A 67,390-nucleotide genomic window follows, 5' to 3' on the forward strand; every position below is an offset into this window, starting at 1 on the left:
CATAGCAACTTGAAAACCAGCCTGGGTCATATGAGACCCTCAAGTTGGGTTGGGGGAACTGGAGAGATGGCTCAGAAGTGCACTTGTTGCTCCTGCAGAGGACCAGGGTTCAGTTCCCACACTCCTATAATGGTTCTCAACCATCCATAACTCCAGTTACAGGGGATCCGGTGCCCTCTTCTGACCTCTGCAGGCACCGGGCATGCGCGTGGTGCACATGTATACTTGCCATCAAAACAATCATACGCAGAGAATCAAATAAATCAATTAAAAACATTTATGGGCTTGGTGGGCCGACTCAGAAGATAAAACCACTTGTTGCCAAGTCTAGTGACCTGAGCTCACTCCCCAGGACCCAAAGAGTGTGAGCAGAGAACTAATGCCCATAAGCCAACCTCTGATTTCATGTGTGTGCCACGGCCACACACATACACAGACTAAATAAATACAATAAAATTTTAAAGATTACATTATTCCCTCCTGGTTTGTTTGTTTTTTTTACTACATTGCCCATAAATTATAATTTTTTTTTAGAATAGAAGTCATAATTTTTCTGTCTTAACAGATAATTTGTATTTTCTATGAAAGCCAAAAGTCATTCCTGGTATTAATACTTACCCACTGCAAAGTACATGTAAAACACTTTGATTTTCTGTGTCTTAACAAGGGTCCCTGTTTGCTTCCCTTACTAGTGCTCACATTCTCCTCTGTTTCTGGAGCCTTCGATGTGGGTGTCATTGTTCCATAAAGAAGTTACACAAAAAACAAATGGTGATTTCAAATGAAAATCCAGGCAGTCACTCACCATGTATGTTAACACTCCAGCCATTTTCCTTTGCTAGAAACCTAGCCGCAGACTTCTTGGTAGTATAGACTACAGCTGCGTATTTTCCCTGGCAGATTATAAAATAAAAATACAACCATTCAGTCATGTGGTCTTGCTGTGTAGCCCAGGCTGGCCTCAAACTGGTCCTCCTCAGAGCTTGAGTACTGTAATTGATTACAGGTGTGAACAACTTGGGCTGGTTTTGAACCCATTGAAGAAGAGTGGAAAGGAAAGTTGAAACTCTTTAAAGCTGTTTCTGAGAATTGAAATATAAAATTAGCTGGCCATGGTGGCACATGCTTGTACACCCAGAAGTCAGGAGGCTGAAACAGAAGGGTTGCTGTGAATTCAAGGCTAACCAGCCAAACTCTTACCTGAAAAAATAAAAGTGTTTCCTGGTTTTGTCGAGGACCAGAGTTCAGTGCCTCCACCTCCAGTGAGGTGCTCACAACTGCCTGTAACTCCAGCTCCAGGGTACCCAATGCCCTCTTCTGGCCTCCACAGCCACCCATACATGTGTATATTCACACACACACACACACACACACACACACAAATATAAGAAATTTCAGCTAATGAAAAGAAAGCAAGAAAGTAAAGAAACATGGAAGTCCTGTCCACATGCTCTGTAAAAGCCTCCATACAAAAAGAACCATTAGAATTTCACAATTGTGAGGTTTACTGTACGTTAGTTCCAGAGTTTGGTTTTGCTGCAGTTGGTCTGCTCAGCGGCTCTCACTCCCTAGATGGTCCATTTTGTTTTGAGCACAGGAGAATGAATGTTCTCCAGTAAAGTCAGTGCTAGGGATGTGGAGGCTTGGAAACGCCATAGGAAATGCCATTCATTCTCTGCTAATAAAACTATTGCGGGCTAGAAAGATGGCTCCGCAGCTGAGAGCATTTGTTGCTTTTCCAGAGGATCCAGGGTCAATTTCCAGCACCCGTACAGATGATTCCATACCGGATTCATCTGTGAATCATCTGTAGTTCCAGTCCTAGGGGATCTTAAGCTCTCTTGTGCCCTCCAAGGGCACCAGTCACTCAGGTGGTCCGCAGACACACATGCAGGCAAAACACCCATGCACTTAACTGTTGCTGGGCATGGTGGCATACACCTTTGATCCTAGCAGAGACAGGAGGATCTTGTCAGTCTGAGGTCAGCCTGGTCTACATAGTAAGTTCTAGGACAGCCAGATGTATGTAGAGAGACCCTGTTTCAAAAAATGAATGAATGAATGAATAAATAAATAAAAAATAAAACCACTATTGATATTTCTCTTTTAATTTCCATTTGCTTTAAAATGGGAAGAATAAAGTCTTAAAAGGAAAAAAAGATTGTTTTTATTGGCTTTGTTTCAATTTCTGCTTTGATTTGCAGATGTATTAGAGTAAATATGTTTTAAGTTTTGAGCAAATAAAGTCAAGTAAAAATATTACCTGAGAATATTACTAAGTGGTTTATTATTATCATTTTATAATAGACAGTGTTATCCTGTTACATAATTCACTGTAGAATTACCACAATTGTATTTAAAATACTGTTTTTCTAATGCAATAACCATAAACAAGTGATAATTATTTTTGGTACCAAGGAACTACTGAAGGCAAGGCTAGACTCAAAATGAGTAGTTTCATGTTAGGGATATCAATCAAAGACCTTGCTTGAAATGACAGGCTCAGAATGTATCTCAGAGACGCCAGTGGTGATGCTGCAGTAGCAGCTACTCAGCAATAAATTATGTAAAGCTTTAAAGTAAGCTAAGCAACTGCAGTGCTACCAGAAGTCCTAGAGGGAGGGAGGAGTAGCGACCATCAGCCATCGGTGTGCCCTAGTAATAGTGACCAGTCTCGCAAAGCGTAGTTCATGATTAAAGAAAAGATGCAGAAATTATCTACACCAGGCTGGGTGGTGGTGCATGCCTTTAATCCCAGCACTTGGGAGGCAAAGGCATAAGCAGTCAGATTTCTAAGTTCAAGGTCTCTAGAGTGAGTTCCAGGACAGCCAGAGCTACAGAGAGAAACACTGTCTCCAAAAAAAAAAAAAAAAGAAAGAAAGAAAAGAAAAAAGAAAAGTTGTGCACTGTGTAAGGGCTCAAGCTTTATAGGACCTAGTCTTTCCAAGCAGGGTCCCAGCAGTGTTGAGCAAATTGCATTAGCTGTTTCACAGCCTCCCCATGCTGTGTGGCACACTGCCATTGAGGAGAGCCTGAGGTGTTGGGGTGAGCAAGGTCATGGGAAGTCCGATCGCCTGAATGAGCCTTTTATGATTCTTTGAGAGCTCATTCTGATGGCTAATGATTTATGATATCTAAGAACTATTCACACCATGGGCACTGGGACCACTGTTTAGCTCAGCAACAGATAGGAAACTCTAGTTAAATTTCTGTTTTAGAAAGTTGAATTACAGTAAATTATTGTTTTTAATTGTTAAAAAAACAAGCCCCTTCTATTATCCGATACCTAACCTTTCTGATGTTCTGATTTTAACTTTCTACTCTTCTCTGTTTATGTTGTGTTAAACATATTCCTCCAACTTTCTATGATGAAAACTTTCAAAAAAACAGAAAATTTAAAAAGATAAAACAGTGGTCTATATTGGCTATGTGTATTTGTTAGTAGGACTATTTGGAAATCGCAGAGGTCATAACAGTCTGTCCTGAGTTCTTTGCTTAAAATGAATGATGTAAGAACGCATTCTTTACAGCCATAAAGCCATCGTGTCAGGAGCTTTTAATGAGAGGTGTTACTAACTTTAATGTTTATTTTCATATCCTAAAAGAGTTGCAGAATCTTTAATGAGAAGTTACAAATACTGATCAAGCTCTGTTTTCCATTCCCGTTTACTCTGAGCCAACGCCAAGATAGTTCAGTAGATGTTGCCGTGGCAACATGACAAACAAAAAGTAATTGCTCCTTTTCATTGGTCTTTGAAATGCATTTATGTGTTTGTGTGTGGGAGAGTGAATGTGTGCACATACATGTGGAAGCCAGGAAGCAACCTCAAGATTCATCCTCAGGAATCCCATCCATCTTTTAAAAAAATGTTTTAGATTTATTTTATGTATATGAATATTTTGCCTGCATGTATGTCTGGTGCCTGTGGAGATCAGAAGAGGGCACTGGATCTCCTGGAATAGTTAGGAACCCTCATGTGGGTTCTGGGAATTGAACCTGGGTCCTCTGCAAAAGCAGCCAGTGCTCTTACTCTCTGAGCCATCTCTCCAGCTCCTATCCACCTCCTTTTGTTTGTTTGTTTGTTTGTTTTTATATTTGTATGTATGTATGTTTTTGATTGGGGGAGGGTTGTTTTGTTTTTGAGACATGGTCTCAATATGTAGCCTTTGCTAGCCTGGTACTTGCTGTGTAGACCATGCTGGCCCTGAGCTCATAGAAATCTGCTTGCCTCTGCCTCCAGAGTACTAGGACTAAAGGTATGCGCCACCATACCCAGCTTTATCCCTCTCTTTTTGAGGAAGGGTCTCTCACTGGCTCTCATAGAGCTCACTAATTAAGCTAGATTGGCTGACCAACAAGCCCCAGGCATCTACTAATGCTTGTCTCCCCAGCCTGGAGTTAGAAGTGTGTGTTACCAGCACTTGTACCTGGATTCTGTGGGGTGAATACAGGTCCTCAGACTTGGATGACAGGCTTTTACTAAGTTTTTATTGGTCTTTGATAGGAAATGTAAAAGTTTTTGTTTTTGTTTTCTTTTTCTTTTTTTTTTTTTAAAGATTTATTTATTTATTATGTATACAGCATGTATAACTGCAGGCCAGAAGAGGGCACCAGATCTTGTTACAGATGGTTGTGAGCCACCATGTGGTTGCTGGGAATTGAACTCAGGACCTCTGGAAGAGCAGTCAGTGCTCTTAACCTCTGAGCCATTGCTCCAGCCCCTTTGTTTTCTTTTTGAGACAGGGTTTCTCTGTGTAGTTTTGGTGCCTGTCCTGGATCTTGCTCTGTAGACCAGGCTGACCTCGAACTCACAGAGATCCACCTGGCGCTGCCTCCCAAGTGCTGGGATTAAAGGCATGCACTACCGCCACCTGGCTGTAAAAGAACTTTTTAATGCTGTCAGTTGCATGGATTAAACACATTAGTGATTAATAACGTATTGGTGTCTCATTCAGGAAAGAAACCAAAGCACTTGCCCTTGGTGTCACTTAATCAAGAGTGAGCCCAAGGGGGCTGGAGAGATGAATCCAGGGTTCCTTCAGGGGACCCAGGTTTGATTTCCAGCCCCCTTATAGTGGCTCACTTCTGCCTGTAACTCCTGTTGCAGGATCTGATGTCATCTTCTGACCTCCACAGTCATCAGGCACACATGTGACAAACAGACATACGTACAAGGCAAAACATTCATATAATAAAAGTATATAAGAAGAGGTGTGTATATGTGTGTCTGTCCCTGAGAGGGCTTTTCTCTCTTCTGTTGAACAGTACAGAAAGCATCACATGCAGAAGAAATAAAGGATACTTTCTAGAAATCTTTTTTTTTTTTTTTTTTTTTTTTTTTGGTTTTTCGAGACAGGGTTTCTCTGAGTAGCTTTGCGCCTTTCCTGGAACTCACTTGGTAGCCCAGGCTGGCCTCGAACTCACAGAGATCCGCCTGCCTCTGCCTCCCGAGTGCTGGGATTAAAGGCGTGCGCCACACCGCCCGGCTAGAAATCTTTTTTTTAAAGAGTTTTACAAGGGATTGAGTCATTGACACCAGCTCACTCAGATGACAGACGGTATTACAAATGTCATTGTGTGTGATCAAACAGTAACCAAATGTGTTCAACATTATCCATGAGTATGTTCAACATTCATGGTGGATATCTATTTTATAAGATTGCTTTCAACCTCTGCATTTGCTGCTCTCAGCAAATGATACACATGCATTACTCCAGGTCAGGTGAGTGAAAGAATTAATAGTTTAAGAATACAGTGATGCATTAACTTAGGTTGTAAAGCTGACTACTGGGAAGCCCAAGGCTAATAAAGTTGGGTATCACATTGTTCTCCTAAAGGCAGGTGAAAAAACAGACAGACTGGGTAGGCAGCAAGCACTCAGTCTAAAGTCTTCAGTGACCTGGAGGTGTATTATTAATCTGGCTGTGAAGTCCAGCAAAAGTTCAAGTCTCTTAGAATGTAAGAGAGATTTTCTTAATACTGAATTGCTAGTCAATGGACTATGAATTTTTTGTGCTTACCAGTGAATCAGTCAAGAAACCAATGAATAGCATTCACTGTTACAGTGGAAAGAATGTCATCACAGTTTACTCCCTCATATTCCCACAGGAAAGGGTGGTAGTGTCACTATAGAACTGGATTTGCTGAAAACATCCTGCAAACTCTCCTTTTCACAGTGAAGACCATGAGATGTGAAACACTCATTTTCTGAAATCTTTAATGAATATTTTCTAAGCTTTTTCAAAGGCAAAGACTTTGTCATCTGGTAGGCACAGAGTGTCTTAAGATGAACTGGTAACGGGACGGTGGCAGTGTCAAACTGGAGGCCTGGCAGTTTTCTGTCCCGGTTATGGCTTTTGGGTATTCCAAAGGCTTCTGGGGTTCTCGAGCACACTGCCAAGGTGGGAAGTGTTTCACAGCAGAGTATGGCCACCTCAGGATCACCATTTTTTCTCTTCAGTCTGGTGCTTTTGGATTAATTTGCCTCCAAAATTTGTTTAGTTACGAGTGTGTTTATTAGTGTGCATAATCATCAGACTGGCGTTCTCTGGCACTTTTCTGTGAAGGATTTGTTCCTTGAGGAACGACCCTGCTCTGTACATTAGTGTCTTTCTCACAAGTGTAGTATTGGTATTAACTACTTTGTGCTAACATAATTACATAGTGAGATAAATTGAATGTTTTTTTTTTTTTTTTTTGTGTGTGTGTGTGTGTGTGTGTGTGTATAATCGCCTAATTGCCTTTACAATCAGAAAGAAGAGTAGAATTTCTATTAACATTAGAGCCGTACACTTTTTTTGTTTGTTTGTTTGGTTGGTTGGTTGGTTTTTAAAGACAGGGTTTTTCTGTGTAGCTCTAGCTATCCTGGAACTCACTCTGCAGGCCAGGCTGGCCTTGAACTCAGAGATCCTCCTGCTTCTGCCTCCAGAGTGCTGAGATTAAAGGCGTGTGTTGCCATACCTTATTGAGAAGGAGAAATCTCCAGTTGATTGAATGACTCGGATAGTGCAGGGACCACCTGACAGCCTGAGCTCCAGCTAGGGCCCACATGGTGGCAGAAGAGAGTGGACTCCTGTTCGTTGATTCTGACGGTCTGTATACACATACACATGTGAATAGATAACTGTGAATAACTAAATTGAGGATTAGCAGCACCCACCTGTAACCCTAGCACTTGGGATGCTGAAACCAAAGAATAATGAGTTCAAGGTCAGCCTAAATGACATCAAGACTTTGTCTTACAAAACACACACAAGGCCCTGTGCTCCCCCTTAGCTCTGCAAGAAAAGAAAAAGAAGTCATAAATAGAGTGCTTGCCCCACTCACACAAGGCCCTTGGTCTGGTTCCCTATACAGAGGAAGGGAAAAATTGATAAGAAACTTCTGATTCCATCTGTTCTGATTATCACTAAATTTTGTATCAGAAATCAGCTTGGACTATTCTGTATGCTAAGAATTATAGTGCCATTGAACTGGATGCAACAGTACAGTGTTCGCATGTTGAATATATAGATCCTAATCTTGAACAACTTTCTATGGCCCTTACGGAAAGAGATAGTGTCTGGTAAAATTAGAAGCAAAATTTTCAAATTGTATAAACCAAGCTCAGTGCACACCTTAATCCCAGTATTTGAGAGGCTGAGGCCAGCCTGGTCTACATAGAGTTCCACACCAGTTAAGGATACACAGTGAGACCATATATTTTTAAAAGATAAACCAAAATATAAAAGTTATGAAAATAATTTCCATAAGTACTTGCATTAGCATAACTAAGAAATTTTTTGTGACTTGATACTGCCATCTGCTGGATCTAACCTGGATTTCTTTTTTTTTTTTTTTTTTTTTTTTTTTGGTTTTTCGAGACAGGGTTTCTCTGTGTAGCTTTGTGCCTTTCCTGGAACTCACTTGGTAGTCCAGGCTGGCCTCGAACTCACAGAGATCTGCCTGGCTCTGCCTCCCGAGTGCTGGGATTAAAGGCGTGCGCCACCATCGCCCGGCCTAACCTGGATTTCTAATGCCTTGCTCGCTGTATTACATGGAACAAGTGGAGTGGGAGCCATTTATTTTCTTGAGAATCTTTAAATATTCTTTGTTGTGAATACAAGGTTAGACTTTCATGTGGCCCATACATTGTTTCTTAGCAGTATGCTTTTAGTGAACAAATGTGCTAGTCTTTCCCCTTATTAATTATATACTATTTTGGTATTTGAGTTTCTCATCTAACCCTTTTTTCTGTATCATTTTTTCCCTAGTTTAATGGACCGAGAAGTGGCATTGCTTGCTGAAATGGACAAAGTGAAAGCTGAAGCAAGTAAGATGATTGATATTTAAAGCTGTTACTGAGCCGGGGCATGGTGGCACACCCTTTAATGCTAGCTCTTGGAAGGCAGAGACGGGCTGTTCTCGGTGTGTCTGAGGACAGCCTGGTTTACATAGTGACTTGAAAAAACTATTATCAATACAAACAGTAGGCTGCTGCCTCTGTCAGAGTTTAGGATGCACGTTTATAGTTATAGTTTATTAAGTGTATTAAGTACTACAGTAAAACAAAAAGCGAGTTTATACATTTAATCAGTCAGTCTTGAGCAGCTGTACTGTCCTGACATATTCATTCTTGGTAAGAATCTTTTACATTTTTCCCCAGATTTTTAGCATTCTCAGCGTAGAATTTAATCTACAAATACTGTGTCACGTTGTTGCTGCCATAGCATCGACCTTAGGAAAATAAAGCACCTACAGGTGCCCGGGCTTCCTTTTGTTTCCCTTTTCTTTCTAGAGAGTAGACGGTTCTCTGGGTTTGGTTTTGTTGTTTTGTTTTTACTAAAGCTAAAACATTAGGATACTCAGAGGATACTTCACCACACCTCCTACAGTTGAGTGTCTGTTCTTGTCATCTGCTGTCAGGGAATTTCTTTTATTTTTCCATTTTAGGATAATTCTTATTCAGTGTCTGTAATCAGCGAGTAGGGGAGGGGCATTCAAGATGCCATGAATGCTTATTAAAATAGACTCTGGAGGAATGAAGTCTAACTTGGGTCATTTGTGTGGCTTTTCATGGAAGAACTGGAAACCTGACTGTGGTTTTGAGTGCAGGTGTGCAGCACAGTGTGGAGGTCGTGAGAAGGCTTTAAGGAATTGGTTCTTCTTCCGCCATGGGGTTCAGGGATTGGCCTCAGGTTGTCGGGTTTGCATGGCGGGTGCTTCACAACCCCTTTGAGCCATTTCACTGGGCCATGGTGGATTGATCTTCATGCATCGAACGCCATACTTAGGAAGGTTGTTTCTTTTAACCTAACCTCAAACTAGTAAGAATAGGGATACTACATTAGGTTATTTGTTCCTGTGACCACAGCCATAGGAAAAAAGAGACACCTTGAAAATACTGAGCAGAGTTTAGTTGGTTCCCTTTTAAGGGAAATGTTGAGAATGGAGCAGGGCTTCTGTCTCCTGTTTCTCAGAAATAAGATTGCATGTGCATGAAATAGTGCATCTTGAGGTTTCTAAATTTCACAGCTACAGCCTGCCTGTTCTTGTCCTTTGGATCTTTCACAAGATCAAGGTTCAGATAAACTAAACTAGTGAGAGACACAGCCCTTACTTTTGAGGAGAAGGTCCTTTTTAAAAATAGATCTTTCAGGGACTGGAGCAATGGGTCAGCAGTTAAGAACACTGGCTGCTCTTGTGGGAGACCTGCACTCTATTCCCAGGGCCCACATGGTAGCTAAGAACCACCTGTAAACTCCAGTTCCAAGTTATCTGATGCCCTCTTCTGACCACCATGGGCACCAGGCATGCACAGGGTAAACAGACAGACCTTCTCAGGCAAAACATTCTTTTCTTTCTTTTTTTAAGATTTATTTATTTATTTTATGTATATAAATGCTCTATCTGCGTGTACACCTTTATTCTGGAGGAGGGCATCAGATCACACCATAGATGGTTGTGAGCCACTGTGTGGTTGCTGGGAATTGAACTCAGGACCTCTGGAAGAGCAGTCAGTGCTCTTAACCGCTGAGCCATCTCACTAGCCCTAGGCAAAACATTCATACGCAAATATATGTGTGTATGTATATATGTATGTATACATACAAACAAATAAGAGAGTGTGTGTGTGTGTCTGTCTGTCTGTCTGTCTGTCTGTCTTTTAGGGAGTGAGGAAGATGGCTTAGTCTGTAAGGTTCTTGCTGTTCTAGCATGAACATGCATTAGAAGCCCCAGTAGCCACATTAAAAGCTAGGCATGATGGCACACATCTGTAACCCCAGCTCTAGAGAAGAGGAAACAGATACTTGGAACTTATTGGCCAGGCAATGTAACCAGTTGGTGAGGCCTAGATCCCAATGAGAGACTCTGTTTCAAACAGTGAGGTGGAAAGTGGCTGGAGAGATGAGCTGTGGGGTAAAGGAAGTGCTTGCTGCAGAAGCAGGAGGCACTGTGTTCAAATTCTGGTACCCACCTGAAAGCTGAGTGTGGCATCCTGGGTCTGAAACCTCAGAACTGGGCGCAGAGTCAAGTAGATCACATGGGCTCACTGTCCCAGCCAGTCTAGTCAAAACACGAGCTCCATAAATATATATATATATATATATATATATATATATATATATATATATATATATATATATATATATTTATACACCATCACATGTGTGCCTTGTCTCCAGGGAGGCCCGAAGAGAGCCTCAGATCTCTGGAACTGGAATTAGAGTAAGCCATGATATGGGTGCTGGGACTCAAACCTGGATCCTCTGCAACCAGCCAGTACTCTTAACCTCTGAGCCATTTTTTCATCTCTAATGTGGTTTCCAAGTCATATGATGTGTGTGGAAGGTTTATTGAGGGACTGGAGAGAGAGCTCAGTGGTTAAGAGCACTGGTTGCTCTTTCAGAGGACCCGGGTTCAATTCCTAGCACTGACATGCACCTTGTCTCCCAGTAACTTCAGTTCCAGGGGATCCCAGGCCCCCTTCTGACCTCTTCAGGCACTGCATGCACATGGTACACAGGCATATATGCAGGCAAAACACTCCAATGTATAAAACTAAATTAAAAAAATTTAAATCCTTACTAAATGTATTTTCTCCATCTTGAAATCTATAATTTTGCATTAAAAATCCCAGAATGCTGGAGGCTGAGAACTGAGGTTGATGTGAATGGCAGGTGAGTTTTATCTTGGGAGCTAGACCAACAGATCTTTTGTAGCTGTGAGAAGGTCGGTGTTGGGCTGGAGAGCTGGCTCGGCGCTTAAGAGCGCTTGATCTTGACAAAGACCAGAGCTCATTCCCAGTGCCCACATGACGGCTCACAGGTGACTGTGACTCCAGTTCCAGGGGACTATGGGCTCCGTCTTCTGGTCTCCGTAGGCACTAGGCACACGTTTTCCACAGGCATACACGTGGGCAAACCCTAGTATGCGTGCAAACAAACCCAGACAGAAAGAAGGAGTGAGAGGAAGTGTTAGCTTGGGAGACAGCTCTGTCATCATCAGCGGGAGACAGCCCCGTCCTCAGCGGGAGACAGCCCCGTCCTCAGCGGGAGACAGCTCCGTCATCAGTGGGAGACAGCTCCATCATCAGCGGGAGACAGCCCCGTCCTCAGCGGGAGACAGCCCCGTCATCAGCAAGCACAGGGACTTGAGTTCAGACTTCAGAACCACATTACAAACTGGTGTAGTGGCACATGCTATGAAACCCTGTCACCCGCTGGCAGCCCATGTCACCTACCCATTGACTTCTAGGCCAGTGAAAGACCTTGAGGAAAAAAGTGGTTGGCCTCTCAGTGGTAGCACACACCTGTGATCCCAGCACTGGGGAGGCAGAGGCAGGCAGATCTGAGTTCGAGGCCAGCCTGGTCTACAGAGTGAGTTCCAGGACAGCCAGGGCTACACAGAAAAACCCTGTCTGGAAAAGAACCAAAAAAGGAAAAAGAAGAGAAAAGAAGTGGTTGGTGTCTGGAACGACACCCAAGGCTCTCTCTCATCTGGCCTCCACGTGCACGGGCACTCGCCTGGCTTTCTTGAGGTCTCAGGATTTAACCAGATCTTCATGCTTACCAGGCAAGCGCTTCATAGGCTGAGCTGTTGTGTATGGTGTCGGTTAGGTATGGAGTGACTGCATACGGCAGTGACCTAAGTAAATGTATTACTCTTCTCCAGAGAGTTAATCACCGTTAGCAGGGCCTCTCTAATGTGACATTGGGGACCCGGCTCCTCTGTCCTCTCCCTTAGCCATCCTTACAGTGTGCTCTGCTCCGAAGATAACGCATAAGGATTCAGTAAGGGAGGAGTAAACATTACATGATTCTTAGTTTACAAGTTTAGCTTTAAACTAGAGCCTCCCGGTATGCCCCACCCTGGGGTCTCTGCTCGTACCTGTGGCTGAACGCTGAACTATAGCACACAACCACCGCATCTGGAGCAAAGCCAGAATTGGTTTTTACCTAAGAACATTGGTATTCAACATTTTTATTTTGGTTTGGTTTAATTTGGTTTGACTTCTTAAGACAGGGTCTTGCTGTGTAGCGAGGCCAGCCTGGAACTCAGTATGTGGCCCAGGTTAGCCTTGAAATCACAATCCTTCCTCAGTTGCCCAAATGTTCAGATTGCAGGCATGAGTCAGCATACCTGGCTTAACATTGCACTTTTGAGAGGAAGAAAAGGAGAAGGGGCATGTATGGTCACTTGACTAACAGACTTTGCCACAGTTCTCTGCTTCAGCTGCCCAGTGACCCTCTTTATTTTAAAATAAACACATCTTTTTGGGGCTGGAGAGATGGCTCGGCAGTTAAGAGCACTGGCTACTCTTGCAAAGGACCTGGCTCTAATTCCCAGCACCCACATGTGGCTCATAACTGTCTGTTAATTTCACTTCCAAGGAATGCAATGACTCTTGGGGCCTCTGAGAGCATGAACGTAGTGCACAGACATACATGCAGGCAAAACACTCATGTGTTTATGTTTATGAAGTAAAAAGCTAAAAATTATTTGTTAAATAAATGGAGTAAATATATCCCCAGTTTTCTCTCCATGGCAAAGTCTCCGAAGCCTAATGGTTAGTCCCTTTGTCTGAAAGGCCACATCCTCTGAATAACTAAAGCTCTCATCAGGCCCTGATACAGCGTGTCGTGGCTTGGGTCCATGAACTAATAAAACAAGAGAAAATGTCCCTTCCTCCATGTTACATTGATAGAAGAAGAAGAGGATAATTACAGTAATAATTCTCACTTAGAAAAACAATGATCAGGGGCTGGAGAGATGGCTCAGTGGTTAAGAGCACTGTCTGCTCTCTTCCAGAGGACCTGGGTTCAATTCCCAGCACCCACATGGCAGCTCACAACTGTGTAGCTCCAGTTCCAAGGAACCTAACATGCTCACACATACATGAGGGAAAACACCAATACACATAAAATAAAAATACATTCAAAAGAAAGATCAAACCTTGCAGGACAGAGCTGGGCATAATGGCTTATGTGTAGAATTCAGTACTTGGAAGGCTGAGGCAAAGGATTACCATGCCATCTTTGGTCTACATAGTGAGTTCCAGACAAGCTTGGGCTACAGAATGAAATGCTATCACAAAACAACCTTGCTAGAGAGGAGTAGCAGTTCCTAGCCTGGTGGTGGTGTTTCTTGGGTCATTCATTGACAGCCCCTAGCTCTGCTTCCTGAGGGTTTCTTTGCCCACTGTCCATGAGAGGAGCCTTTTTTCGGGGGGGAGGGAGGAGTCTGTATTTACCATAGCCATAGGAACAGGTGCTTTTAAAGCGTAAGGACTGTCGTTAGTAGATGTGCTGAATAATTGGGGTACATCTGTAGAGTAGATGACCGAGTGAGACCTGAACAGCAGACTAGCAGTGCTGAGATAAAGAGAAGGTGGTGTATTCTATAGACTCACTCCACTTATATAGAGAGGTCTGTGCTGTACATACATGGGCAGAATTGGAGTACGCATAAGAAGCTGTTAGTGCTCTCTGGCTGCTGTACCTGTTTGCTGGAGATGAAGTTTGTGTCGAATGTTATATATATGTTTCTGTCTTAATTTATATGCTTTTCAGAAAAAAAAAATTGGGGTAGGAGGAGGAGAGAGAAATTGCAAGTGATTGTAGAAATCTTTGTTAATTCATAAATGTTTGTCTTAACTGCCGTCAGGGACCCCTAAGGTGGAAACTAGCTCTTTGGTATTTCCGTTTTCTGGACGAGTGTGCAGGTAGGCCCTTGGCTGTCTCAGGGCACACTCAAGGCGGACGCTTTCCTTCTGTATCTCTTTAACCCAGCAAACATAAGCGTCTTGCTCCTTGTTCCTCCACAGTGGAGATCCTGCTTGGCCGGCAGAAGAAAGCAGAGGTTCTGAAGAAGATGACAGATGTGGCCGTCCGCATGTCAGAGGAGCAGTTGGTGGAACTCAGGGCTGACATCAAGGTGAGACTCCCTTCTCCTTCTGCCTTTCGCTGACTCTCAGGAGCAGCAGCAGCTCTCCAGAAGTCATGGCTGCACAGCACACGCTAAACCGCGAGCTTCCCTTCCGAGCGTGGCCCTTTCCAGACTCGGTTTTCTTTAAATGGTTCTGTCCTCTCTCAGCTGTCTAGGTAGAAAGTCTTAGGAAACGTCTCCATTCCTCAGAGTAATCTGTCAGGGCACCCTGACGTCCTTGGACCTGCTGCTGGGTCTCAGATTGACCTTGTTTTTCAGGTCCATTTTCCGTAAAGTCCGAGCGGCTGCCATCTGTTGCTTAGCCTTCGGAAGCAGGCTAACTTGAGTCTCTGTGTTCTCCTCGGTCCTCTTCTTGCCACCCCGTGTCTGATTCCCATACTTCAGCAGCCTGCTTCACATCGTATCAGACTTTTAGGATAAATACTAGAATCCTTAACACTGATTGCTTTCCCAGAGGACCCAGGTTCAGTTCCCAGCACTCATGGGGTGGTTCCCAACTGTCTGTAACTCCAGTTCCAGGGGCTCCAGTGCTCTCTTCTGGCCTCCCTGGGCAACAGGCACACATGCAGTACACATGCATATAGGCAAGCAAAAATTTATTGCACATAAAGTAAAAATAAATAATTTAAAAAATGTAGTTCAGCCAGGCAGTGGTGGTGCTCGCCTTTAATCCCACCACTCAGGAGGCAGAGGCAGGAGGATCTCTGTGAGTTCGAGGCCAGCCTGGGCTATGGGAGTGAGTTCCAGGACAGGCTCCAAAGCTACACAGAGAAACCCTGTCTCAAAAAAAAAACCCAAAACACCAAACTAAAAAAAAAAGTATATTTCTAGGACTAAGCGTATGACCCTAAGAGAAGCTGGGTTATGTGCAGGCACCCGTGGACAGTGTGCTCTAAACCATTGTTTATAAACAAGGCTTTTTGAGTAAGGAGTGGGAGATGACCTTTTCTGTTCCTAAGCTTTCACATCTGCTCTTACGAACACGTGAACTTCATTGACATATTTGAGAGGAATGCTTCCCGTGAGGCTCACAAGGGCCCGAAGAAAGCCCAGACACAGGTGTGAGGTAATAACCCTGAGCCTTCCGGGCATCAGGCGTCAGGCATCGTTTTTACAGTGCTCATACAAACCTGTTGAGCACCTCTTGTCCCTCACTTCCTCTGAGAAACGTAAAAGAGCCAAAAAAAAAAGAGGTTTAAAATTACTATTTCCTGTTAACTAATAGCACATTACAGAATTTTATAGAACATTTCCCTGATGATGATGCCAGTCAGTCTCATTCAGCTGTCTGGGAGAAACCAGAAATCCCTTTGTAATTAGATGAGAATTCTGGCTCCCATAGGCTTCATCTGTTCTTCCTACGAGGCTGAAAGATTTCTAGAAATATTTCTGCAGGCTGACTAAGGATCTGCTTCTCTCCACGCTGGTAATGATGTACTGAGGTGGGTGCTGTGCAGTTTAAATGTCTCAGTTCCAGATCATTGTACTTCTGTCATTGCTGTTACGGCTCTGGCTCAACAAACCTAGAATTTGTTTTGGAATTAATATCAGACAGCTCCTCCGTATCGGAAGGCACCATTACAGGAGGTCTGCATGCTTTCCTGAGCTGCAGTGCACTCAGAATTTTTAGATGTCAAGTCTCAGGGTAATTTTTTTCTCTTCTTTCCCTATTGGTATTTCTGGATGCATTCCAAGAATTCTGATGCATTTGAAGTGGGAGTAGACTACCCCAGTTAGGAGGTCTGAGGAGGAGTTCAGTTGCAAATTGTCTCTGAGCTCTTAACTTTCCTTTCTCATCTACTTATCTGGTGTGTGTGGGGGGGGTTATCCTGGTCACCTAGACATGGTTTACTTAATAGATCCTAGAAGTGCTTCATTCCTGACATGTTTCTCATCCCATAGTTTCCATAGTGTATGTAGTCAGCTTTTGACCCAGGGGGCTGGTTACTTCTCACCTCAGTTTGCCTTTAAAAGGATTAAATCACTTGCAGCATAAACGTCTCGTTTCCAGAGTTGCCTTTACACATGAGTGGTTTTCCATCTCAAGAAAATGCTCCTATTTCAGAGACTCTAAAATCCTGTTTGATCAGGAGACCAAGCGTCTGTTCTCAGTGGATCCTGCCAGAGGACAACAAGCCGTTTACTAAATGGGATGAGTGTTGGAGCTTATGGTCACTCTGGCCGCCTCTGCTTCTGTGCAGAAGGGAATTGTGGAGACTAGCCCAGGGGGAAGATGACCCTTTGCTATAAATTCCTTTTTTTCTCCTTCCTTACCATTCCTTGGGGTTATACCATTGGGTGTTGGCCATTAATAACATTTCATAAAACTATCAGGCTTATCTTAGGGCTCTTAAAAATGAATGAATTTGTCTGATTACTCAGCACTGGTATAGAGTGGTCATTTAGCAAACTTTGAAGCAGTAGAAATGAGACAATTAAAGATAATACTCTTCACTTGTATGTGTTTTAGGGTCTGAGTACAGTGTCTCTTACCTGGAAGCTTTTCTGTCTTTTCTCCAGCACTTCGTTAGTGAGCGGAAATATGATGAAGATCTTGGAAGGGTAGCCCGGTTCACCTGTGATGTGGAGACTCTGAAACAGAGTATTGATTCATTTGGACAAGGTGAGAGGGTGAGAGATTCTGGACACTGGAGTGCTAAGGAGACTGTCCTCTGGTGGACTTGGAACTCTAAAGACTAGTATTTAACAGTCCTGAAGTATGAAATACGTTTTGGGTTTTTTTGGAGCCCAGACTGGCTACAACCTTGTTGAGTCTCCAAGGCTGGCCTTAAACTTCCACTCTCTTGCCTCCAACTTGCAGGTGCTGGGAATATAGACCTGTTCTCCAACACCCAGCAGAGTACTTTCTCATTATTTCTACTGAGTTGAGAGGTGTGTGATAGTGTGAAGAGCAGGGGTCTCGGGAGTCAGACCGAGGTGACTCTTTGCTTCAGCATTGATATTCTGGACAATTTTACTGTTCTTCAAACAGACCATGATTCCTGCCTTGCTGGGCACGGAACAGGCCTTAAGTGATAGCATTAAAAGTGGGAAAGAGTGGGGCTGGAAAGACAGCTCTGCCAGAGGACCAGAGTTCAGTTCCCACAACCCACATTGGATGCCTCATAGCCACTCATAACTCTAGGCCCAGTGATCCCTCCTGGCCTCTGTGGGCACTCGTACACACACAGACACATATACACAAACATAAATAAAAATAAATCTCTCTGGGGCTGGAGAGATAACTCGGTGGTTAAGATCACTTATTGCTCTTACAAAGGACCTGAGTTCAGTTCCTGGTACCCACAGGGTAGTACACAACCATCCTTAACTCCTGTTCCAAGGGATTCAGTGTTTTCTTTTGACCTTCATGGGCACCAGGCATGTATATGGTTCACATACATACATTCAAGCTAAACACACACACAAAATAAAAACGTTTTTTAAGTGGGAGGGGATACAGTGTCTCAAAGAGAGTATGTAGGCTACATTAATAACAGATCAGGCTCTGAACTTACTCCCGTCTTCTTCCTCTCAGGATGAAATCAGTGTTGAGACTGGGGCTTGGGGGTGGGGAGCACGTGCCTAGCCTGGGTTTGCTCCCCAACGCTACAGAACAAAAAGAGAGCAATGACTGTTAACCTGTCATAGCCCAAGAAGACATCAGGGTGTGCTTCAAACTATGGTATCTGAGGACATTTGAACAGAAAATAAGACTATTTTTCAGTTATATTGGAATATTGAATTTGGGGTTATTTTGCAGAAAGAAATTTGTTGAGATAAGTGTTGTAAAGACGGGTTCTGTCTATAATTAACTGACCTTGATTTTCTTTCCCTTACATCATTCATTTTTATAAAAGGCTTTAGCAGAGATTTGCTTGTTTACTTCTTTCTTTCTTTCTTTCTTTCTTTCTTTCTTTCTTTCTTTCTTTCTTTCTTTCTTTCTTTTTCTTCCTTCCTTCCTCCCTCCCTCCCTCCCTCCCTCCCTCCCTCCCTCCTTCCTTCCTTCCTTCCTTCCTTTCTTTTCCTTCTTTTCTTTCTTTGTAAAATCTGTCCTGCAGGACATAGGGCCTGGCCTGTGGTTCCCAGGTTTACTCTGCTGGCACTGCAGCCAGGAGTTGAGAGGATGCTGAGAAGCATCAGTAGAGGGTGGGTGTGGTTTGATCTGAGACTGTCCTCTTGTCTCAAAATTCTGCACGAGCCTTGGGTTTGGGAGGAGGAGACTTCCTTTCCTTCTTGGTAGCCGTTTTATAGGTTTTCCTTATGGCCGTTACATAGACTGTGTTTGTTTTTGTTTTTGTTTTTCCTTTTTTTTTTCTTTTTTGAGACAGGGTTTCTCTGTGTAGCCCTGGCTGTCCTGGAACTCACTCTGTAGACCAGGCTGGCCTTGAACTCACAGAGATCTGCCTGCCTCTGCCTCCCGAGTGCTGGGATTAAAGGCTTGCGCCGCCACCACCCGGCCATGTGGACCATTTTAAAACACTTGTTATTAGTGGGAAGGTGTGGCTTGCCACAATGCACGTGTGAAAGTCAGGAGAACTTTGTGAAGTAGATTCTGCCTCTTCTTGACGTGGGTTCTGGGCTTCAAACTGCTGGTCAAGCTTATGCAACAAGAGCAACCACTGAGCCGATGCGCCAGCCCGCAGATAGTTCTCTTCCTGAAACTGCTCACTGTGAAATGCATCATGTGACCACAGCATAGTCCTCATGTCTCTGTTTCAGTGTCCCATCCGAAGAACAGCTATTCAAGCAGATCTCGATGCAGCTCCGTGGTGTCCATGTCCTTGAGTGGCCCGGGTGATGGTCCTGCTGTATCCTCTTCGCCGTGTGCCTCTGTTCCCAGCCTTACAGGTGCTAACAAGAGAAGCTGTGCCCCAGGAGAGACTTCAGCAGCCGTGACAAACTCCAGTGACAGGTCCTGCCAGGCTCATCGGGAGGTAATATCTTTCATACTGACCATGTCAGGGGACACCCAGTTGTTGTGTTTAATGCTGGTAGTTCATTGTATTGTCTTCCTCTCTAGTCCCATTCCATCTCGTCTCCATTAGTTCCCAAGAAAGCATTTGAGATGGTATCCAAACTACCAGCCAGTTGAGACATCCTGCTGCCTCAGACAGCTGACTGTGATTTGTTGGCAGTTTGTTGTGGGTTGTACTGTTGGGTAATTGGTCACACTGGGAGCTGTGCACCCATCTCCAGGTAGACAAGCAGTTCAAGTGTCAACTTCCCCACTATTCATCTGAAAGCTGCAAGACTCAAGAAACCCAGTGGGGGGCGGGGGAGTGAGCCTGGTGGGGGTGAGCAGACTCTAGAAAGCAGTAGAGTGATCCAGAGTCTGGTTCCCTTGGTTTGAAAGCCAAACACGAGCAGTCTATCAACAGTTCTGCACAACTGATAGAACAATGGAGTTGGAACGTTAAAAAGGCCAATCCTGTAAGCTTCCTGATTGTAATGTGAAAGGTGTGCTAACTGTCCCGGCCGCATGGTATGAGCTGCAGCTTGTAATACACAGCGAAGCACAGGACACCTGCTCACACCTGTTAGGCTTCCTCTGGCAACGGAATTAATCCAAAACCAGACTCTTCAGACAAGGGCAAAAAGCAGCCACCTTCCTCACCAAAATATCGTAAGAATGCGCTCTAGGTAACGTACGAAAATTCTTCCACTCTGAAATGTCTTGAGCCAGCCCCCACAGTTCAGATCCTCCACACTCATACTAGGATGGCCCATTAAGCAGCACTTACAGCGTTCAACTGTTTTCCTAATCCACGGTCCCAAGAGCCATATTCCTTCAGACAAAAGCATGGTCAGGTCCATCACAGAAATACCCCGTCCCTGGTACCAACTTCTGTCTTAGTTGGGGTTTCTGTTGCTGTGAAGAGACACCATGACCATGGAAACTCTTTTTAATTTTTTATTTTATTTATATTTTATGTATGAGCGCTTTGCTTGCTGGCAGGGGGCATCAGATCCTATTATATATGGTTGTGAGCCGCATGACAACTCTTATAATGGAAAAACATTTAATTGGGGTGGCTCACTTACAATTTCAGAGGTTTCGTCCATTATCATGTTAGAGTGGTGGTGTGCAGGCAGACAAGGTGCTGGAGAAGGAGCTGAGAGTCCTACATCTTGCCACAAGGGCAACAGGAAGTAGTTTGAGGCACTGGGTATGGCTTGAGCATATATGAGACCTCAAAGCCCGCCTCCACAGTGACACACTTCCTCCAAAAAAGCCACACCTCCTAATAGTGCCACTCCCTATGAGATTATGGGGACAGTTACATTCAAACAACCACACACGTGCTCATGTCTTTTTTTTTTTTTTTTTTTGGTTTTTCGAGACAGGGTTTCTCTGTGTAGCTTTGCGCCTTTCCTGGATCTCTCTCTGGAGACCAGGCTGGCCTCGAACTCACAAAGATCCACTTGCCTCTGCCTCCCAAGTGCTGGGATTAAAGGTGTGCGCCACCACCGCCCGTGCTCATGTCTTTATAGGTGGCTTGGGATCTATGTGATCAAACACTTGTCTGATCTGATTCAGAGCCTGTGACTCTTCTGTGTTCACTTCCTTCCTGTGCGTGTTTAAAGAGGCAGGCCTCCTCAGCAGGGAAAGTGTAGGCATGAGAGGCACGGAGGTCAGTGGAAGGTGGGTTCCTTATGATGGAGTGAATAGGTTGGATTGGCTGGTAGGATTGAAGCGGGAACGAATCAGACGTCGTGATGACAGGGCACCGTGAACATTGTACTTTTTTATCTGTAGGTTTTTCCAGGCAACAGGCGAGGAGGACAAGGCTACAAACCACAAAACCAGAAGACCACTGACCCCACAAACCAAGGGCGGCCTGACAGTGTGGGTCGTTACAGAAACAGCTCGTGGTATTCATCGGGGGCCCGGTATCAGAGCACTCCACCTCAGGCCCCAGGAAACTCCGAATGGAGCCCGGCTTTCTCTGCAGGATCCAGTGGGATTGGAGCCAGCACGGTGCCTAGCCCACCCAAGCCTCCCTTCAGAAAGGGGCTCCCCCAGCGCAGACCGAGGACCTCTCAGGCCGAAGCTGTGAACTCCTGAGGGAAATTCCAGTTGGCCTCTCTCTTCTCTCCCTTTCAGTTCAGCCTAGTAACTGGACGTTAGGAGATATACACTTAGATAGAATAACAAAAAGAAATGTATGCGTGCCACCTCGGGCCATCCCAACTAGTCCTTTCTTCTCTCGCTGTCTTTTGAGGGAAAGCTGTTTTTCCTCGGTCTTTCCTAGTGATGTGGGCTGACTCGATCGGCCATTTTCACCAGGACCCAGGACAACTGCTGTCAATTTCCCAGGGGTAAGCAGTCTTTTTCCAGTGCGCCTGTCTTCCAGCTGCCCGAAGAGCCTTACTCCGCACGCCCACCCCAGAGGCTGTCTTAGGAGGATGTCAGCACTATTCTGTCGCCTCTCCATGCGAAGCAGACGCCACAGGTGCTGCCAGACTCCCACGCGATGTCACTTGAACAGGGGCAGCGATGAGGGGACTTTATACAATACTGAATCAGCCAGAAAAGGGACATAAACGAGAATTTGTGAAGGGGGAGAACACTAGGGGACGCTTGAGAAGCTGCCTCTGTTTGGAATGTGCCTGAGATCTGGCGCAAACCGGTTTCAGTCCCGTGCTTGGCACTGTACCTAACCTGCAATGTCTTCAACATGCCCAAAGCCTTGGTTCCTCTTACCTCGGGCTGCAGCCCAGTCTAAGGAAGTCGGCGGAAAAGTAGCATTTGAAGTTTTTAAAAGAAAAAAATGTTTTTCTTTGTTTGAGTGTTTGGAGATTTTTGTTGTTCCCTTCCCCGAATCCGGTTAGGAACCAGTCTCTGGTCATTTAATTAGTGTTAATCTGAGGGTTACTCGGCACAGTCGGTGCGGTCATCTTATAAAATAAAATAAATAAAAGCAACCTCATCAATGTTCCTGGGTTTCACAGCCGCAACTGACTTCAGCACTCTTTCTCTTTGAGCCCCTCGGGTAGAAGTCACCCGGACAGTTTGTTCTGGGCTTAAATGACCGTCTGATTCCCAAGTCAGTTGTCCTTGTTGCCTAGTTTTAGAACCAAGTTGAACTGTGGCGGCCGGGATGAGCAAGTGCAGCTGGTCCTCGTAGGAAAGGCTCCTTGACGAGGGAGTGATGACTCTGAGAACAGGGACCCGCAGCTGCCAGCCGCTCTGCCGGGCAGCTGAAGGGTCTAGTGGTGCTCCTCGCCAACCCCACCCCTTGACAGGAGCAGTGAAGAACTGTGTAATTGAGCTCCTACGAGGAGCAGGTGGCACTGGTGCCAGATGCGTCCACTACCTCACCCCGTGTCTGTGGTGAGAGCAGCGCCGTCCTTCCTCCAGCCTGTGCCCCCCAAGCCCGGGTTCTGCTGCCTCGGGGCCTCCCTGGCTTTCAGGGGGGCTGAGCTGCCAGAGTTCAGGATGGCGGGGAGGGAGAGGAGGAGGGGAGGGGAAGAAGGGTGAGGGAGATACTGAGAATGAGGCTGACTTGTAGTCAAGGAAATAGCAGTCCCGGGTCCCATAGACGTCATTTTCCAAGGACTGACCACTTGCACCTCCCGGGCTCAGGAGAACCCTCCTTTCCTGATGATCTGCTTTATACTTCACAGGAACCCAGGGACTAAAATAACCCTGAAGGACTGAGAGAGAATCCCTCCCTGATTTTGTTTTCTTTTTCATGTAGACAGTGTTCTGTCTGCATGTGTCCCTGCATGCCTGAAAAGGTCACCAGATCTCATTACAGATGGTTGTGAGCCACCATGTGGTTGCTGGGAATTGAACTCAGGACCCCTGGAAAATCAGCCAGTGCTCTTAACCTCTGAGCTACCTCTCCAGCCATCTCCCCCTTGTTTGGTTAGTTTTTTAACTTAGGGGTTAAACCCAAGGCCTCACGTGTAGGCAAGTGTTCACCACTGAAATATGTATCTGCGGCTCCCTTTGAAATCTTGGAGAGAGTTTCCTAAGCTGTCCTGGCAGGCCTTGTGCTTGTGATGCGCATGCCTTGGTCCCCGGAGCAGCTGGGACTACAGACAGGTGCCACTGTGCCGAGCAGTAATTTTAACTCTTGAAAAAATGGGCTCTGAAGAAATGGGTCAGTTGGTAAAGTGATCATTCTGCAAGCTTGTGGACCTGAGTTCGGATCCCCAGCCAGACACTGCAGTGCATGCCTGGAACCCCAGAGCTGGGGAGCAATGACAGGTGGATCCCGGGATTCCAGCCAGTCAGCAGGCCAGGTTCAGTGAGGAATCGTCTCAACACAAAGTGGGAGAGATTGCCGTTCTTCAGAGGACCTGGGTTGGATTCCCACGTTGGGTGGTTCACAACCACCTGTCACTCCAGCTCCAGAGGAGCCAACATTGTCTTCTGGCTCCATAGCCACCAGCACACATAATAAAAACATCTTAAAAAAACAAAGGACTGGAGAGTTGGCTTAACAGTTAAGAGCACTTTTTGCTCAGAGGACTCGGGTTCAAGTCCCAGAACTCACATGTTTCACAACCATCTGTGACTCCAGTTCCACAAGTGGTACACATACATACATACATGCAGGCAAAACACATAAAATGTGTAAATCTAATTTTAAAAAAAAGATGTGAACTGATGGAAGATAACTTTTGACATCATCCTTCGACCTCTGTGCACATGCACCTGCATACTCCACATACAGAGTATGTATGTACACATACATACATGCATACATACATGCATACATACATAGTGGTATAATGCTTATAATCCTCGCACTTGGAGTCTGGTCACCAAAGGTTCAAAGCCAGCCTGGTTTACATAGTGAGTTCTAGGCCAGCCAGGACTAAGTAGTTGAGGACTAAGACCCTTCCTCAAAAGAACTTTCAGGGGGGTAGTGCTTTAGTGATAAGGAGTGTAGCTCCGTGGAAGAATGCTGGCCTGTCACAAGCAAGACCCTGGGTTCAGACCCTAGCAGCAAACCTAAAGGATATATGATAAAAGGGGAAAAGTCCACTTCCACCTTATCCTAATCTGAGAAGAGATCATTGATGAGTTTCTTACATAGTCTCGAAAAACTAGTGTGTACGTATATATATGCATGTGTTGTGTGTGAGGTCAGGGGTCGACCTCAGGTGTTGATTCTCATACACTGACCAAAAGCCTTTTTTGTTTTTTAAATTTTTAATGCTTTTTTAAAAAGATGTGTGTATTGCAGAGGGCATCTTGCTTCACCCTCACCTGGAGCTGGAGTTACTGGAGTTGCCCAGGGTGAGTGGTAGAAACCCACTCCAGACCTCCGAAACATCAGCAAGCACTCTTAAGCTCTGAGCCATCTCTGTAATCCCCCACCACACCCCCCACCTTAATGTTTTGAAAGAGAACCTCTCACTGGCCTGGAGCTATTAGGCAAAGATAGCCTTCTAGTGAGGCCCAGGGATCCATCCGATTCTTACCTTCCCAGTACTGGTATTTCAAGTGTAAGCCACCATACCTGGATTTTTCACTTGAGTTCTGGGGATCAAACTCAAATCCTTGTACTTAATGACAGAGCTATCTCCCGAGACATTCTAGAACTTTGTTTCCGGGACAGTTTCTCTATGTAGTCCTGGCTGTCCTGGAACTCTCTTTGTAGACCAGGCTGGCCTTGAACTCATAGAGATCTGCCTGCCTCTGCATCCTGAGTGCTGGGATTAGAATCAAGTGGTCACTGTAGCAACGCTCAAGCATAGAAAACAACCTACACAAACCCTGAGAACCATCGCCAGGAACCGGTTAACCCCATCACAGCAGGTTCATGCGGTGGAATACTATGTGGCCGTAGGAAGAACAGGATGTTCAGGTGGGCTCACAAATACCAGTGTGGAGTGAGGTTCCCCGCCTTGCGTTTGTACCGTACCCTAGTTTTAGCAGAGAAGATCTGTACACGAGCATACTAGAAACCTCAGAATGCCTCCTTGGAAGGGGCCAACAGTTGATTGGGTAACCCACTTTCCTGAATCACATTTCTGAATTGTGCCGGCTTTTCTTCAAACAAAACAAATGCTTGCAGGGTTGGGGCCGCAGCTCAGTCAGTGAAAGGCTTGCCTGAGTTTAATCCCCAGAACCTGTGTCAAAGTGCCAGGTGTGATAGCATGGAGGAGGCAGACACACAGGCAGACCCCTGGGGCTCACTGGCCAACCAGCCAAGCCTACTTGTCAAGTTCCAGGTCAGTGAGAGGCCTTGTCTCAAGCCAAGGAACCTGAGGGACAACACCTGAGGCTAACTTCCACGTGTATGTGCACACCGTGCGCACAGTAACACACAGCCATAGCCCCAGTCTCCCTAGAAGCCGATAAACTGGTTGGTTCGGGCGCTGGGAGGCACCTGAGGCACACAGATGCAATGCAGAGCAAGGAAGGGATGAAGGTCGTGACATCGCTGTGCACAAGGTGACAGGAAGTACTGCCACGACCTCTGGGTCCCACCAGGGCTAGAACTAGATCTGCAGATGTTCTCCGGTGAGGACACAGTCTTGTAAATACTGAAGGGGAGTAGTGTAAACCATTTTGAGCTTGGATGTGACCTAGCATATCTGAGATGCGCGGCCACCAACCTGCCAGCTGACCTGTGAATTCTTGGGAAAGGCTGGTAGAGCAGTGATTTGCGGAAACTGGCCTGGCCTCCTGGTTTGCAGAGGGCAGCCTCTTGGTGAGGACTGTGTCAGTGTGGCAGCATGCTTCCTGGAAGGAACAGGTGTCTAAAGCAGGCCCTGTTGGGAGGCCACTGTTTCCAGTTAAGTTCAGGGAACAAATGATGTCGGTAGCCAGAAGAGTGAACTGTGAAATATCAAGGTTCTGATGAAGCCGCTTGGGCACACTGGATACCTGCCGTGCCCTAGGCACCCCACTAAGTTCTGAAGACAAAGAAAATGACTTCACCTTTTCCCCCAACCAGCAAAACCCTGCCTGGCAGCCAGTAGGGTCAGGTAGAGAGAACCTGGACTTGGTTTTTTACCTTTTCATAACTTGGTAGCTGCCCTTTGGACATCATAATAAAACATCTCCAAACCTGTCCTGGAGTTGTGATGTGGACAGAGTTGTGAGTACTTTAGGCACATTGAGCCAGGGTGCTGCCGAACAGCGCCCTGGGTGTCTCAGCTGGCTTGTGATGAGCTCATTGCCCACTTACCGATCCTCAGCTTCTGTCTCCCCCACTCTACTAAAAAGCCTGGGAAAGGGGCTTCCCTGTCTCTTCCCTTTCAAAAGGAGGAAATCAGAAACATCACTGTCCACTGTCTCCTAGAGGGCTCATCCTTCAGATGGGTGTAGGCTCTGCCCTCCGTTTGCCTCTGCCAGGACAGCACCCTGGCCCAGCTTCAGGGTTGTGTGGGCGGGACAGGTCGGATGCTGAGCTGAGCTCAGGGGACAGTCACTGCAGCCTGCAGGAATGACTCTCAGGTCAGAACTCCCCAAGGAATGTTATTTCCATACGGGTGATGAGGGAATTTTATGATAATGAGGAAAGCCCATCCGAAGATGTTTCTGGATGGGGAAACTCACCCACCATTGTCAGCACACCGGCTCTGCCCACCCGCCCCTTCGCTGCCGTCAAAACAGCAGGAACAAATGCCACCCACTCCCGACTCCTCAAGCAAACGTCAGGTCTCCTTCTATGTCTTTTCGGCTTAGGCTTTCTCTCTAACCAGGTTTTAAACAGACCTTGTGACTATTGCTTCCAGAACACAGAGTTTGGGAAATGAGGGTTTCTCAGAGACCAGGTACTCCCCCTGGGGAGCTGCAGTCAAGGGCTGTTTTCCTGGGGCACTCTATAGGTCACCAGCAGACTACCCATCAGAACGAACACATCACCCCCCACCCCGTTCCTATAGGCTGTTTACTGAAAGACACTCTGGGACCATGGCACGGGGGCAAACCACTGTCCGCCTGCCAAATCTTGACTCTGATCTGGCTCTACATAGTAGCCTGTGATCTATATCAGTTTCTCTAAATCATGGACCTTCTAGGACAGCTTACTGTACTCTAGCTAGATCCTCCATCTAAGAGAAGAAATGCTCGCTCTAAAAGCACCTGAAGGGTGGGCCAAGACCCAGTGGTCTCAAGGACTTCCAATGTCTGTGTGAACGAGGATCTTGCCATCAGGCCTTAGCCTGAGTTCATGTCCACTGTCTCAGCACCAGGTGCAAAGGATCTATATAACTAGACTTCCTTTGTTGAGACAGGGTCTCATATAGCCCAGATTGGCCTCAACTTCTCTATGTATGGGAGGGTGACCTTGAACTTATGATCCTCCTGCCTCCACAAGTGCTGGGATTATAGGCATGTGCCGCCATAGCTAGTATGTGCGGTACCGGGGATGGAATCCAGGGCTTCATGCGTGCAAGGTAGGTACTCTACCAACTTAGTTATCTCCCCTGCCCTTACAACATTCCTTATAAGTATCATCTTACAAGGACACCCCTCCCCCATCCCACCCCAGGTCCTGCTGGTTCATGGCACAGTTAGAGTTTGAACCCAGACCTTCCCACTGCATAACCTCAGAGCTGGAGCAATGCCTGGATGCGTTGGCCGGGAGCCAGGATCCCTCAGGTCGGGGGACCTCCTGAAAGGAGTGGGAAGACAGGAGAAGTCCTGGGGCCCTGTTCCTCGACAGCCACCTGTTCCCACCCCCTGCACACAGTGTCTGCTCCGCCCGCCTGCGCTCTGGGACTGGGAGGAGGGCTTTCTCCGTCTTTTGTGTCTTCAACAGTTTTCTCTTGCTCGGCTCCTCTCTGCTCTCTCTCTCCTTGTTCCTTTTTGTAGATAATACTCCCACGGGCCTCCCACGGCCGCTCCAGAGTTTCTTCTTGTTGACAAAGGTTTTGAGCTGTCTCTGAGTAGGGCTCCCCCTCAGCCTAGGTCCCCTCCCCAAACTTTCCCAGCAGAGCCCAGAATGAGTCCAGGGTTGGGGAGAGAAGTGGGGAGAGCTCAGTGAGGAAAACACTGCTGTGACCTGATGCTCTTCCATTTTCAACACCGCAGCCTCCTCCTCACTGGCTCCTAACCACAGGTCCCTGTCCCTTCGTGTGTGAGTAAGTGTGTCTTAGGGACGGTGGAAGGAGGGGGTAGGGAATTAATCACTAAGAGCCAAGGAAACATATAAACAAATAAATGCCAGACCTGCGCCTATCGGAGAGGCCAGTAGAGGTGGAAAGAAGAGCATACGCCCTGTCCCAGGGCATCCTTTAAACAGGCCAGGGAAAGACCCACTCACCCCTTACATGTACATAGATATGTTGAGGGCTTGAAGGAATGAAAGGCACACCGGAGTGCAGTTTCATTCTGGGATAAGAGTGGTCAGCAGGGCGCTGGTGGCTCACACCTTTAATCCCAGCACTCACTCGGGAGGCAGAGGCAGGGAGATCGAGGCCAGCCTGGTCTACAGAGTGAGTTCCAGGACAGCCAGGGCTGTTGCACAGAGAAACCCTGTCTCGAAAAACAAAACAAACAAAAAGAGTAGTCGTAACATCTGGTACGTATCTCCTGGAAATGGGACCAGGCTTACCAAAATAGTGAGCCAGGCACGGTGCTAATGTAGGCAGTGCGTCTTAGACAAGGTCTGTAACCCCACGGCTTCAGTGTGTTTATCTGCACACCGGCAGTGGCAGACAATCTGCTTCTAAGCATTAGGATTAATAGGGGAGTCCAAGTAACGGATTTAGCAGTGTTTGCCTCAGGAAATGGGACCCTCTATAATTCCCATCCCATCTACCTTGCCCATTCTAATCCAATGTCTCTGGCTTCACTGACCACCCCAAGCCAGCCCAGGTCAGTCCCGTCGGGTGGCTGGAAGCCTGAGAGTCTGAACAGCTTTTGACCTCACCGGCATGACTTGGATCTGACCACCCCAGATGACTAGTGCTGTGTGTGTACACACAGCCTCAGCTATTCTGGAGACAGGATCTGGACTTGGGGTTGGGGAGAGATCGTCAGGGATGGAACCCTGGCCTTGTCCTCCTTTTTCCTTCCTTCCTTCCTTCCTTCCTTCCTTCCTTCCTTCCTTCCTTCCTTCCTTCCTTCCTTCCTTTCTTCCTTCCTTCCTTCCTTCCTTCCTTCCTCTCCCTTCTCCCTTTGGGAAGTGACTGTGCTCAGGGTTCCTCTGAGACTCAACATCAGACAACAAACATTTGCATGAAGCAGTGTCACACTGTCCTGGGTCTTTTATACATGTCCCCTTATTTCTTCCTCAGAACCCCGGGGGTAGTTATTGTCATTCCCATTTCACAGATAAAAAGAGAACTGAACCACAGCAAGGCTAGTAAAGCTGCCTTTAGAAAATCAGGCAGACAGCGAGCCGCAGAGCTGTACTTAAGGCTGGCTAGCCTAGTTCCCCAGATAGGGGGTGCATTCATTAACAGCCTCGCCGTGGATTAAAGTGAGCTAAAAAATGTCCCTCTAAAAATGGTTAGCAGAATGCTGACTAGCCCCTGCTTATTCTTTAGCCCTGGGCCCATCAGGAGTGGGGGACATGATCTACGGACTTCTTTAGGCTCGCCCCCGCTCCTGGGAGCCGGATTCCAGGGTGCAGCGGGCTGGGGGAGGGGACCGTTTCCTCCCTCCCTTTCTTCCCAAAGCGCCTGCTCATTTAAATACAGGTGCCTTGAGCTTAGCCTTTGCTGGCTGCTGACGGGTCGTTGGAACAGGGTACACTCCTCTTTCCGACGCTGGTGACAGTGGGTGTGTCTCCTCCAGGGGGGCAGCGCTGAGCTCTGGCTTCACCCATTGGAGAGCAAATTGCAGTTTCGGCCCCGGTGGCTCCTCCGGGCGCGGGCGGCAGCCGCGCTCGCTGGCAAATCGTAGGAGGGAGGAGGAGCGGCGCTGGCAGGAGAGGCCACGGGGACGGTCGCGGCGCGCGGGGACAGGAGACGGCCGTCCGCCCCTGCTCTCCGCCCCCTCGCTGGAGGTGCGGACTCCCGGGACAACCGAGCTCGGCGACTGAAGGGGGGGGGGGGCGAGGCGAGCACACACAGGGGTGGGAAGTTTTCGCCAGGGTCCGACCTCGAGCAGTCTCCGACCCTCGTGCAGCCTGGGACCCGGCGACAGAAACTTGAGAGAAGGCGAGGGGCGAGCGGGAGGGCTGGAGGGTCTCCTGCCCAGTGCGCCCTCTGCGCTCCCGGGTCCTCGCCCAAGGCGCCTGGACATCCCTCTTGGGGCTCCCCACCCTGGGGTTCCTCAGCACCTGCCTGCACTTTTCAGGGGTCAAGCTGAGTCGGGGCGGGGTGGGGGGAAGCTTGACTACTCGAAGCCGGGTTCAGAAGCACCTCCTTTCGGAGTTCTCTGCTCCTCAGGGGTCCAAACCTCCACCTACTGGACCTGCCCCACCGCCTGGTCGCCAGTTCCCTTTCTCGTGACATTTCTCTCGTTCCGAAGCACATCTACAACACACACACATACACGCACACACACACGCCCCCAAGTTCTCCTCTGGTCCCTCTGGAGGAGAAAAGCAGCCCCAGGCTGCGCCCGAGGCTGTCAGTCTGAGCCCACCCGGCAGTGGCTCTCGCCTCGGGGAGCCAGGCAGCGCTAGGGGGCGGCAGCCCTCCCTGCCCCCCACCGAGGTCCCTAGGGGAGGGGGATCCCTCCGCGGGAGGCCTGTCTCTTTAAGGAGGCGGCCCTGACTGGGTGTGCCCCGTCTCCATGGTTACCCCGGTGCAGGCGGCGGTGCGGGAGGTAGGCTGCCGCTTCTCCCCGACAGACGGAGGGAGCTGCGGGGACCCGGCGCCCAGCCGAGCCCGAGCGGGAGCCACCCCGCCAGCCGAAACGGGAGCCGCGGGCGGACGGAAGGTGCCGAGTGCGCGGTGGCCGCGGGGCCTGCAGCCCGGAATCCGTGGGCGGCGGCGAGGGGTCGCGCGCCATGCGCCCAGCCCCGACGGCGCGGACGCCCCCTCGCGCGCCAGCCGCTGGTGGGGCCTGCGAGCCTGGGCCGGGCATTGCCCCCCGACGGCTACTCTAGGGGGCGCGGGGCCCGGCGGGGGGCGGCCGAGCCAGGCGCCCTCCCCCGGCGCTGAGTCCCCGCGCCCCGGAGGGATGGGGCGGGCGGCCACCGCCGCCTAAGATGCCGGCCATGCGGGGGCTCCTGGCGCCGCAGAACACCTTCCTGGACACCATCGCCACGCGCTTCGACGGGACGCGTGAGTCAGGCCCTAGCCCCCTAGCTTCCGGGGAGTAGTCCACTGTCCGAACTGCCACCTGCTGCTTGGCGCCCACCGGTCTCCCCTCTTCCTCGCCCCTCTTGAAGCTGGGGCCATCCTCTCCTTCCAGTCACTGAAGGTTTCCCGGAGGTTTTCAGGGTCAACACTGCTAGCAGATGTCCCTAGGTGCGGGGCTCGGCATGAGTCAAAAGCCCATCTCCTCCTCAGACCTGGCGCTGTGGCAAGGGGCCGAGTCCGGTGAAGTGCAGAACCAGGGCCGGTGGACAGCGCAGAGGACTCAAAACCCAGATTTAGAAATAAGATTTGCAAAGGAAGATAGAGTAGGCGGGATTCAGCAGATACTGTGTGTGCAAGCCCATCACACAGCCTAAACACATCGCTTGGAATGCCCACCCAGCCCCAAAGACGAGCTTGGGGACTCCCATCAGGACTGGGGAAGTTTGGAAAAGGCAACTTGAGCTCCCAGGTTCTGGGTTCCTGGGCTCTGAACACAGGGAAACAAAAACAGGGTCCCTCCCCGCTCTCACTGCTCGTGGGGCTTCCCAGTCCTAACTAGCATCCTTGCTCCTGTTGTAGACAGCCGGTAGGAACTCATCACTGAGCTCTCCCTCCCCCCACCCCAGACTTCTCCATCTGTTTTGGGCTTGAAGCCTGCTGATTCAGCACCTCTGATTCCCCAATACATGCTTGGCTCCAGGCTCTGTTCAGTCACTATGCATACACCCCCATTCTTGATTGCATTCACTAGTTCCTGAGCCAGGGCATGCAGGGAGGGTGCAAACACAGCCTAGGCTGGACAGTGGCCTGGGCAGATTCCCAGATTGAGTGGGTCTCCATGGGGAGGAGCCATGCAGCCAACCTACTTATCGAATTGGTGGGTGAGCCTGGCAGGAAGAGAGGAGGTGCCTAGAGCAGGTGCAGTCTTTGGGAACTCCCTAACCCCACCCCTTATTCAAACTGCTCAGGACACACTCCCCAGGGTACAAGGCCCATGCAGGACTTCATTTAACAATCTGCATTGACATGTGCTCATCTTCAAACACACATCCACATTCAGCCGCGAGTTGACCCTTGAGGATACTGACGCACAGATGATGCTTAAGTCTCATTCATAAACAGGTCTTGGCCAGTCCACACAGCATCCCTGGGGTATGAAAAAACCCACCCTTTGGTGGTTTTTGCAGGTATTTTGAAAAGCGAGGGGGTAGGTGAAGGTGCCCTTCAGTTCACGCTTCCCTCTGAGAGGTGTTCTCTTGCAGACAGTAACTTCGTGCTGGGCAACGCCCAGGTGGCAGGACTTTTCCCTGTGGTCTACTGCTCTGATGGCTTCTGTGACCTCACGGGCTTCTCCAGGGCTGAGGTCATGCAGCGGGGCTGTGCCTGCTCCTTCCTCTATGGACCAGACACCAGTGAGCTGGTCCGTCAGCAGATCCGCAAGGCTCTCGATGAACACAAAGAATTCAAGGCTGAACTGATCCTGTACCGGAAGAGCGGTAAGCACCATGGTACCAATTTACCTCACCGTCCGTGTCACCTCGGTGGGCTGGGCACCCCACTTCACGGCCTCTCTGCCTTTCCTTGTCCCTCTTCCCATGCACCCATCCACTCTCCAGTCCCTTCCTCTGCCCCCACCCCTTGTCCTGCCTCCTCCCCATCATCACCCTTGATCTGCTCTCAGTATCCACTTACTTGAGTTTCTCATATTCAGAAGTGGGGGGGGAAGCACCCCCATCCTAGCATGTCTGGTGGTCATGTCTGCTCTCGGTTGCCCCCTCTCCCAAGCCTTGTCCTCAATGAAGCCACACAGCTGCTCCCTCCCCAGGAAGCTCTGTTGTCACCTGAGGAGGGTTGAGAATGGAAGGTGGTTAAGTCTCTCTCTCTGCCTAGGGCTTCCATTCTGGTGTCTCCTGGATGTGATACCTATAAAAAATGAGAAGGGGGAGGTGGCCCTCTTCCTGGTCTCTCACAAGGACATCAGTGATACCAAGACCCGAGGAGGCCCTGACAACTGGAAGGAGAGAGGTGGGTGCTATACGTGTTGATTTAGACGCCGAGGCTTGGACACTGGGTACCTCTGGCCCTGGCGGGGCTGTGACACCCCCAACCCCTCCTGCGTTCACTGAGTCCCACTCTATCTGACAGAGTGGCCTGTGTTGCGCTGTGTTTGATGTCCTGGGATGGGAATCTTGTCCAAATAGGCTAGTTGAAACAAAGTTGAGGTTGTCAAATCAGTGTTACAGAGTAAACAAACTCTGCCTGTGTCTAGGAACCGCCCCCCCCCCTTTCCCGCCCTTTCCCGCTAACTAATGGTACTGCACACAGACTCACCTGGCCCCTTTCTACACAGCATGCCTGATGGCGAGCCCCAGGCAAAGCCCCCTCCAAGGGCTGGGCCAGGCTTCCCAGGCCACAGAGCTGGCATTAGACACTGGTCCGAGGTCTCATTGCCCTCTGGGAATGCTGGGAGTTCAGCCCACTCCCACTGCTCTATCCTCACTCAGCCCTGGGTCTGTCTCTTCTCAAGTGTCAATCTTCAGTTTGGGTTTCTCAGAACTTACCTCTGCGGGCAGCGTCCCACTGGCTCTGCACTTTGAGACCCTCTTAGAAACTTCCTCTCCCGGACTTTCTCCATTGACTCCTTTTCTTGGCTTGTTGGATCATGACCAGCAGCTGATTCTGGAACTGGTGTCCTGAGTATCCCTAGGATGGCACAGCTCTGATTGACAAGTGACCCCGTGAAGCGAGGCATGCCTGACCCCTCATTCTGAATAGACAAAAGGGTCAACGAGCCAGATCAGTCCACAGACTAGCAGCTAGAGTCCTATACCCGGGATCCTATAGTTTACTGTCACAGGGACCCTCTTTTGCTGCAGGTGGCGGCCGGCGCCGATATGGCCGGGCGGGAAGCAAAGGCTTTAACGCCAATCGACGGCGGAGCCGAGCTGTCCTCTATCACCTCTCTGGCCATCTGCAGAAGCAGCCGAAGGGCAAACACAAGCTCAATAAGGTAGGCTGAGCACCTGGGTGAGTGTTTGGGTTGGGGACAGGGTAGAACAGGCTGAGGGGAGCTAAGCCATCTCAGAGAGAATGCCCAGAAACTACTCAGGTCCCACCAGCCCTTTGTGGGTGGAACCGAGAGAGAGAATATGTCATGTCTGACCCATCAGAGGTCTAAAAGAACTCCTTGACTTTGGAGTCGTATGGTCCAGGGTTCAATCCTGGTTCTACTCCTAAGCAATTGTTTGGCCTCAGCTAAGTTGCTGGCTCTTCCCTGTCCTCAGCCTTCTGGTCTATAAATAAGGCCCATGTCAGGGCCACTTGGAGAGTGCAGGGAGAGGAAGGAGATGAATGCTCGCCTAGACACTCTCCTGACTTAGCTTCTGCCCATGTCCTTTCTTCTCTACCTGGACCTGCTCCTCCTTGCTCAGGGAGTGTTTGGAGAAAAGCCAAATTTGCCTGAATATAAAGTCGCTGCCATCCGGAAGTCACCCTTCATCCTGCTGCACTGTGGGGCCCTGAGAGCTACCTGGGATGGCTTCATCCTGCTTGCCACACTCTACGTGGCTGTCACCGTGCCGTACAGCGTGTGTGTGAGCACGGCACGGGAGCCCAGTGCTGCCCGTGGTCCCCCCAGTGTCTGTGACCTGGCTGTGGAGGTTCTCTTCATCCTCGGTATGTGTAACGGGTGCCTGATGCTTCACTCAGGGCCAGCCCCCCTGCGGTTTTTGGAGGGATCCTCCTTTGCATGGTTTCCGGTGCCTCACAAGTGTCTCCCTTGTTTGCCAATCCTGTATTCCAAAGATATCTCTGCCCATACAGTGTTCTAGAGCCCTGAGCTGGGAATAGCCTTGGCAAGCCTTGGTTTCTCCCTCTGTGAAATGGGTGTAACCATGTGCGCATGCTAGAGTTACACAAAGCTTAGTCAGGCCACTGATAGGAAGGGCCTGGGGCAGGACCAAGCATTGGACAGGTAGGTGCCCAGTGGGAAAGAGCTGTATCCTGCTGATGCCTGCCTGTTTTCCAACAGATATTGTGCTGAATTTTCGTACCACATTTGTGTCCAAGTCAGGCCAGGTGGTATTTGCCCCGAAGTCCATTTGTCTCCACTACGTCACCACCTGGTTCCTGCTGGATGTCATAGCCGCGCTGCCCTTTGACCTACTACACGCCTTCAAGGTCAACGTGGTCAGTGTGGCTGGGTTGGGTGGTGAGCTTTGGGCTGAGACAGGCCGGGCCAGCGTTGGCCTGGGATGACCTCCCTCCCCCCACAATCTTAGTACGTCGGGGCTCACCTGCTGAAGACCGTGAGGCTGCTGCGCCTTCTGCGCCTGCTGCCCAGACTGGACCGGTACTCACAGTACAGCGCCGTGGTGCTCACCTTGCTCATGGCTGTGTTCGCACTCCTCGCCCATTGGGTGGCCTGCGTCTGGTTCTACATCGGCCAACAGGAGATTGAGAGCAGCGAATCGGAGCTGCCTGAGATCGGTACAGCAGGCTGAGAGGAGGGTTGCATGCCAGAGGAAGGCTGGCAGGTGCCAGGATGTGACCGTCTGCACGTGGAAATGTCAGAGGAAGGGTGTGCATGTGTGTGATGGCCACCACCATGGGGGGACAGCCCAGTGACTGTCTGGGGAGTCCCAGTCGCCCACAGTGCCCTCCTGATGGCCAGACCTAGATCGCATTTCTCAAGCTCTTACCCAGCTGTGGAAGACTTTAGGAAGATATGTGTGCTTAACCTTAAAAGATAGGGAGGGTATTTTTTTAAAAGCCTGCCTGCTTGCTCTCTGTAGAAGGTAAAGACCTGCTGGCCTCATGGCTTCCTACAATGCCACCTTCTTCGAAGCTTGTCCCCACGGGTTCTCCAGGCCATTGCCCCCCTTTGTCACCTCCATTTTCATGTGTGTCTGAATCCACGTTTTCCCTGAGCCTAAAAAGCAGCTTTTTTCCCAGCATCCCCCTCCCTCCCTTCACCTCCACTGCTCCGGCTCCTCCTTCCACTCACCACCCACTCGATCTTAACTCTTGCTGTGCGGCGCCACCCTCACCTTCCACGTCACCCACAAGGTTGTGGTGATTGTCTCGGGCCGAACCCCAGTAAGGCTATAGCCCCTCACAGCCAGCCACACTCTTGCTGTGTGAGGTGTGGCCCTAGGCTGAGCCCCTCTCCTCCGCCCCTCCAAGTCCCAGATACTCCAGACAGGCTTTATTTGCCTCCCGCTCCGCCAGCCCATGATGTCGCCGTAAGGAAGACACAGCTCTCACCCCTCTCATTTAACTGTCCTGTTCCAGCCAGTTCTAACGTCTGGCGCACCCCAGTCTGAGCACAGCTTTCTTCCACACCTCCAGGCCCCTGTCAGCTTCTCAGCAACCGACAGTTGCTGAGTTTCCAGCTGCTTGGGTGACCTCTCATTTCCAGTGACCTCAGTGGGGTCACCGGTCAGTCTTAGAACTTGCTCTGATCGGTTCCCCAAGAGATGCTGAGGCTCCTGTGAACCTTCTCCTCGCCAGGTGCATGGAGACGGGGTGTGCCCAGAGGACCCACTTGGCGGCTCCCCTGAGCCCGCTAGTTGCTGAGCATGTGGAAACAGGGACACTCCAGCTCGTTGGCACCTGCCTTTCCCAGGGGGAGTCTGTAGTACAGGCAGCTCTGGGGTCAGCAACCACCCCAACCCTGTCTCCAGCTCACCTCCAAGTGGCCCTGAAGCATTAAATTCCCAGGTGAACCCCATTCTCTGCAACTGATCCAGGCCCCCTTGGTCTTGAGTCCACACAAGATGGCTCAGTGAGTAAAGGCGCTTGCTTCCAAGCCTGGTAACCCGGAGTTCGCTCCCCAGGGCCAAAATGGTAGGAGGAGTTATCCTCTGATTTCCACGTGCACACCATGACATGTGCTCATACGGAAGGAAGGAAGGAAGGAGGGAAAGAAGAGAGAGAGAGAGAGAGAGAGAGAGAGAGAGAGAGAGCAGGCAGGCTTTTAAAAAAATGCCCTCCCTATCTTTTAAGGTCAAGTACACGTATCTCCTCTTCCAGGGAGCTGCTGAGCCCCTGCCCAGTGGCCCTTCAGTTTAACCCCCGTCCTGTGGCTCTCGTCTGGTATAGCTCCTATCCTGCAGGACAACCTCTGCCCCTCTGTGGAGCCCTGGCACTGTGTGCACTCAGCCACTGGGGGAATGGGTGTGGAGGAGAGGAGGGGTGTGAGGACCTCCAAGGCCATGGTGCAAAAACAAGTTGGGGGGAGTGTGGCACAGGGTCTGTGTGTTGACCTTGTGAACTTGCACTTGCTCTTTTCTCCAGTGTCCAGAGAAGACTGGGTAAGTTTAGCCATCCCGGCCATGTGTGTGCGAGGAAGTCTGTTGGGGGGGGGGTTCTGGGTGTCAGTGAACATGCCTGTGTGAGTACGCAGGTATATATGACTCATCTGCGTACAAGTGTGTCCCCAGCCCTGCCCATGTGCCAGTGTCCAGTCCCCTGTGGTCATTAGTCTTTCAGGCACACATAGGCCTTTTCAGTGCAAGTGGGCACGGTTGTGGCTGGGCATCTGTACAGTGTTTACATGCGTGCCCTTGCCTTGTGTGGGGCATGTGTGGCACCTCAGTGGCCTATGTGCACACATCCATGTGGGCATGTTGGTGACAGCATATGTGAGACTGAGTGGTTTGAGAGGTTGAGGGTCAGGGTATGGCTGGATGGACAGGAGCAGGGTTTTCAGTACGCGATGACTTGGACAGAGAAAAAATGGTGTGAGCGGACAGGGCAGAGGAGGCAGCCTCAGCCATCCAAACTGGGGGACCAGGCTGAGGCTAAATGCAGTGAGATTTCACTCCTACCCCCAGCCTCTTGGCCACCTCTCTCCTCCTGTTGGGTGCGTTCTGTGAGATGGACAGCAGCCTTGGCGACATGGGTGTGGTTCTCCTTACTCTCCCAAGGGCGCCAACAGGAACCAGCTGTGGATCCTGGCAGTCTGTCTCCCGTGCTGTCCTGCTGAGAGTCGAAGGGATAGATAAGGATGTGCTGTGTTAGCAAAGAAGAGAAAAGGTGGCAGAAGCCGCGGGGTGGGCCTGCCTCCGCATGGTCCCCGTTCTCAGGGTGCCGGCTAGTACACCTGTATCCTCAGAGCAGCAGAACGGTCCTGGTCTCTCAGCCCCTCCTCCCCCTCCCCAGGCTGGCTGCAGGAGCTGGCGCGCAGGCTGGAGACCCCCTACTACCTGGTGAGCCAGAGTTCAGACGGAGGGAACAGCTCTGGCCAGAGTGAAAACTGCAGCAGCAGGAGCGGCGGCGGCGCCGGCGGCGGGGGCGAAGCCAATGGGACTGGGCTGGAGCTTCTGGGCGGCCCGTCCCTACGCAGCGCCTACATCACCTCCCTGTACTTCGCGCTCAGCAGTCTTACCAGTGTGGGCTTCGGCAACGTGTCCGCTAACACAGACACCGAGAAGATCTTCTCCATCTGCACCATGCTTATTGGAGGTGAGGCTGGGCTGTGGCTTTCTGGGCCCCTCTGTGCCGACCTCTCTCAGGGTCCCCAGAACTAGAGGTTCTTTGGCGGTCCACCAGTCCAGGGCTGGGAGAGATGCCCACCCACGCACCCCACCTAGGAACATGGGGACAGGCAGGGAGCAGAGGCCAGGTTTGCTAGCCAGGCCTGGAGGTGACCCTTCCTCTCCACTCTTCCCCAGCCCTGATGCACGCAGTGGTGTTTGGGAACGTGACGGCGATCATCCAGCGCATGTATGCTCGCCGCTTTCTGTACCACAGCCGCACCCGGGACCTGCGAGACTACATCCGCATCCACCGCATCCCCAAGCCCCTCAAGCAGCGTATGCTTGAGTACTTCCAAGCTACCTGGGCTGTGAACAATGGCATCGACACCACTGAGGTGTGGTGGCCTCCTGGGCTGCTCCTTCTAGACTTTTGCTTCCTCAAGGGGTTGGTGCTTGGTCTCAACGATTAGGAGTGGAGGTGTGGGTGGGTAGGAAATGCAGGAGTGTGGTTTTCCCGGTTCTCTTGCAGGGACAGCACTCACACACGAGACAGAGCAGAACCCTGGTTGGGTCTGTGGGTTCTGTGCTCACTGACGTCAGAGTCTGAGGCCGGGAGGAGGCCAGGGGCAGGGAGGAGGGGGCTGCAAAGAGCTTTCTCCCATTGACTGCATCCTGCGCACCCTAGTGCTGTCCAGGAGGCTCAGGCCTCCTTCCGTTTCCCCCCTTGCTCCTGAGGTTGGAAGTGGAGGAGAGGAGCTGGTTGGAAGGGGCCTCCTGCTCTGCTCCCCTAACTCTCCCCCACTGCCTGCCTCCAGCTGCTGCAGAGCCTCCCGGATGAGCTTCGAGCGGACATCGCCATGCACCTGCACAAGGAGGTCCTGCAGCTGCCGTTGTTCGAGGCGGCCAGCCGCGGCTGCCTGCGGGCGCTGTCCCTGGCGCTGAGGCCTGCCTTCTGCACGCCTGGCGAGTACCTCATCCACCAAGGCGATGCTCTCCAGGCCCTCTACTTTGTCTGCTCGGGGTCCATGGAGGTCCTCAAAGGTGGCACCGTGCTCGCCATTCTAGGTTTGTGTGAGGGGGGAAAGGGTGCTTGGGGGCGCCTGTGTCTAGGGAATTCATGGCCATTCTGCAGGGGGGGGGGAATCAGAGACGGGGTGCACACAAAGCTACTGAGGGGAGAAACAGGCAGGATGGAGTCAGAAGCAACCGGATCCCCAGACGAAGTGACCACAAGGTGGCAACACAGGGGGAGATGGCGACCTGGAGGCTCTTCTAGGATGAGGCCAGTGAGGAGTCTGGCTTTGAAGGAGAGCCAGTGCATGATGGGACGGAGGAGCAGTGGAGAAAAGTGCAAAGGACAGTACTCTAGGAGAGCAGAAAGAGGGCAGGGACACAGCAGGCCCGAAGCCAGATGTGTGACAGCGGAGCCCAGCCTCTGCATGGCAGGTAGACTCACTCAGATGCAGAGCACACCCTTCCTGTGGCTGAAGAAAGAGGGGACGTGAGACATCAGTGTCCCAAATGAGGGCGTGGGGTCACCTCTGTAGAGGGGACAGTGCTAAGCACAAGAGTCTCACAGAGGACGGTCTGCCCAGCCCTTCCATGCCAAGACTCTGGAAACCCACCGAAAGCGTTACAGAAACAGTATCGTTCCCATTTCACACAGAAGGGAACGGAGCACAGAACCACGAAGCAGCCAGGCGTTGGCCGGTGGGGCTGGGACCCAGCTGCCTGACTCAATCTCTTATGTGGTCTGCCAGGTGCCCTGGGAGAGCGAGGGCCACAAAAGGGAAGCGTTTCAGGAGGGCCGGCTGTGCACGCAGGCGCCAGGAAAGCACGTCCAAGAGCTCTGGGAAGCACAGGCCTGCACTTAGGAAAAGCCAGTAAAGGAGCTGAGCTGTGCAGGTGTGGAAGGCTCTCAGGGGCAACCCTGGAGGGCAAGGAACCCAGACCAGCCTGGGTAATCCGGGCGGGTTCACATACCAGGTGGAAGGGAGGAGATGACCAGGTCACAATCAAGTCCTTGCTGTGGGGACAGCTGGGACTCAGAGGGGTGGGACGCAGAAAAACACAGAAGGTAGTGGTGTGACACTGGACACCCTGGCAGCTCCTGTGCTCATTGCCACCTCCTTGAGGAGGAGGGTGGAAGAGAGAAATACCACCAGGGGGCTCAGAGCCAGAACAAGATGACAGACTGTGAAAGCCTTAGCTCTTTCCATCTTTCGTGAGGGCAGCTTCTGAGCCTAGACAAAGTTCGTACTGGAACTGAGAAAAGGGAGTCATGGCCAGGTAGCATGGCATGTGCTTGGAGTCCAAGCCAGGTGGAACACTGAGGCAGGAGAATCACTTGAGCCCAGGAGTTGTAAGCCAGCCTAGGCAACATAGCCAGACGGTCCGAAAGAGAGGTGCAGTGTGGGGAGAGAAAGGGGAATCGAAGAGAGGGGGGAAGGAGGGAGGGGCATGAGTGGAGGGAGAGAGGGAGAGAAGAAGGCAGACAGGTAAGCCCTGTGATGCAGCTTAGTGCAGAATTGGCCCAGCCAGCACAAGACCCTGGGTTCAACCCCCAGCATGACCTAAAGCCAGGTGTGGAGACACATGCTTGTAATCCCAGCACTTGGGAGGTGGAGGCAGGAGGATCACCCTAGACTACACAGTGAACTCTGCCTGGGATAAATGAAACCCTGTTTCAAAAAGCAGAAGGGAAACAAAAGAATAAATAAATAAGGAAAGTAGAGTTGTACCACACAAGTGTGGCTGGGAACCCTTGAGGAATCGAGGGACAGGTGTGGCTGGGAACCCTTGAGGAACCAAGCTGGAGAAATCAGGAGGGTGGAAAGACAAAGTGTGACAGCCACAGACTAGTGAGAGCAGAATTGTCGAGGTGGTCACTGGGTAGCTCCGAATGGCTGCGTGGGTGCCTGGCTCCGATCCTGCTGGAGCACTGAGTGTCTTGTTCTGTGTGCGCTGTGCCGTCCTGTCTGGCCCTGAACTTGCCGGCTCCTATTTTAGCCTCTGAGAGCTGGGAGTACATGTGCCCAGCTGTGACCTGGTTTCTGCTTTGCTTTCGTCCCAGCCTCCCACCTGCCTCTTCAGCTGGGCATTCAGGTGCATCCAGCTGGCTCCTGGCGAGATGAGTCTGGCCCTGTAGTCAACAGCAGTGGTTCTGGCCCCAGCCTGTTTGGGATGCAGCCAAGTGCTCTGAGACCTCTGGTAGAGGATGGCAATTGGATGGGCTGAGCCCGGAGGCTGTGGCCCAGGTGCCAGCGGCAGGTCTCTGGTTGCCGTTGGCTTTGTCCTTAGTCCTGTTCTCATTTTCTGCCGCTTCTTTGATGAGGCCAAAATGACACCTATCTTATTTCAGGTGACACAAAAGACAGCTCCCTCCTTAAAATATCTTTGTAATCCACACGGCTCTCAAAGGATCCAGGGGGCCTTGAGCCAAGAACAGAAAACTTAAGTGAGGTGCATTCTGCACTCCTGTGTGAGCAAATGCCCACGGACAGTTAGAGGCCTCTGGGCTCCCTGGGTGCTGACTGGCAACCACCTCTCTTGGTCCTTTCCAATCTTTCTAGTCACCTGGCTGCTCTGACAGGGGCCGAACTGCCTTTTTGCCCGTGGGAATGAGCATGCGGGACCAAGAGAGAGGAAATCAAGGAAGTGAGTCGGTTCTGTCCGGTGCTTCCCAACATCGACTCACTCGACCCTCTCCACCAGGGCCACAGACCCCGGGTGTGATGCTAAGACCCTCCCCGACCCAGCATCCCTGCGGCTGCCTGACACTACGTCATTTTATAGCTGCTGTCAGCCAGGTGGTAGTTCTCAGCCTGGCACCGGAAAACCCTTCCCAGTGAGATCAAGGAGCTCCCCACCTCACCCCACAGGGTAAAGCAGGCAGCTCAGACCAGGGACAATGGCAGCACAGCCACCTGACATTTTCAGCATGCCACGCAGGGCGCCACACGGATACTGGTTCATGGACAAGCCACATCCAAACCACCCTCGGGCCGTTAAGAAAACCAGATTGTGAAAATAAAGTCAGGCCAGGGCCCGGGCAGTCTGACTGGTCTAATTTCCCCAGGGGAGTCTAATTAACAACCTGTCTGCGAACCACAGGAATTGATGACATCCTACTTAGATGCAGAGGTTTCAGCCCTTTTAAGTGCTTGAGGGCCTGGATCCCACTGTCCTTCACCCCAAGTGTGTGTGTGTGTGTGTGTGTGTGTGTGTGTGTGTGTGCCAGCAAGACCTGGGGATCTCGCCATACCACAGCCAGGCTTTCATGCTTCCCTCTATCGGCTCAGTCTACAGCCCGTCTCCCCTCCCCTAGTGACTTGCTAACCTTGGCTTCTCCTCCTCCTCAGGGAAGGGTGATCTGATCGGCTGTGAGCTGCCCCAGCGGGAGCAAGTGGTGAAGGCCAATGCCGACGTGAAGGGGCTGACGTACTGTGTCCTCCAGTGTCTGCAGCTGGCTGGGCTGCATGAGAGCCTCGCCCTGTACCCTGAGTTTGCCCCACGCTTTAGCCGTGGCCTCCGAGGGGAGCTCAGCTACAACCTGGGGGCTGGGGGCGTCTCTGCAGAGGTGAGGGTGCAGGGTGTGTGCGTGGAGGGGCTGGGGTGTCAGGGAGCAGAGGAAGTGAACAAATTGGGGGAGTAAAGAGGGAAGTGTGGGCTTGTGTGAAAGACACACACACACACACACACACACACATATACACACACAGACACACACCCCGCCTCAGGGCAGGAATCCACACTCAGCCCTTTCACATCACTGTGTCAGTCCAAGCCAGGGCTTAGTGGCACACTTTCTCTCTTTCTCTCTCTCTCTGTCTCTCTCTCTCTCCCTCTCTCTCTCTCAAAGATTTATTTATTTATGTACTTATTTATTTTCAAGACAGGCTTTCTCTGTGTAGCTTTGGTGCCTGTCCTGGATCTCGCTCTGTAGACCAGGCTGGCCTCGAACTCACAGAGATCTGCCTGCCTCTGCCTTCCGAGTGCTGGGATTAAAGGTGTGCGCCACTGCCGCCCAGCTAAAGATTTATTTTTTATTTTAAGTTCATGAGTACTCTGTCTTCATGTACACCAGAAGAGGGAATCAGATCCCATTCCCTGCCACCATGTGGATGCAGGGAATTGAACTCAGGTCCTCTGGAAGTGCTCTTAACCTCTGAGCCAGCTCTCCAGCCCAGGCACATTTCTTTAATTGCAGCACTCAAAAGGCAGAGACAGGTGAATCTCTGTGAGATCAAGGCCAACCCAGTCTATGTAATGAGTTCCAGGACAGTCAGGGCGACATAATAAAGAGGCCCTGTCTCAAAAAACAAAACAAAACAACAAAAACAAGCCAGTCCAGCTTGGTCCTACCTGACATACTGGACTCCGACCAGAACCAGGTCCACTGTGAGGGGACCAAGTGTAGTCACTAACCCGCAGAACCCCGTAAGCTGCGGGTGGAGGGTGGTCAGAGTCGGCATCGGCCCTGGAGCCCGCTTCTGGACAGGGCCCCGTGGAGGCCCTTGCCCCTTCTCGTTAAACAGCATGTCCCAAGGGTGTATTAGTTACTTTCCTGTTGACAGAACATGACCAGGGCAACTTACAGAAGGAAGAAGGGCTTGTCTGGGCTCACGGTTCCGGAGGGACCACGCAGCAAGCGTGGCGGAGGAGCAGAAGCTCACATCCTTACTGCAGACAGGAAGTGGAGAGTGAAGTGGAAGGCGTAGAGACTTTCCTTTTTCCTCTCAAAGCCCACCTACTTTCACCCCGCAAAGCCACACCTCCTAAACCTCACCAAAAGTGCCATCAACCGGAGGGAGACCAGCTGTTCAAATGCCTGAGACTGTTGGGGCGTCTCTTATTTGAACCACCACAGAGGCCTTGGGGGTCTCAGATTATCACTAGCACACACTGTAGAGTCCTGTTAGTAGGAAGGACCAAGGAGAGAGGCATTATATCCACATATGGGTGGAATTTGGGGGGCGATTTTCTCCGTGGCTTGGTGATTTCGTCATGGCAACAGTGCAGCTGGTTATTTCCGCCAGGCCATTTTCCTCTGCCTGGGTTGTCTTTCCTGGGCCTTGGTAGGTGGTGAGACACACCAGTGGCCATTCATGTTGAATCCCTGTCCCCTCTGTCCCCAGGTGGATACCAGCTCCTTGAGTGGTGACAATACCCTCATGTCCACACTGGAGGAGAAGGAGACAGACGGGGAGCAGGGACACACAGTCTCACCAGCCCCAGCAGATGAGCCCTCCAGTCCCCTGCTGTCACCTGGCTGCACCTCCTCCTCCTCAGCTGCCAAACTGCTGTCCCCACGTCGAACTGCACCCAGGCCACGTCTAGGTGGCAGAGGGCGGCCAAGTAGGGCAGGGGTTTTGAAGCCCGAGGCTGGCCCCTCTGCTCATCCACGGACCCTAGATGGGCTGCGGCTGCCCCCCATGCCATGGAATGTACCCCCAGACCTGAGCCCCAGGTGAGCGGGCCCTGAACTTTACGGTGGGATTGCCGTGATGTGCAGGACAGAGGCCCAGCTAGGCACCCCGTCCTGGGTGTCGGCCATTTTTAATTTTGAGACTATGTAACCCAGGTTGTCCTCCACTGTGTGACCCTCCTGCCTCTGTCTCCTGAGCGCTGGGACTACATATGTGCACCATGCCTGGCTTCATATTTTCATATTTAAGAAAAGATTTTATTTTTAATGGGGGGAGGCAGGGGACTGTGCACATGAGTGCAGGTACCCACAGAGGCCAGAAGAGGGCTTTGGACCCCAGGTGGTCGTGAGCTGTTGTATGTGAGTTCTCTGCACGAACAGAACAGGCTTTTAACTTCAGGGGCATCCCTCCAGCCTCCATCCTTCCATCTTCATCCACCCAGCCTTCAGGGGCCAAGTCCATCTCCTCCGAGAAGCCTTCCCTGATTTCTGCCAAGCCACTACCAGCTAGGGGGTGGCTTACCCTGAACTCTTGCTGTTTTGTTACTCCAATTTACTCTTCAGCTAAAATGCAAGCTCCCAGGAAAGGGGACCGTGTGCTAGCTTCTCAGGATGTCCAGGTCCCCCAGCTAGCCGAGCTTCTGCAGCTGGTGAACACTGGGACATCCCATCCTGAACCACAGTGGCTGCCCATCGTCTGATTTGTTGGTTTGTTGGGTCCACAGGGTCGTAGATGGCATTGAGGATGGCTGTGGCTCTGACCAGCACAAGTTCTCTTTCCGAGTGGGTCAGTCTGGCCCAGAATGTAGCAGCAGCCCCTCTCCGGGACAAGGTACTGGGCTGGGGGAGAGAGTGTTGGTGGACACCCCGCTTTCCTCACAGATGTCAAGCACTGTGGTGTCTGAGTCTGGTGTTAGAGAACTGGCAGGGGCAGCCCGCCTGGATGCCCTCACGGGCTGGGCTGGTGGTGACTGACGCAAGGCTTGGATGCCTGCCCTGTCAGCCTTCTAACAGCATAAGCTCGGCCAGTGTCTGGGTCCTGCTTCCTGTCTATAAAATGGGTTGTTGTGCATGTCAATTAGAGAATGTTCCCAACGCCCTTAGCACATGTCTGTCTGATTGGGAGGAGAGAGGGCTGGAAAGACAGGGTTGAAGCTGGCCCTGGGTAAGATAGGCAGCCTGGAAAGTAGACAGAATGAGGGACAGATGCAAAGAACAACTTCCAGCTAGACATAGTGGTGTATGCCCATAATGCTAGCACTAGGGAGGTAGAGGCAGACGGAGCTCAAGACCAGCCTTGGCTTCGTAGATCTGAGAGCACCATGGGCCCCAAGACTATTTCATCCTGTCCCACACAGGGACAGTTTCCGGCAGGGAGGGGAGCACTGGGCAGTGTTATGCAGGGCTGCTGGGAGGGGTTTTCATGCTGCTGACAATTTAGGCAAAATTGAACAACTTGACCAAGGCCAGAAGGGAGCTGGGTGAGCCAGGTCAGTGTTCTAAGAGGCCAGGCCTGCATCCTAAACCGTCTGTCTTTTAGCAGCTCTGGCTGATAACCCGATCCTTTCCACAGAGAGTGGCCTGCTCACCGTCCCCTCAGGGCCCAGTGAGACAAGGAGCGCGGACACACTGGACAAGCTGCGGCAGGCGGTGGGTGGACGAGACGGGAGCCGGGAGGGAGGCGCAGGCCCTGCTGATGGCTGCCCAACTGACCTTGTGACCTCTTCCCCCGAAGGTGGTGGAGCTGTCTGAACAGGTACTCCAGATGCGAGAGGGGCTGCAGTCACTCCGCCAGGCTGTGCACCTCATCTTGATGCCCCAAGGGGAAGGCCAGTGTCCCCAGGCACCAGGAGAGGGGCCATGCCCAGCCACTGCCTCTGGGCTCCTACAGCCCCTGCGTGTGGACACTGGGGCATCCTCCTATTGCCTGCAGCCCCCGGCAGGTTCTGTCTTGAGTGGGACCTGGCCACACCCTCGTCCAGGGCACCCTCCTCCCCTCATGGCACCCTGGCCATGGGGCCCCCCTGCATCTCAGAGCTCCCCTTGGCCTCGAGCCACAGCTTTATGGACCTCCACCTCAGACTCGGAGCCCCCTGGCTCTGGAGACCTCTGCTCTGAGCCGAGCACCCCAGCATCACCCCCTCCTTCTGAGGAAGGGGCTAGGACTGGGACCCCAGCACCTGTGAGCCAGGCTGAGGCTACCAGTACTGGAGAGCCCCCTCCGGGGTCAGGAAGCCGGGCCCTGCCCTGGGATCCCCACAGCCTAGAGATGGTGCTCATTGGCTGCCATGGTCCCGGCACAGTCCAGTGGAGCCAGGAAGAAGGCACAGGGGTCTGACTGCTGTGGAGATCAGGACTGCACTCACCCGCCACCTGGGCTCTGCCTCGCCTCACAGCTGCACACTGCCCGCTGGCTCAGGGCAGGGAGCCCGAGAAGGGAGGAAGCTTAGCCCAGCCTCCGAGGGTGAGCTGGAGGCTCAGGCAGGCCCCAGACGAGGGGTCCACAGGTTCTGCTCCACTGACCTGCTTGTGCCCCTCCACCAGATGGGGGCAGAGGCCTGAGGACAAGGAGGGGTCTGCCATTCCTTGCATGTGCCTGTCTCCACCTGTCCTCATGTTTTTTATATTAAAAAACATAAAAAATAAAAGAAACTACTTTGGAACTTGGTGCTTTTTATTTACAAAAAGAAAAACAAAAAAGGAGGAGTCTAAAGCTGATCCAAGGAGACACAGGAGTGATGTGGCAATGGTGGGGGCTCTGGCTCTGGGGAGGCACAGGGGTCCCAGCCTCTCCTGGCTTCCCCGTGGTGATCCCACCTTGCCTCCAAGGCTCAAATCAATGGGCCAGCAGTTGGGCCTCCACTACCCACTCTGGGTGGGAGGGTTTTCCAGGAGCCTGAGTTCCCAGCTCAAGGGAGCTGGAATGACAGGGGAAACTGAGGCCAGAGAATGCCCTGGTTTCTGCTACCCGGGCAAAATCACTGTGGTGTGATTTTGGCAGCCTCAGCCCGGATGAGGGCAATGAGGTCCTGGTTGATGAGGAAGACGAATCGCAGGCTGGCGATCTGGGCACGAGAGAAGGACAGCTCAGGACAGAGGTGGGAGAGGACCGCACCAGGGGACACACCCTGGCGTTCTCCATCCCCAACTCACCTCCACCACAGAGTTGTTGCTAAGCCGCCACTTGGAGCCACACAGCACAGGCCGGCCGTCAATATAGATGGGCCGCCGGCCCTCATTGGCAATGAAGAAGTCACCATTGTTTTTCAGCTTGATGACACCTGTAGAGACAGAAAGGAAAATTAACGACAAGATGGAGACAACCAGGCCGGGCGGTGGTGGCGCACGCCTTTAATCCCAGCACTCGGGAGGCAGAGCCAGGCGGATCTCTGTGAGTTCGAGGCCAGCCTGGTCTCCAAAGCGAGTTCCAGGAGAGGCACAAAGCTACACAGAGAAACCCTGTCTCGAAAAACCAAAAAAAAAAAAAAAAGATGGGGACAACCCGAGGAGAGCGCTAGGTGCCGCTCTGCCTCCTGGGGTGAGGACTTGAAGGCGCTTGAGACCCCTGGGTAGAGCTCTCAAAGCACCAACTCCGTGAACCTGCCTCACTAGTCCATGAGGGTTCTCTAGGCACACGGCCCAGGGCTGGAAAGGCCAGTGAGAGGCTGGATGGCCCCACACTGTTCCCTGCTGGAGTGGCAGGAGGGTGTATACCTTGCTTTCGGGAGATCTTCCAGGCTGGTCCTTCTAGAGACAGGTCCACATCGATCTGGTTGTCCTTGGTTGCTCTGCCCAGGGTGATCTGGGAAAATGGTGGAGGTGAGGGCTGGCACAGGAGAAATGAGAAAACAAGGACTGGGCAGAGAAAGGGACAACAGAGGAGGGAGCCTAGGCAGGGTGGGAACAGTGCCGGCCTGTCTCACCTCACGAGAGCGCATTAGGTATCGCACCATGCGGCCCCGCAACACGGCCAGAGTCTGGTTGTCGAAGTCTGGAGAGCTCATGCCTGAGAGAAGAGCAGGGTCAGCAAAGTAGAAAAGACCAGCCCTGAGCTGGGGTAGGAAGACAGGGAATGGGCTTAGCAAACAGCATGCCCAGATAGGCAAGAAAAGGGCTCACGGGACAAAGGATGCCAAGGAGCGTGCCATCCGGGCCCCGGCTCCTCACCTGTGATGCTGTCCACCAGAACTTGCCACTTATGCAACTCCTGTTCCAGCTGCCGGATCTCCCGTTTCTGGCGCCGGTCAGCCACTGTCAGCTCTGAGGTGAGGTGAAGAGACACTGATGCCACTAGCCCCTTGAACTGGTCCCTCCAGTTCAGCAAGAGCTCCCAAGCCCACTGTCCCCAGCAGGGCAGACTTACCATGCTCCAGGACTTCATCTCGCATGTCCCTGAGTGGTGAAAAGGATGAATCAGGCCCACTATCAGGCCCTGGGACCTGGCCCACTAGGGCACCCCAGGCTCTTCAGCCAAGGGGCTCAGGAGTTGTTTACGCATTGGCCTAGCCCTGGGACTGGGGTAGGGAAAAGGGGAAGGCAGTGAGCTGAAGCGGCCCCCAGAGGAGAGGGTGTAGCAGGGTGGCTAGGCCCAGCAGCTGCAACTGAAGCTGTGTCTGCTGGGCAGCCCGGTGTGCCCGTCAAACTGGAGCCAACCCTCTCCAGGAACTCACTTGAGCTTACTGTCGTCAATCAGGTCCTCTGCGTCAGAGAAGTTTAGCACTTGGTCCCCCTTAGGCAGCGGCTGCACTGAACGGACAACAGAGAGTGTGAATGTCGGCTCCTGGTCCCCAGCTGCCCACGACAGCCGGGTGAGCTGAGAGCCAGGGGCCAGGACAGAGAGAGCCTTCTGGAGCCAGAGCCAGAGGGAGCACAGTCCCAAGTCGGGGGTTCTGTCTTGACACAGGCACCCTGCCACCTAACTTGGGACAGAGGTGGTTCAAGACCAGGGAACCATAGCTGACCTGCATGGCCTTGTGGGGCACGGCAGGGCTCACTCATGAGGTCTCAAACTAATCAGGGAGGGCTGCTCGGCTCCCCTGTACACGTGAGGGCTGCTTGGCTCCCCTGTACATGTGAGGGGACACATATCATAGGGCAGAGGCTGGGGCACAGCTAGGACCCAAACCACTGCCCCGCCTTTTGGCCACCCTGAGAGGCATGCACCATGGGAAAGCCTGGGCCTACAGAGCTGCTTCCACTTCAGTCTATGAGGAATGACCTCCTTATGGGCCATGAAATTAGCTTGATTGCTTTCAAAAGATGAAATGGAGCAGGATAATTAATATTAGAGTATGATATGATATTAGAGTATGTTCTGGAAAAACACTGTTTCGTGAACGTTTCCGACTGTTTCTGCTGAGAAAGAACAGAATACAAGCCCTTGTGGTTCGGGGCCAGCTGTGCCAAGATGCAGCGGTGCTCTGCAGCAGGGCAGCTACCGGCCGGGGGGTGAGGGGGCTGCGCAGGAGGCAGGAGACTGGGGGGCAGAGGATTAGGCTCTCTGGTCACCCCACCAGGCTGCCTTCCATCAGGTCCACCTGAAATCCATGACGAGACGTGTGACTAACCTGCGGCTAAGGAAACCAGCTGATCCTAGGGACACCCAGCTCTAAGCAACGAGAAACAAGTTCCCACACAGAGCCTCTTGGAGGAAAAAATTATATAACCTTAAGATAAGCTTTCAGTGGCTAGAACCATTTCCAAAATGACAACAGAAGAAGCAGGATCTGGTGGCACAAACCCAGAATCCCAGTTCTTGGGAGATGGAGGCAGGAGATCAGCCTGGGCTGTAGAAAACCATGACTCAAAAAAAAACAAAAACAAAAAACTTGCCAGGCAGTGGTGTTGCACGCCTTTAATCCCAGCACTCGGGAGGCAGAGGCAGGCAGATCTCTGTGAGTTTGAGGCCAGTCTGGTCTCCAAAGTGAGTTCCAGGACAGGCACCAAAACTACACAGAGAAACCCTGTCTGGGGGGGAGGGGGGGATCTGGGTGGTGGTGGTGGCGCACACCTTTAATCCCAGCACTCAGGAGGCAGAAGCAGGTGGATCTCTCTGAGTTCAAGGCCAGCCTGGTCTATAGGGTGAGTTCCAGGACAGCCAGGGCTACAGAGAAACCCTGTCTTGACAAACAAAAGACTAGCTGGATTTAAAACAGTAAAAATAAATGTCACCTAGCAAACGTTCTCCGTGAGGACACGGTCACGGGCAAGGCAGCAAGCCCCTGGGCCCACTGAAGCCAGTGGACGGATCGTCCACAGTCCTCCTGTAGGCGGCTGTGTTTTGGAACCAGAGCTGCAGGAGCACGGACGCAGTGAAGGACTTGCCTTTCCCATGTGAGGAGCTATGGTAGAGTGGTGCACGCTGCAGCAGGTGGTGGATTCAGGCAAGAAGAGTGTGCCTCTGCCAGACCCCAGACCCTGGGTCACCAGCCTCCTACAGGCCTCCTGCAGCCTACCCAGACGGCTCTCCTAGCACTTGTCCCCCAGAGAGGGGGAGTTCGAGGACGAGGGAGTGGCAGAAGACACTCCAGTCCTTGGGGAAGAAGGAAGATGGGGGCCTAGCTATGAAGTCCCTCTGGGGAGTCCTCGGCCTAGGCTACGTGACAACACAGACTCCCTGGTCCACAAACAAGGCGCTGGAGTGGGGTGCAAACGGAGTCATTGTGTCTTTCCCCAACACGGGGAAGAGTGAACAGAGAGGACACTCCCAGTTTGCTCCATTTTTAATGCTACCTATAAATAATAAACTAACGGCCTGTTTATGTGATGGCAAAAGATGTCAAGGAAAAACAGAAGATCCTAGAACAGAAGTAGTAGTAACTGCTGTTTAGACTTGTGGCCCAGGAGACCAAGCAAGCTGGCTTCCTTCCCATGATGCCAAAGGCCCTGCAGCTCTCTACGGAAGCAGGGTTAGTGCTGCTGTTTTTCTGCAAACTGAGGTGAAGAGGACACTGGCAGGCAGCTGTGGACTCTAACACAGGACACTGTGTCCTCAGCACCTCACACATGCTCTCACACCTCAACAGCTGGCTGCTCACGCTGCAGCTCCTGGGGTGTTACCTGTCTGATCCTCGAGTAGGTAATACTGTTTCATGAGCTGCCAGTGGGCCTGCAGAGACTTGGCAGTACGCGCCAGGTAGAAGGCATCAGGGTGTCTGTGCAACAAGTCCTGGAAGGTTTCCAAGGTGGGCTGGCTGGTCTGGAGACAAGAAATATGCTCTTCATGCCAGAGTTTTCTCATTCCCACCCCACTGCTGTCCCCAAGCCCTCCCAAGGAACTGGAAGAAGCAAGGGTCACCCAGGGGGCCAGGCATGGTTTCTCCCAAGACCCATCACAAAGGCCCCTACAGATGTGTTCATCTGATTGATGTGTGTGCAGACCATAGACAGGACAGGCAAGAGTCCCCACTGGTGGTTTTCCAAGTGGTCCAGCTTGTACCCTGTCCAAGTCCTCAACCTTACCGATCCTACTTTGCTCAGCAGCTGCTCCTCAGCCTTGCTGAACAGGGCCTTGCTCTGAATGGCTGCAATGGCTTCTGGGTGCAGTTGCCTCATGGCCTGGCAAGCCAGCCTGCTCATGGACAGAAATGAAGGGCAGAGCTGAAAGGAGGGAGTCAAATAATCTGGGTTCCTGCTCCCCAAACCAAGAAGCCTTTGGAACTTAGAGCTCCTAAGCCTAGAGGTCCTTGGTAGAAATAACCTGAGGCTAAGCACAGCACCAAGGCACAGTCCAATGAATGAAGAGGCAATTCATTAAATGGAAGTCATAGTCTCTAAAGACTCAAGTGTGGTGGCACATGCCTGTAATTCCAGCCTGCAGGAGATGGAGGCAGGAGGATTGCTCAAAGTTCAAGGCCAGTCTGAGCTACAGATAAGCTCCAAATCAGCCAGGTATACACAGGAAGACCTGGGCTCCAAACAAGCCAACAGGAAAGAGGCCTGGCTCCGAGACGTCTCCTGGGACCAGCTGCACCCCTCTTCCAGCCCCTCCTCAGCCCATGGCTAAGCTGCCTGCCACTCATTAAGCACTGCCCACCGCTCCCTTTTCCCCAAGCTGAGGCCAACCTGTTTTCTGGTGTCTCTGGGCTATGGCTACAGCTTACGTGGGCGGGTGGCAGGGCTGTGGAGGAGGAGAGCTGGGCGTTCAGCATCAAACCCAGCTCCAAGGACACTGAATTAAGTGACCGAGGAGGAGTACGCTGCTTAGTGCGTGAGCTTATTTGAAACTCTGCTAACACCAGAAGGGTCTGGGGGCTCTGTTGTTTCAGTTCTCTCTCTCTCTCTCTCTGTTTTTCAAGGCAGGGTTTCTCTGTGGAGCCCTGGCTGTCCTGGAACTCGGAGATCCACCTGCCTCTGCCTCCCGAGCGCTAGGGGCTCAGTTCCTCTTCACAGAAGGAACTGTGAGAGGCCAGTGTGGCAAAGTCCAGAGGTGACACTGGTAGACCTGGGGCTCCTGGCCATTTGTGGGCATTTGTTTCCTACGCTGCTTTCTCTACCTTCAGACTCTGCTGTTTCTCTAGAAGGAACTAAAGGAGCTTCTCTATAAAACCTGGCAGGTCCCCAATTATCCCAGAGGACACAAGTCCCCCAGCCCTGCCTCCCAAGCCCCTCCTTTGGGCCCTGGTAGAATCTGGCCGACCTATACCTAGTTCCAAATTTGGGTGGCCCCCAGCACCCCCCTCTCCTGGAGCCAGCCCACTCACTTGGAGATGACAGGGTCGTAGAGCAGGGCGTACCAACGCTCTTGAACTTCCCGGAGGGTGAAGCGGCAGCTGAACTTCACACCCAGGTGGACGGACGTCAGGTCATTGGTCTGCAAGACCCAGACTGGTTTGCTCCAGCCTCAGCACTGGGAAGAATCTTTCCCTTGGAAGCCGTAGGGTCCTACTAAGCTGGTATGGGGGCTGGGATTCGGAGGGTAGGGGAGAAGGGAGCCCCAGGCCCATGGTGGGGTTGGTGGGTGAACTACCTGCAACACAGCATTGATGAGTAGGAGGTCATCTGCAGGCTTCCATCGGCCCAGATCCTTCGTCACCTGAAGTGGCTGTTTGCTTTTCTTCACACGCTTAGTGAGTCCAGGGGCTGGGGCAGGGCTGGGTGGCACAGGAGTACTGGGGGCCTTGGATACCTGGGTACAGGACGACCAGGGAACTCAGAGCTGGTGTCAGAAAGCCGGCCCCAGACCAACCGTGACAGCTGCAAGCTCAGGCAACAGCAGGCCAAGAGCTCAGCTCTCCACCCCCAGCAGATCACTGCTCCGCAACTCTTGACCAGATGGGGTCTTCTCTCCGCTGTGGTACCCTCGGGCTGAGAATGGAAGGTGGGTGGGGAGGATACCAGGGAACTACTCTGGCTGGTGCACTGTCTGGGGCCAGAGCAATGCCACCTGGGGGTTATTTTTACACCCTGCAAAGCTGGGAACAAGCTGTCTGCTCCCAGAATAGATACATGCTCCCTGCCTCCCACACCGAATGTGATACAGGATGCACTGGCAGGGCGGGGAGAGCTGCAGGAAAGGCAGTAGGAAAGACAGGAGGGAGGGATCTAGAGTGGGGGCTGGGACGGCTGGGTCCCCTCCCAGCCTCATCTGTCTGGGGAAACACACACTCCAGCACTCCCTGGCCCCATGTTATTTATACCCAGTTCCTTACCTTCTTCTTCTCACTAGAGGAGGGTTCGCTCCCCGAACAGCGGCCTGATTCCACTCCACTGGCTCCCTTCACCCGGGTCGAGGATTTGGCCAGGCTGCTCTCTACCAGCTCATCATCAAATTTTTTCCTTTTGATGAACCTGTAGGAGGTCCTGCACTGTCAGCCGCCGGCCCCTAACCCAACCTCCAGAGAGCAGCTTCCCAGTGGGAGCTACTGCCCAGCTGCCTCCACTTCCCACCAGTGCCTGGCTCAGTGGACAGGGAGTAACCAAACCCGAGTCCTGAGATGGCAAGCTAGAGACTGTAGCCCTGACAGAGGCTGGTCACCTCTCTCCCCTGTCCTCAATACCACGCGGAGGGACCGGCAGGGAAAGGAAAGGAAAAGGTCAGGCTCAGATGGCCATTTCCAACAAGGGTGAAGGCATGTGGTACCTAATCCCACATGCCTTCCCCTTCCCAGTCCCTCTGAACCCAGACTACCTGGAAGAGCTTCTCCGTTTAGGGATAGTACCCAGGGCCTGGGAGGAGGCTCGCTTCTGCCCCGCCAGGGACTCTTCATCCTCTGAACGGCTGGCGGTACCTGATGCCATCAGGGATGAATCTAGCAGCCCCTGGGAATCTAGAAAAAAGAAAGTGTGAACTCAAGTTTCCCAAGTGCCCTCCTCCTTGCCAGTCCCTTCTGCCTCCTTAAGGCTTGAGGTTTTAAGCTGGGAGTTCCCTGACCATCCAGATCCTATCTGGGCTCAGGCCTGGCCCAGACCTTCCATGCTGGGCAGTTCTCTCAGTGCTGCATGTCATATCGTGGAGCACGTGGTGCTCAGGTCAGACTGGTGATGCTGACACACTGGGCTCTGGGCATAACTGCTCCCTCTGCCATCAAAATGCAACGTGCTAAAGAGCAGCAGCTCGGCAGAAAGTCAGTCAGCTGTGTCTCTGCCAAGAGGTGCATGGGTGGTGCTGGCCCGGGGGGAGGTGCAATGCCCAGCCAGGACCGAAAGACACTTGCGCAAGGCCCGGGGTGGAATCAGCAGATGCTCGGTGCCCGAGCATCTGGGGAGCTGGCCTGGCCTCATACTACCTTTGTCCATCCTCTCACGGTCCCAAAGCCACTGGCTCCAAACCACAGGGCTAGGAGGACCGGTCCCACAGGCTCATCCAAGGATTCTGACCAAGTGAGCTTAGACGCCGAGAAGAGAGTCTGCAAAGGAGAAATAAGGCTCCCTCAGGCTGAGGTTTCTAAACCTACTTCCCACTTCCTTATACCTGCTCATGTTCCCTACTTCCTAAGGTAGGGAGGGCGTATGTAGCAGAAAGGGGCATAAGGTGCCACCTTCAGTTACACTTCGTCAGCAGTGTACCTGGTGTGATGACTCACACCTTTAATCCCAGTACCGGGAGGCAGAGGCAGGTGGATCTCTGTCGAGTTTGAGGCCAGCCTGGGCTACCCAGCAAGCCAGGGCTTCAAATAATAAAAACAAAAATGTAAGTAGCTATGTGGGCGTCACTGAGACCCTGGAGAGTATGATAAAAGCTGCAGACAGAAGATATACTAGGTTCAGAGACCCCTCTAATTTTACCAGCGAGTCCCAAATGAAACATCCTGACTGTCAAACAGGAAGGGCCAAGGGACTCCTGGCTCACATCAGCAGCACAACCCTTCTCCCAGGCCGCAGCCGGGGAGGGTGGCTAGACCTCCCGTGCCTCACTGCACCTTTTCCCCCGCTTCCACTCGCAGATCTGCTTAAGTGGGTGGTACCTTCACAAGACTAAGAAGTGGTTTGGGAACTGTGTGAATGAACACCCACCCACCGCCTTGGGAGAGCCGCTTCTAACCCAAGGGCAACAAACTCAGGTGCAGACTTCCTGGTGGGCTGTCTGCAGGCCCCGCCCCTTCGGACGCGGGTGTCTCTCAAAGTTCCGGCTCTGCCCGTGAGGACGCTCGCGGCTCGCCCTGCTCCGTAGGGTAACCTTACGGCTGGGGGCCGCGGGCACCGCCGGAGAGGGTGAAGGTGCCCAGTCCCACAAGCAACTGGGGCCAAGTCTTTGCCCTCCTTCCCGTCCCTCCGCCCCTCCGCCCGCGAGAGCCCACCCGAGGTGAGGGATCGGTCCAGGTCTGCTTCAGGGACTCTGGGGAGGAGTGGGGATTTAGTCAGCTCTGCAGCTCACAGCGCTGCACCGACTAAACCACCATGCGCTCGCAGTCTGGCTTTGAGCCGCACCGGCTGGAGGTAGCGAACCGGGACCAACTCCCAGCCAAGTCTCACCCCACTTCAAGCATGTCACCTGTGCGCATGCGTAACGCCGCAGGCCAGCTTCTAGCCCCATCAGACTCACGCATGCGCAGATTTTTCGGGGCGATACCGGGGCGGGGCCCCGAATCTGGTTGGGGGGGGGCGTTGTGCCCCGCGGCACACTGTGAAACTCCATCTCACCCCAACTCTACTCAGAACACCAGGAGACGAACCGCGAGGTCTCACCATTCCTAGGCTGCCAGCTCCAACAATTTCTCCGCGGCGACAGGAGCAGCCGCAGGGCCAAAGCCGGCTTCCGTGAGAACCATCTACTTCCGGGTTGCGGAGGCGGGGCTGCGCGATCTTTTCCGGTTCGTCCTGGAAACGGGGGTGAAAGGGGCGTGGCTTGGCGGCCCCGTCGAAACCATTTTGCCGGAAGCCGGAAGTGAAACTGTCCCGATTGGAAAAGGCCCATAGGGAGGCATTGGGCGTTAGTGAATTTTTGTAAGAACCTGAGACGTTTCCCGGTTCGGCCCAGCCCAGGCGACGCCGGGAGGGCGGGACCACAGCGTGAATCTGAGCTTCGTAATTAGCACTAAGCTTGGAGAGTCTCCCAGGACCGAATTTTGTAGTTCTGTCGGCCAGTGACTTTAGATAAAGTATTCTGTCAGGCCCTCTGGTAAGCGCAAGACTTGCTGTAGCAGGGGAGATGTGGCGTACAGTACGATGAGGAGGATTCATGTCTAAGGATGCAGGATGGTGGCCGCGTTCCCAAGGAAACACCCCGAGAGAAGGAACGGTTACGTCAGTGGACTCCACCTAGACTGTGGAGGGCAGTCGTGGGTGCCAGGAGATCAACCGAATCACTTTCAGAGGACAGCGTTCCCTCAGAGAACTACTGGGAAGAACTAGTTTCCAGAGAACAGGAAACGTCGGGAGTTCGGGGCTGTGAGAGGTGCCTAGGAAAGCTAGGGAAACCGGACTTTAATAATTCCGTTTGTTTCATGCCCCCTTCGACGGTCACAAAAGTGTACGAGCTCTGGCAGGCGTAGCTCGTTGGAAGAGCATTTGCCTAACGTGTCTGTCGTCCTGAATTCAAGTGTCAAATGGATGACTTGCCCATCTTGCCCGTGACAGTTTATGACTACCTCTCAGGTTCAAGTCTCCATTTAATTTACTAGGACTAACTTATTTAATGAGTATGTACCTGTTTTATCCCCCTCCCCCCGAAACATTAAGTTTTCTGGTACATGGTGTGCTGGTTAGATTTTGTCAACCTGACATAAGCTAGAGTCATCTGCTGAGAGGGAACCTCAATTGAGAAAAATGCCTCCATCAGATTGGCCAGGTCTGTGGGACATCTTGATTGGAAAGATGTAGGAGGGCTCAGCCTACGGTGGGAGGTACTGACCCTGGACAGGCGGTCCTGTTTTGTAACTGAAAGCAGGGTGAGCAAGCTGTGGAGAGCCTGTCAGTAGAGTTTCCTCCATGGCGTCTGCTTCAGTGCCTGCCTTGAGGTTCCTGACCTGGCTTTCCTCCACACATGGAGTGTGACTTGAAAGTTGGAAGATGAAATAAACCCTTTCCTTCCCAAGTTGCTTTTAGGAGTAGTGTTTTGGTCTCGGCAACAGGAAGCAAACTAGGACACAGTCTGGTGGATGGTGCTAAATATAATGTAGTTTAGTATCTATACTAGACAAGATTAATTGGGTGCTCTTCTCTAACGGGTTATATTTTTTTTAACTAGGAATGGAAGACCTGGGGCGTGCCAGGAAAGCAGTGTATCACCAAGCCACATCACCAGCCCTAACAAGGGATTGGTCTGGTGAAGAACTGGATTGGTATGGTCCAGTGTTTATGAGTTGTCTTTCTTCTTGCTAAGATACGATACCTGATAAAAGCCACTTAAGGAAGGGAGGGGTTGTTTTACCTTACCTTTTGTGATGGGAGAGGCGGCAGCGGCGGCGGTGGGGGGATGCAAAACATGGCAGGGAAGGCATGGTGGCGGAAGTGTGGGGCAACTGCTCATGTTGTGTCCATAGTGCAGAGAGATGAAGGATTGATGCCCTAGACCAGGGAATGGTATCACCTGCATTTAGGGAAGGTCTTCCCATCTCAGTTAAACCTCTAGAAACAGCCTCACAGACACAGACTGTTGTCTTCTAGGTGTCTCTAAATGAGGCTAAAATGACAAGTTTAACTATCACAAATCCGCTCCTGACACTCCAGCTTATCACCTTTACATAGGAACTGTCCATTAGCTGGTTGTGCCACTGGAGCTATGTCAAATACATCACTTTTCTTTCTTGGTTTTTTTTTGTTGTTGTTGTTGCTGTTATTGTCTGTTTTGTTTTGAGGCACTGTTTCTCTATGTAGCCCTGGCTGTTCTAGAACTCACTATGTAGACCAGGCTGGTGGTGGTGGCTCATGTCTTTAATCCCATCACTCAGGAGGCAGAGGCAGGGGGATCTCTGTGTGTTCGAGACCAGCCTGGTCTACAGATTGAGTCCAGCACAGCTTGATCTGTTATACAGAGAAACCCTGTCTTAAAGCCCCCAACACTCAAAAAAAATAAATGAATTATAACATACCCTAAAGTCTCGTGTTCACTTTTTTTTTTTTTTTTTGATTGGATGTGAGATTTATTAGTGAGCATGTTTTGGGATATGGGAGAGCACAATGAAAGCCATCAGGACTGCAGGGTCTGCCACTTGTCCAGGGGACCGTGATTGGGGATGCATTTGACCCCCTAGCCATTGGGAATGAGCTGGTTCTCAACTATCATGTCTAATTCATCTTCATTAAACTTTGTGAAGCCCCACATTATTTACTTTTTTTTTTTTCAGGTTTTTCAAGACAGGGTTTCTCTGTGTAGTTTTGGTGCCTCTCCTGGAGCTCACTCTGTAGACCAGGCTGGCCTTAAACTCACAGAGATCCGTCTGGCTCTGCCTCCCAAGTGCTTGCTGGGATTAAAGGCGTGCGCCACCACCGCCAGCGTAGCCCCACATTATTGAGATGTGGATCTTCTAGAGGCTGGGGAACTTGGCTCTATGCAGGGCCTTGATCACATGTTCCTTATTCTGAAACAGTGCAGATGGACATGATGACCTGGCCATTGTGAACCCTGGCCACTGTGTCCTGGGGCAGCCCACATAGGCAGCAGGCTAAAAGTGTTACCAAGGAGGCTGCTGTTTGCAGCCATTGCACACAGGCCTCCATGAAGAAAGGGACCTGGCCAGCTCAACTGGGTGCAGTCATGTTCATTTCTTTGTCTGTCTGTCTTTCTTTCTCTCTTACTTTCTTTCTTTCTTCCTTCCTTCCTTCCTTCCTTCCTTCCTCCCTCCCTCCCTCCCTCCCTCCCTCCCTCCCTTCCTCCCTTCCTTTCTTTCTTTCTTTCTTTTCTTTTTTTGTTTGTTGTTTGTTGTTGTTTTTGGAGACAGGGTCTCTATATAGCTGTGGCTGTCCTATAACTTACTTGGTAGACAAGGCTGGCATCGAACTCACAGACATCTGCCTGTCTTTGTCTCCCATGTGCTGGGATTAAAAGCATGTGCCACCATGCCTGGCTTCATGTTCATTTCTTAATGCAAAAATGAAGTCAGTTCATTTTTAAAAGACCCCCAAAGTCGGGCGCTCACCAACCTAAGACAGAGTGCCTGTGTGGCCTGGGCAGGCGTCTCCATGACGGGTAAGGTGACCTGCTGACGTCCCACGCAACCTAAGTCAGAAGCTCATTTATTAGTAAAAGGGGGACCTGTAGGGCCCTGGTCCCCATTTTGGGTAAGTGTTGCCTTGCTTGCTGACCTTGACCTTGATATCCTCCCTATGCTAATTCCCTCCTGGGTGCCACCCTCCTGAATGCTTAAGGATTAAAAAAATGCTTAATGTGTATCCTGCATAATGGGCGTTAACAGCTTAGATGCAAGATTGTAAAACATCTGTAGCAAACTTCTGCCCTCCTGGGTTCTCCCATTGTGCTGTAAGCCTGTATTTAAGACCTCTTTCCTCCTTCAATAAATGGCATTCAGCATTAAAAAAATAAAAAATAAATAAATAAATAAATAAATAAATAGAAAGAAAGAAACCTAAGTGGGGGAAGACCCCCAAAGTCTTATAAAGCCTCAGGCAGATCTCTGTGAGTTCAAAGCCAGCCTGGTATACAGAATGAGTTCCAGGACAGCTAAAGCTACATAGAGAAACCCTGTCTCAAAAAACAAAAAAGAAGAAAAGAAAAAAGTATAAAGCCTCAGAGTCTTTATGAGACTCAGGCAATCTCTTAACTGTGAGCCTAGGTAAAATAAAATACAAATTACCCACAATATACAAAGGCACAGAGTAAATATTTCCATTCCAAGAGAGAGTGCTAGGGATGTAGGGAAGATCAGGCCAATGGCTGGAAAAGTGCCTCAATCTGTAAAGTGCTTGCTGTGAGAGATGAGGCCAAAGCAAGACCAAAACCCAACAAGGCAAATACTCTCACAGCTCCATGTCTGGAATCTGGATTCAAGATGGAATGATCTGGGTTCCAACTCTTAAGCAGCCCTGGCCCTCCAGCTTTGCCACCAGAAGCATGTGCAGCTTTTCTCTTGGGCCAGATTCATTCTCTGCCTGCAGCTTTCCTCAACAGATGGTCCACACACAGTCCTAGGTCCCCCAACATCCATTGCAATTTAAGTATTCCTTTTACATCATCATGAAGTGTATTCTCAGGACCTTTGTCTAGGGAACCTGACCCTGCCCTACCTTGCCTGGCCTTAAAGACTTCCTGGAACCTTGCTATAAGCTCCCATGGCTCCATAACTCTTGCATTGTGCATGCTAATATATTGTTTTGACTAAATCTCAATCATTCACGTTCACCAATAAAGACTTGGGAGACAGATGCTGGGGTGAAAACTTGCTAGTTCAGAGAGGAAGAGAAAGCACCCAGCTGATCTTCCTTCCAGAAAGAGCTTTCTCCTATGCCAACCAAAACAAAACTCCTCAAACTGAATGTCCCTCCCTTCTACCTCCTGTGCATCTCTCTATCCGTCCTCCTGACTCCTTCTTACTCTTTATGTTTTTTTCCTGTCAACTGTTTGCTTGCTGCTTGCTCCAACTCTTGACCTGTGGTTGACTTTAATCCTGTTTACAATAAGTAGAAAGCTATTGGATTAAAGGTGCGTGCTAGGGCTGAGCCATACCATAACTAGAAACAGGATTTCCCAGTAAATAATGCAATCTCTGGGTTCACAGTGTGATCAAACATACCAATTAGGAGTTTCGTCCCTGGATGGTGGGATTGAAGGCACTCACCGCCACCACCACCACTTCCTTGTTCAGTGTAACTCTAGAACCCAACTAACTTATAGAGATTCCTGTGTCTCTGCTGGGATTAAAGGCATGGGCTACCACTGCCCTGCTCAAAAAAAAATTTTTTTTTTTTTGAGACAGGTTTCTCTGTAGCTTTGGAGCCTTTCCTGGAAATCACTCTGTAGCTCAGACTGGCCTTGAACTCACAGAGATCCACCTGACTCTGCCTCACAGTGCTGGGATTAAAGGTGTGCACTACCACCACCCAGCTTCTGCTCAAATATTTTATCTTAGTTCCAAACCACTCTAGCTCTTAGAGATGTAGAAAACAAGTTTGAACTATAGTGTCCCTTTGAATTTACTTAAGACATTTTAAATCTCTTAATTGTAATTTAAATACCAAACAAAAATATCCTTTTTATTTATTTTTATTTTTTAATATTATTTATTTTATTTATTTTTTTTTTTGGTTTTTCGAGACAGGGTTTCTCTGTGTAGCTTTGCGCCTTTCCTGGATCTCACTCTGTAGACCAGGCTGGCCTCGAACTCACAAAGATCCGCCTGCCTCTGCCTCCCAAGTGCTGGGATTAAAGGCGTGCGCCACCACTGCCCGGCCCTATTTATTTTATTTAAGAAGAAAACTCAAAAGCTTCTACATCCAAGATGGCATGGGCCACGTGGTAATCTACATTCTAACATGGAATTAAGACATGTGGTTTAAGAAAACCCATTTTTCTATGCATATGAGCGCTCTATTTGTATGTATATCAGCATGACAGAAGAGGGCATCAGAGCCCATGATAGATGGTTGTGAGCTACCATGTGGTTGCTAAGAATTGAACTCAGGACCTGTGGAGGAGCAGGCAGTGCTCTTAACCACTAAGCCATCTCTCCAGCCCAAGAAAACCCATTTTTCATTTCATGCCAGTAAGATAAGTGTGTCTTTGGTAAATTATCATTTGAAATATTAGTTTTTAGTTTTGTTTTTTCACGCCTGATTAAATGGAAGGCATTTGTTAGTCTTTATAAGTTAGTTTGGACTGAATGACCAAGCTGTCTCTTGAACTATCACCTCTCATTATTCAGAAGATCTTTCCTGTTTGAACCTAATCTTTATCAATCTTGTTGGTATCCACAGCTTTTCTTCTCCTGTGGAAACAAAAGCAAAACCTCTTCCCCAATGTAACACCTATCCATTCGGAGGTCAACACATCTTTAAAATATGCAAGATGATTTAATTCAACAATTTTTCTATTATCCAATGTCTTTCTGCAGCTGTTGTTCCTTTCTCATTAGCATTTAAAAATTTAAAGTTAATAAAGCACTGTGTAATCTATCTCTAGGGGTCTTTATTACCCCTTTCTGTTTATATTTATTTATTTAGGGTTTTTTTTTTTGAGACAGGGTTTCTCTCTGTATCTTTGGAGCCTGTCCTTGAATTCACAGAGATCTACCTGCCTCTGCCTCCCAAGTGCTGGGATTAAAGTCGTGTGCCACCACTGTCCAGCCCCCTTTCTATTTATTAAGCATATCTTTTAAAGTGCAATTAGCTCTTTCTATATCTGCTTGTCCTGTAGGATTGTGTGGTATACCTGTAATATGCAAAAAAAAAAAAAAATCTGTTTCATTTTACTAGAGACATACTGGAGCATTGTCAATCTTAATTTGTACAGGTACCACCATAAATGGCCATAACTTCTAATAAATTTGTAATTACAGAATCAGCCTTTTCAGAACTTAATGCAGTTGCCCATTGAAATCCTGAATATGTATCAATAGTATGGTGCATATACTTTAATTTTCCAAACTCTGCAAAATGAAACACGTCCATTTGTCAAATTTCATTCCTTGGAGTACCTTTGGGTTACTTCCTGCAGTTAATGGAGATTGATGATACAGAGAACAAGTAGGACATTTCCTTATAATTTCCTTGGCTTGTTGCCAAATGATGGAAAAATCTTTCTTCAAGCCTTTGCTATTAACATTGTGTTTCTTATAAATTCTGAGGCTTCTAACACATTTCCTATTAATAGCTGATTAATTTCATCAGGACCTGGTAGACCCATGTGGGATCTGATATTGAAGGTCAGTAACTATATTAAGAGTAACTAGCCGGGCGGTGGTGGCGCACGCCTTTAATCCCAGCACTCGGGAGGCAGAGCCAGGCGGATCTCTGTGAGTTCGAGGCCAGCCTGGACTACCAAGTGAGTTCCAGGAAAGGCGCAAAGCTACACAGAGAAACCCTGTCTCGAAAAACCAAAAAAAAAAAAAAAAAAAAAAAAAAAAAAAAAAAAAAAAAGAGTAACTATATTAGATAATCTAATAATACCTAAGAATGGCGTACAGCTCTGATTTTTTAAAACTGAATCATAAGGGCTTCGAGCCACTGTACTTTTTTCCCCCTGATTTATAATCTGCCTTTCTTGATTTATTTGCACCAATATAGAATGTAGGGGCTCCAGAAATTGGTGTCCCTTTTACTGTATGAGGGAGAGTCCAATTAGTTCTTTTTAATAAGCTGAAGTCTCTTGCTTTGGGGATATTTGTTGTTAATCTCTCCCAAAAAATTTACTATAAACTCTTTGCCAATGTTCATTTTCTGCCCATAATGAGTCAATTTCAGCATTAGTAAAAGGCACAACAATTTCTGCTGGATCTACTCCTGCTAATTGACAAAGTCTCATTTTTTCCTTTCAGAATCAGTTTAGAAACCTTTTCTAAATCAGTCTTTAACTTTTTTTTTACTCTGTGTGCTAAAAATATCCATTCTAAGATATTATCTCTGCATAAGAATTTCTGTGGGGGTTAGAGAGATGGCTCAGAGGTTAAGAGCACTGGCTGCTCTTCCAGAGGTCCTGAATTCAGTTTCCAGCAACCACATGGTGGCTCACAACCATCTGTAATGAGATCTGGTGCCCTCTTCTGGCCTGCAGGCATACCTGCAGACAGAACACTGTATACATAATAAATAAATAAATCTTTAAACAGAAAAGAATTCGTTGCATTTACTTTTTAAAAAAGAATTTCTGTGGGAGAATGAGTAGAAGACAAAATAAATAAAACACAATCAAGCTTTGGATCCAATCGATCCACATGTGCATCCTATAATTTCTTTTCTACCAGAGCCAATTCTCTCTCAGCCTCAGCTGATAATTTTCTTGGACTATTTAAGTCCTTATCACCTGTAAGGTTTGAAATAAATTACTTAACTCTTGAGTAATTAATCCAATTGTGGGCTGTAACCAGTTAATATCTTCTAGCAACTTTTGAAAATCATTAAGAGTTTGTAATTGATCTCCTTTAATTTGTACTTTCTGTAGTCAAAACTTCTGTAAGCCTATCTTATATACTAGATAATTGATAGAAGCTCCTCTTTGCAGTTTTTCAGGAGCAATTTATAATCTCCAACAAGGCAAACATTTTTTCTGAGGTATATGTGTCTGAATCAGCCAGTAAGATATCATCCATATAGTGATAAATTTTAGATTGAGGAAACTTTATGAATTATTTTTAATGGCTGTTGTACAAAATATTGACATAAGGTAGGGCTGTTTAACATTCCTTGTGAAAGAATTTTCCACTGATACCTTTTAACAGGTTGAGCACTATTATAAGTAGGCACTGTGAAGGCAAATTTTTCTTTATCCTGTTCTTATAAAGGCAAAGTAAAAAAGCAGTCTTTTAAATCAATCACTATAATAGACCATCCCTTAGGTAATAAAGGCAGCAAAGGATTCCAGGCTGTAAAGAGCCCATTGGCTGAATCTCCTTATTTATGGCTCTTAAAAAAAAAAAAGATTTATGTATTTATTATACATACAGTGTTTTGTCTGCATGTGTCCTTGCAGACCAGAAGAGGGCACCAGATCTCATTACAGGTGGTTGTGAAGCACCATGTGGTTGCTGGGAACTGAACTCAGGACTTCTGGAGGAGCAGCCAGAGCTCTTAACCACTGAACCATCTCTCTAGCCCTATTTATGGCTCTTAAATCTGTTAACATTCTCCACTTCCAGATTTCTTTTAAATGACAAATAAAGGAGAATTCCAAGGACTGGTTGGTTCTTCAACATATTGAGCATTTAGCTGCTCCTGTACCAGCTGTCCAGTGTCTGTAATTTTTCTGATGTCATAGGTCATTATTTCCCCACCCAGGTTTGTCAGTTAACCATTTTAAAGGTAGGGCATTTGGTACCTTTGAAAGACCAACAGCTATTGTGTCCTGCTTATGTACAACCTGAGTGGTCTGTGACTGTTCTTGATAATAACTTTTAATATTTTTCCTCAGAAGCATTCTTTATTATGGTTTGTTTCTGAGATTGGAGGAATGTTAATTTGTGTTTTCCATTGCTGCAACAAATCACATCCCCATAAATTCATGGCTATGTTAGCTACATATGGCTTTAATTTTCCTATTTGTCCTTCTGGCCCTATACACTTGACCCATCTTGCACTTTGTTTTACCTGAGATAAAGTTCCAATCCCTAGAAGCTAAATATTTACCTCCTAAATAGCCAATCTGGATGCCAAGATTTTGGTGAAAATATTGTAACATCTTCTCCTGTGTCTACCAAACTTTCAATTGCAATGCCATTTATTTGTATTTTTAGCTTTGGTCTCTGATTATTTATAGCAGTTTGACAAAATACTTGTTTTCTGGTCTCTTCTGAGTTTTTTGTTTTATCTACTGAAGCTAGCTGTTCTGTCCTT

The 67,390-nt window shown here is 50.1% G+C and overlaps 3 protein-coding genes, 1 long non-coding RNA gene and 1 other non-coding gene across 9 annotated transcripts in view; 3 read left to right on the forward strand and 2 right to left on the reverse strand.

Moving 5' to 3' along the window:
* Spats2 (spermatogenesis associated serine rich 2) overlaps positions 1-22,370 on the forward strand; it is a 71,741-nt gene extending 49,371 nt beyond the window's left edge. For both annotated transcript variants that reach the window (XM_052748899.1, XM_052748900.1), the window contains exons 9-13: positions 8,254-8,312; positions 14,307-14,416; positions 16,949-17,051; positions 19,151-19,365; positions 21,189-22,370. In XM_052748899.1, coding sequence (XP_052604859.1) covers positions 8,254-8,312; positions 14,307-14,416; positions 16,949-17,051; positions 19,151-19,365; positions 21,189-21,497 — 796 coding nt within the window. In that variant the 3' untranslated portion in view covers positions 21,498-22,370. The remainder of the gene's footprint in view (positions 1-8,253; positions 8,313-14,306; positions 14,417-16,948; positions 17,052-19,150; positions 19,366-21,188) is intronic.
* A 9,018-nt stretch (positions 22,371-31,388) lies between these two features.
* Kcnh3 (potassium voltage-gated channel subfamily H member 3) lies at positions 31,389-48,174 on the forward strand. 3 transcript variants are annotated; one of them, XM_052748901.1, is made up of 15 exons: positions 31,389-31,585; positions 32,866-33,099; positions 33,494-33,628; positions 34,480-34,613; positions 35,035-35,278; positions 35,634-35,791; positions 35,884-36,091; positions 38,768-39,070; positions 39,280-39,479; positions 39,900-40,149; positions 43,446-43,663; positions 45,222-45,553; positions 46,237-46,343; positions 47,055-47,161; positions 47,247-48,174. In XM_052748901.1, exons 1-15 carry the CDS (start codon positions 31,510-31,512, stop codon positions 47,847-47,849), a joined length of 3,309 nt encoding a protein of 1,102 aa, XP_052604861.1. In that variant the 5' UTR covers positions 31,389-31,509; the 3' UTR covers positions 47,850-48,174. The 3 variants fall into 3 exon arrangements, with proteins under 3 accessions (XP_052604861.1, XP_052604863.1, XP_052604862.1); XM_052748903.1 differs by having other exon boundaries at positions 31,469-31,585; positions 32,870-33,099; XM_052748902.1 differs by having other exon boundaries at positions 31,477-31,585; positions 47,085-47,161.
* Positions 48,165-57,753, reverse strand: Mcrs1 (microspherule protein 1). Its single transcript, XM_052748904.1, has 15 exons — positions 57,638-57,753; positions 56,239-56,358; positions 55,641-55,779; positions 55,162-55,300; positions 54,480-54,638; positions 54,214-54,323; positions 52,973-53,081; positions 52,571-52,709; positions 50,182-50,257; positions 49,875-49,903; positions 49,679-49,771; positions 49,435-49,517; positions 49,226-49,313; positions 48,665-48,792; positions 48,165-48,576 (listed from the first exon to the last, which is right to left on the reverse strand). The coding sequence occupies exons 2-15, from the start codon at positions 56,246-56,248 to the stop codon at positions 48,490-48,492; spliced, it is 1,389 nt and encodes a 462-aa protein (XP_052604864.1). The 5' UTR covers positions 56,249-56,358; positions 57,638-57,753; the 3' UTR covers positions 48,165-48,489.
* Positions 57,754-57,804: 51 nt separating this feature from the next.
* Positions 57,805-59,981, forward strand: LOC128117072 (uncharacterized). 2 transcript variants are annotated; one of them, XR_008220701.1, is made up of 2 exons: positions 57,805-58,546; positions 59,139-59,981. It is a non-coding gene; the product is annotated as an uncharacterized LOC128117072 (long non-coding RNA). The 2 variants fall into 2 exon arrangements; XR_008220702.1 differs by having other exon boundaries at positions 57,882-58,590.
* Positions 59,982-60,513: 532 nt separating this feature from the next.
* LOC128117299 (small nucleolar RNA SNORA70) lies at positions 60,514-60,645 on the reverse strand. Its single transcript, XR_008220780.1, has one exon. It is a non-coding gene; the product is annotated as a small nucleolar RNA SNORA70 (small nucleolar RNA).
* Between the last annotated feature and the right edge of the window lie 6,745 nt (positions 60,646-67,390).

Source organism: Peromyscus californicus, unplaced genomic scaffold, assembly GCF_007827085.1.
Source record: "Peromyscus californicus insignis strain IS unplaced genomic scaffold, ASM782708v3 Scaffold_20__1_contigs__length_68692818, whole genome shotgun sequence".
Lineage (NCBI taxonomy): Eukaryota > Metazoa > Chordata > Mammalia > Rodentia > Cricetidae > Peromyscus > Peromyscus californicus.

Excerpts from the sequence above, each read along its gene's own strand:
- Kcnh3 (XM_052748901.1), top strand. The coding sequence starts at position 31,510 with ATGCCGGCCATGCGGGGGCTCCTGGCGCCGCAGAACACCTTCCTGGAC. Across the intron at positions 33,100-33,493 it reads GATCCTGTACCGGAAGAGCG|GGCTTCCATTCTGGTGTCTC; the intron begins GTAAGCACCATG and ends CTCTCTGCCTAG. Across the intron at positions 36,092-38,767 it reads ATCGGAGCTGCCTGAGATCG|GCTGGCTGCAGGAGCTGGCG; the intron begins GTACAGCAGGCT and ends CCCCCTCCCCAG.
- Mcrs1 (XM_052748904.1), bottom strand. Across the intron at positions 49,518-49,678 it reads TCTGGTGGACAGCATCACAG|GCATGAGCTCTCCAGACTTC; the intron begins GTGAGGAGCCGG and ends CTCTTCTCTCAG. Across the intron at positions 48,577-48,664 it reads GCAACAACTCTGTGGTGGAG|ATCGCCAGCCTGCGATTCGT; the intron begins GTGAGTTGGGGA and ends TCTCGTGCCCAG.